The sequence below is a fragment of the Argopecten irradians genome, unplaced genomic scaffold, assembly GCF_041381155.1.
Source record: "Argopecten irradians isolate NY unplaced genomic scaffold, Ai_NY scaffold_0241, whole genome shotgun sequence".
NCBI lineage: Eukaryota > Metazoa > Mollusca > Bivalvia > Pectinida > Pectinidae > Argopecten > Argopecten irradians.
Window position 1 is genome coordinate 1 of NW_027187708.1, and position 66,586 is coordinate 66,586.

The 66,586-nt window shown below is 36.3% G+C and overlaps 4 protein-coding genes across 4 annotated transcripts; 3 read left to right on the top strand and 1 right to left on the bottom strand.

The window, feature by feature from the left end:
* Positions 1-8,742: 8,742 nt before the first annotated feature.
* Positions 8,743-14,265, top strand: LOC138312195 (uncharacterized; the record flags this gene model as incomplete). Its single annotated transcript, XM_069253195.1, has 4 exons — positions 8,743-8,842; positions 12,003-12,141; positions 13,540-13,667; positions 14,249-14,265. Coding segments are annotated over 4 exons (384 nt in total), but the record flags the coding sequence as incomplete, so codon positions are not given.
* Positions 14,266-22,910: 8,645 nt separating this feature from the next.
* Positions 22,911-26,065, top strand: LOC138312194 (uncharacterized). The gene is made up of 3 exons (XM_069253194.1): positions 22,911-23,022; positions 23,921-24,116; positions 25,444-26,065. The coding sequence occupies exons 1-3, from the start codon at positions 22,942-22,944 to the stop codon at positions 25,665-25,667; spliced, it is 501 nt and encodes a 166-aa protein (XP_069109295.1). The 5' UTR covers positions 22,911-22,941; the 3' UTR covers positions 25,668-26,065.
* A 2,479-nt stretch (positions 26,066-28,544) lies between these two features.
* LOC138312192 (uncharacterized) lies at positions 28,545-31,225 on the bottom strand. The gene is made up of 2 exons (XM_069253192.1): positions 29,822-31,225; positions 28,545-29,687 (listed from the first exon to the last, which is right to left on the bottom strand). The coding sequence occupies exons 1-2, from the start codon at positions 31,223-31,225 to the stop codon at positions 28,545-28,547; spliced, it is 2,547 nt and encodes an 848-aa protein (XP_069109293.1).
* A 28,583-nt stretch (positions 31,226-59,808) lies between these two features.
* On the top strand, positions 59,809-63,880 carry LOC138312193 (scavenger receptor class F member 1-like). Its single transcript, XM_069253193.1, has 4 exons — positions 59,809-60,084; positions 60,648-60,716; positions 62,859-62,893; positions 63,212-63,880. The coding sequence occupies exons 1-4, from the start codon at positions 59,976-59,978 to the stop codon at positions 63,311-63,313; spliced, it is 315 nt and encodes a 104-aa protein (XP_069109294.1). The 5' UTR covers positions 59,809-59,975; the 3' UTR covers positions 63,314-63,880.
* The last annotated feature ends 2,706 nt before the right edge of the window (positions 63,881-66,586 follow it).

A 66,586-nucleotide genomic window follows, 5' to 3' on the forward strand; every position in this document is an offset into this window, starting at 1 on the left:
AGTCATCTCGGTTTTTTCCCTGTCGACACCAACATAAAACTTGTATTGTAAGATAGTGACTGTGTATTCTGTTTATCCTGCAACTTTTTCATTATATATACAGAAGATGGTATTCAAAACGAAAGCAAATTTCCTGTTATTTACACGATTTCACTCAAAGCGAAACGCTTCTATGATGATCAAGAAAAGATACATTCACTAAACCGAAATGTGTGTGTACTCCTTTTGACTACCGTGGGAAATATGTAAGCGACGTCATTCCGGTGATTGTGACGTCACACTGTTTTTGGCGGGACTGACTGCCGTTTCATTCACTCCTACTAAAAGTGACGTCACTGGAATGTTCGGGATCAAGTCATCAAATTTAGAAATTGAATCAAACGAAAGAAAAAATTAAACATTTATTTACTGACATCGTAAGATTTTCTTATTATATATATTACAGGAAATTCTTATAATCCGATATCGAGTTCTGTGCCCGACTAATGTCGATATTAGTGCTATGTGCGAAAATAATATGCATTTTTCGCTTGATATGGTTCTTCCGGCTCCCCCCCGCTTCTTTGTTGACTTTAAAAATTCCGTACAAAATGAACTTAACAACAAACCCAAAAAGTAACTAAAAAACAAACTTAAACCGACCACAAAAAACGACCGCGAGGGCGTCAGAACGCTTGTTTTCCAATTCACAAAACGTAGGGAACAAACAAACACACCGTTGTGATAAAGACTCCTTCCAGTATGGGCAAAAGTGAAATATTCTGGGATTTTCGGGGAAATAGGAACACAAAAAGTCGAATTTCTCCAAAAGTAAGTAAGTTTAGCACTACATTAAATTTGCTGGAAGCACATATTACTACTATTATATTACTAATAATAACTACTATCATTAACCTACTATTAGTTACTTACTTTACTACTAATATTACTACTAATTACTACTTGTATTAAATTACTATTATTTACTATTTCCACTATTTACTACTAGGAGGATGGTACTGGGCGGACGGGAAATATGTGAGGATATGAATTGTCTGACATGGGAGGAGTGGTAATAATTACAACTTATTATTACAAACTATTATTACTACTATTACTTAGTATTACGACTATTACTACTGTTATTACTATGTACAAGCTAACCGGATACTTTACATTATATATACTCATCATTGGCTTCTTATGTAAAATAGATAATTTTTCGTTAAATGATCACATACAGTGTGTATATAGCAACAAATAATGACACAATAAAAAAGCTAACAACCTAGTTTTTTAATAATTTCCGTGCCCCCTGATGTTTTTGGCAGTGGAGGTGACCAAGATTTCATTTTTAAAAAAGAAAAAAATCTCGGAATTTAAACGACGTTTACGGTCTCGGAATAGCAGCAGTTCAGACTACTTGTTTTAATAAGTGTTTTCATCATTGAAATGTTAATTAAAGTTTCTCATAAGACCACGGATCGACGCGAGCATCGTTGGTTGATTCGATTAGCGATCTTAGGCCAATGGACATTCTCCCTGCCTAAGGCGGGTGTATGGGATTATGCAGATTATTAAGTCTAGTCTACTGTATGAATTAAAATATTTCAAATCGATAATACTGATTTACCACGGTAAATCTGTATAATTGTGATCATTGATTATGGGAGCAATAAAATCCAAACGTTGGAACCATTATAAATGTTGTCTACAGCATTAATATAAAACGACATGCTCAGATGTCTTACTATCGTTTATAAGTTTCGAGGAGATGAGATTCAGAGGATTTTACCGAGTCATCACGTTTTTTATTCGCCCTGTCGACAACCAACATAAAACTTGGTGAAATATAAAGATATTTACTGGAGTAGAATGCAGTTTAAATCCAGCAACTTAATTCATAATATATACAGAAGATGGTATTCAAAACGAAAGCAAATTTCCTGTTATTTACCAAACGATTTCACTCAAATCGAAACGCTTCTATTTATGATAATCTAGAAAAGATACATATCACTAAAACCGAAATAGTGAGTACTCCTTTATGACTTGACCCGTGGGAAATATGTTAAGCTACGTCCATTTCCGGGTGATTGTTACGTGTCACTGTTTTGGCGGGACTGACTTGCCGATTTTACATACACTGTTCTAACGTAAAAGTGCGTCACTGTAAAGTTCGTGGATCAAGTCTACAAAATTTAGAAATTGAATCAAAGCGGAAATAAAATTAAACAATTAATATACCTACTATGTAGACAGTCGTGTACGATTAACAAATTGTCCTATCATTACTAGCAGGACATTCATATAAACCGATAGACGCGTTCTGTGCCACGACTAATGTCGATATTAATGCATAGTTACTTATTATTGTTCCGCATCTAATAAAATGTTGACTGTATAAATTCGAACGAACTTCAACCCGCGAAGGGCGTCAGAACGCTTGTTTTCAACGGGAACAAAACACCGATGTGATAAGGACCAATCCATTATGGTCAAAAGATGAATATCTGGACCGGGGAAATAGGAACACAAAAAGACGTACTTAAATAATCGTTTTGATTTTGAAGAAACCTACTTTACAGTATTATTATTTACTATGCTATTAAAATTATGCTGGATTTACACTTATTTACTAAATATTTTTCGTAATTATGACTTCTCATTTATTATTACTAAACTACATATATATTATTTTACGGATAGATATTACTACTGTTGTGCTTATTACTACTAATATTACATTTTATTACTAGTTAGATGGGTTGTTATTTATACTTGTTATATTACGTTTATTGTTTTATACTCTAAATATACTATTATTATACATATATTATTACTATAACTGTTATATATGTTTTTCTTATTTAATATTAATACAGTGTATATAACATATATATAATAAAACACTAACTAGTTTGTATAATTTAGCGAAAATAGGCCCCTAGGTGTCTCCTTGCAGGCTTAGGATTTACAATTTTTTATTTTGTCTCGGAATAGCAATTAAATTTGATTATTTTAATTATAATGAATTTGAAACAGGATCATTGTTTTATTTAATATTTGTTGAAATAAAATAAGACCAAACTCAGAGCCTATTCAAGGTAGTCCTTAATAGCTATTATTTATACTACTTGACCGATGTATATATAAAATTTGACAAATTATTTAAATATACAATATATTTATGTTTTTCTTATTACTGTTTAATGTAAGCTATTTTGACTTATTACATTTTAGCAATATTCCAACGTTGTGACATTTTTATTTGCTAAAAATAATATGTTTATGCTATATTTGCCGACTACGATGTGAGATATCTAAGATGAAGAATCTGCACGTTTTTTAACCGATTTCTCGGTTTTTTTTTTTTTCGATACAACATATAAAATTTGCAGATGTATTGTATTTTTATGTGATGTGTATATTGAGTTTTTTAATCCTGAAAACTTAAAAAATTATATAAATGAAATGGTATTCAAAACGAAAGAAAAAATTTTGATATTAACACGATTTTCACAAAAAGCGAAAAGCTTCTTTTCTATGTTGTTCTTGAAAAGATACATTCATAAACGAATTTGTGTACTTTTTTGATTTTATTACCGTGGGAAATATATTAAGCGAACGTCATTACGAACTTGATTGTGACGTCACTGTTTGGCGGGACTGACTGCCGTTTCATTCACTCCTACTAAAAGTGACGTCACTGGAATTATCAAGTATCAAAAAGAAATTGAATCAAACGAAAGAAATTAAACATTTATTTACTACGTAAGATTTTTTTATTGCATTATTACAGGATTATAAATTCTTATAATCGATATCGAGTTTATCGACTAATGTCGATATTATTAGTTATGAAAATGCATTGTTTCTTGATATTGTTCCGCTTCTTTTGTTACTTTAAATTCGTAAAATGAAATTAACCACCGCGATTTATTATGATTTTTATTATAAACTCAAATATATATATTATAAAAAACTAAAAATGAATTATTGCCGAGACTACTTTACTACTAAGGGATCGTTTGAATACAAAAAGTTCGCTTTACTCCATTTGTTACAAAAAAAAATGAAAAGTTAAAAAACTAAAATTAAAATATTGCTGGATTACTAATGTTTTTAAAATTTCGTATATTGGAATTATATGGAAACTGTTTAGGAAATATTTTTTAGTTTATTATTTGTAAACACTATTCAAAATTAATTAATTATTACTATTATTATGATTTTTTTATTACTGTTATTACTTTCATTTAATTATTGTACTATTTACTAATTTATTATTAACTACTTATTATTTTACTATTATTACTACTATTATTACTTTACTATTATACTACTATTATTATTACTTATTATTATTACTTATTACTGTTTTTTTTATAACTACTATATTTTTATCACTACCGTTATAACTATTACTACTATCATTATACTATATTTATACTTACTATTATTACTACTATTATTATACTACATACTACTTTATTTAATTATTATTACTAACGTATTACTACTATTACTTACAAGGTGTTACATTATATTATTTACTAAAAAGTGACGTCATTGGAATTATTTACTATCAATCGTACAAATTATTATGTAACGAATATATATATTACTATTACAAGCTAACCGATACTTAATCTTATGTAAAATATATGTTTTCGTTAAATATCACATACAGTGTATATAACAATAATGACAATAAAAAAGCTAACCTAGTTTTATAATTTCCGTGCCCCTGTGTTTTGGCTGAGGTGACCAAGATTTCATTTTTACGGTCTCGGAATAGCAGTTCAGACTACTTGTTTTATAAGTGTTTCATTGAAATTTAATAAAGTTACATAAGACCCACGATCGAGAGCATCGTGGGTAGCGATAGGCCAAGGACATCTCCTTGCAGGGGCGGTGTATGGGATTTGCAAATATTATTTAGTCTAGATGAAATAAATGTTTATTCTTATTACTGGTTTTATGTAAATAATGAATGTTCTTGCAATATTTCCAACGTTGGACATTTTTATGTTGCTAAAATTAATATCGATGCTGCTATCGTTTATGCGAGGAGATGAGATGAAGAGGTTTTACCGAGTCATCTCGGTTTTTCCCTGTCGACACCAACATAAAACTTGTATTGTAAGATAGTGACTGTGTATTCTGTTTATCCTGCAACTTTTTCATTATATATACAGAAGATGGTATTCAAAACGAAAGCAAATTTCCTGTTATTTACACGATTTCACTCAAAGCGAAACGCTTCTATGATGATCAAGAAAAGATGCATTCACTAAACCGAATGAGTGTGTACTCCTTTTTACTACCGTGGGAAATATGTAAGCGACGTCATTCCGGTGATTGTGACGTCACTGTTTGGCGGGACTGACTGCCGTTTCATTCACTCCTACTAAAAGTGACGTCACTGGAATGTTCGGGATCAAGTCATCAAATTTAGAAATTGAATCAAACGAAAGAAATTAAACATTTATTTACTGACATCGTAAGATTTTCTTATTGCATATATTACAGGAATTCTTATAATCCGATATCGAGTTCTGTGCCCGAAATGTCGTAGTGCTGAAAATGCATTGTTTTCTTGATATTGTTCCGCTTCTTTTGTTGACTTTAAATTCGTAAAATGAACTTAACCCGCGAAGGGCGTCAGAACGCTTTTTTCCGTTGTGATAACATCCAGTATGGCAAAAGTGAATTCTGGATCGGGGAAATAGGAACACTCCGATTATCTAGTTACAACTGTTTTACAGGGACTTCTTATTGTCTGGTATCGAGTTCTTATGCCTGACTTAATGTCGAAAACTAGTGCTGGAAAATGCATTGTTTATTGATATTGTTTCGCGTCTTTTGTTGAGTGTAAATTCGCAAAGTCGAAAGGCGTCAGAACGCTTGTTTTCAACGGGACGAATAAACACCAGATTGATAAATAGCCTTCCCAGTATGGTAACAGTGAATATTTGCGTCGGGAAGAACAGGGACATGTAACGCTTTAGCGCTACATGTAGAATATGTCTGTATCCCATTGCGTTCATACCACCTTTAACGCAATCAAAACACTGTTCAATCACTTTACTAATGTAAATATAATTATTATTCTGCAATTAAAATTGTGTGCAAAAGACTACGAAGTCGTAAGAGATAATATAATAAACTTATTGTTCGTGTTATATAGCACGAACTGAAGGTGTGACCGCAAAATGTTCATGTTGGTCGAAAATCCAATTTGGCCGCTATGACGTCATACCGAAAAAGTTTTAAAACAGTTATAACTAAAAAAACGTATGAAATATAGCAAACTTTTTTTTTATGTTTTATGTAGAATCGCATTTAAAGACAAACTTTTTTTCTCAGATATATCGTAGTTAGGTCAAAGGTCTAAATAAAAAGTTTGCTACGGAGTCAAAGTTCACCTGTTTTAATTTTTATTATTACAAATGTCTTTGATTTCTCGGTAGCACTATTCTGTCAATCTGATTGAAATACAGATCCTTATTATCACTACGTTAGATAAGAGGATCTGAGAAAAATCCCATAAGGGTCATGTCCAGGTGACCTTTGTAAATGGCCAATCAAATCGCTTGCTTGGCAAAATTTTGACAGTGGACGAAATAGTTTTTGAAAATCTGTCAGAATTTTTTTCCGTGTACGGTGGTCATCTCGCCCAATAAAAGCTAATCGTATTTGTATGTTGGGGCGAAATGGCGTTGTCAGTTTACAGAGCAACGTGCAGAAAATGCATTTGATCTGAATTACACGTGGTATAAAGGTCATCCGAACATGACCCTTAATCGGATTTTCTCAGATCCTCTATTGAACGGAAGTGGTTTAAAGGATCTGTATTTCAATCAGAATTGCACTTCTGTTAAAGTTGTATGGCATTTTGAAAACAAACTTTGATCTTTGCAAAATTTCCCGCAATAAAAATGTTTAAAATAGTATTGTGTTTTTGTTTACGCTCTACAAGTAAAATGGGAAGACAAAGGACAAAAACTATTTCAGAATATTAAAGCCATTTATCTGAAGATGTGCAGTAAATTAAAAATCAAATAGGTCAATAAATCCAATATGAACGCATTGACGTAGAAGCTCAAAAACACAAAAACAGCTTTAACTCAAAAAGTATAAAACTAATTTAGAATCTGAAGATTATTGTTGTAGGGAATTTCCTTATACAACTTACTTTCATTACAAGGTAATACAGCTCAAAATTTACACTATTACTATCTTTTCAGATTTATTTTTTTTTATCATTATTTTTTTCCAGATTTTTGTTTTGCGTTAAATAGATGCAGTATATCCCTCCCTCCTGATTATTTTGACATCTTTGGATTTCAGATCGGTTATATTATAATTTTTTGGATCGATAAATAATATTTTACAAAGGAGTTTTTGACTATTTCGTCAATTATATTTTAAAAAGAATTCTTTCCGATTCAAATAGTCCGATTAAAACCAAACTATTAAAAAATGTTTCCTACGTATCTACTATAAAATCATGTTAATATACCGTCGATTAAAATTCAAAGAAAGCCGTTATGACGTCACTTCCGGTTTAATCTAGAGATCCATAGCTCGTTAACTCCATTGAGCAATTGTCTTTAGATTTTGTTTCTATAAGATGAAGAATAGTATATTGAGAAAGTTTGTAATTGTACACTTTCTTCTAAAATATTAACTCCCGGTTGAAAATTTTCTGTTTTTAACACTTACCTGGTAATGATAGCATTGTAAACTAAATACAGTAAAAATACCACCAAATTGTCTATGACAATTTTTAGTTTTAAAATAAATGTATTTATTTACTTTTTTGTCTTCGCATACCTGAAGCAATAGTGTTGATATTTTTAATTTACACGTGTTTCGGTTTATCTCACGGTTTATTACATGTAATTTAGAACATTGAGTATTTAATATAAAATATACCCCCGTATCTATGTTCTATAAAGGGAGGATAATCCTGTCAAGACCAAGCCAATCCCCAGTACAGCCAGTAAACATAGCAGATTTTGGAACTGCGGACGGAAACGCCTCTCTGTCTGTCATTAAAAGGAAATGATTGGTAAACAATTAAATCAGTATATTTCTATTGTTTACTTATAAATTTTTAGTTATGAATTTGAACTAGTTTATTCCGTATAGGTATTGTTTTGCAAGCTGTTCCGAGTTTCCGTTTTACTTAAACGGAACTCGGAAATATACGGCTACATAAATTGTATTAATCCAATTAAAAAAGCCAACAGCAACGTCGCTCTAATATGTTCCAATGCTCTCTTGACAACTTTTATATTAAAAGATACAGAATCTTCCTAAACGGAACTCGGAATTTGATATTCCGTTTTACTTAAAATCGGTAATACATCATAACACTAGATATCACAAATTACCCATGAAAAAAAACAGAACAAAACACTCACAATAGACTCTAAACGGCACAAACTGGTAAGTCATCCGTTTTTACACCTTCAACTTGTTCCGACTTTAAACGGAACTAACTCAGGAAAATTCTAAGACCTCCCTATAATTGTATGTTTGAATTTAGGAACATCCGTATATGTAACGCTTTTATATTCTGAATACGCATTCACATATACCTGATGTATTCAGATATATTCATTTCACCCTCCACATACTTTCTTTATCTGTATTAAAATGTTAACAGTGACTGTCTATTTTTCTCGTGATATTCTTGACGTCCCCTCTTTAGAAAACTGCTGATTTGTTTTCTAATATTTCCCTTTACAGATGTCGTACATACACACCTGGGGGATCAACATCCAATCGTTGTATACTATAATGATCATCCCAAAGAACGACTTTAATCTTCTCAGCAAGGTCATCCAAGGTAGGGAATTCATCTCGCCATGATGTGCTTTGATTTTAATCCCTAAACGACCCCGATGTGATAAATGTGATGGTGACTATGGAAACTATAATAAGTCTTGGCATCCAGTAGACATACCCTGAGACTATGTTTTTGACCCCTAGAATTTAGACTTGACTCTTGAGTTTTAAACACATATATTTACATATGCCCCTATATAGTCAACGGGAGGGGAGTTGCGTTCAAATAAGCGTAATTCCAATGACGTATGAATACAAACGCAGTGAAGGTTCGGACTACTTCTAGTTCACGCTTCGATAAGATTTTGCGTCATAAGTTGACGGATTTTCAAAATAACAATGATGATTTTTTTATAAGATCTAATTACACATGTATTTGACATCAAAACATAAGATGAGTTCAAGCATTGTAGCGGTAATAAACTACAAAATGAATCGCTGGTCGAGGATACAAACCGGGGGCTTTCCTCAGGAATGTTCGGGAATCTCTGTACAGGTCACTCATCTCACATAAATAAACAGAACATCCTAATTGTCGGTGAACAATTCTGCGAGCGTCTAAGCGAACAGATCATATACAGGTATCCAGAAAGAAAACATTACAGGTAGCCTATCCGAAACAGTATTCATCAGCTTTAAATAGCCCCGTCTTTGCATTCAAAATAGGCCTACACACTCGCAAACACTTGTCTATCCTCCGCAAAATGAAAAACAAGTCACGAAATATGAAGAATTTAGTCTAAATCGCGTTCTTAGACCGATACATACATGACAAACATTCAGCAAGTTTAAACGGTCATACCATCAATAGGTTATATCACAGCAAGGATTTATAAGTGAGAAGGATTCGTGTCTGTCTCTTTACATTACTAAAACACCACGCGAGACGCCTATGAACCGGGAATAAAAACCGTTTTTTCTCAACAAATAACTTGTCTTATCGAGTCAAACGAAACACCATTGTAAAGTTTATTAAATTCCACGACGTTTATAACTTGCTTTAAAGACGGAATGTTTAGGAGATATGTCTTAAATTTCCGTTAAAAATATACGTCCTTGGATAGCGATATCAAAATGATGTTCGGATCAGGCTGGACTGTGACAAAATTTAAACATGAATTTATCTAGAATCCGTGTTTTATTTCAAACTTCTTCTATAACGATGCAAGCACGGCACAGTTTTTGAGTAAAAATAAAATGTGGACGGTTATCAGTTTATGTGATATTGGAGTAGTAACAGTACCGAACTTATACCGAAAAATAATATGTATATCTATATTGTTGCCTTTGAAACTTTATCCATAACGCTTTACTAAAAAAGCAGAAATATATCAATGGTATTTCTGATAAATGTTCCTAAATCACAGTTTAAGTCTAGATTTCAATTCATTATTTCAAAATTAAACTAAATCCTTAAAAATAGTATATTCATTGTCGACCGTTTTGTATATCATACCGAGATTTAATAGTATGATATATGAACATTTATCGTATAATCCAAAAAGTAACCACATAAGGTGTTCAAATGAAAATTGAAATTACTTGTATACAGGCATTATAAATAGATATAATATCTTGTAACCTTTTTTAAAATATACTAAGTGATATTTAAATAAGCATATTTAGTGTGATAATGTTGTGACCTTTCTTGTATGACTATACATGTACATTTAGATTCGACACGGTGAAAATATATGCTTAGAATTTTTACTAATATCTTAGAAATTACGGAAGATTGCTATATGCCACGATTCCGTAATTACAGTTCTAGACTGGAATGGTTTTTAAGGTTAAACCTTTAGTTGAAATAGTTCTTAGAACCATTTTTGTTTCTGAATAAGTCACCTTCTATTTTTGTTTTACCTGTGTAAGACATATATATGTGTGTATGTAATATATACTCCTAGGTATGATCAGGTATATTTTACTTCCATTTGCTTTTACATCTTCATTTTAAAAATGGAGGTGACAATAAAAAACCTAGAGCATAGATGTACGGGGTTTCCATAATTCAAATCACAATCCAATTAACGGATGTCCTAACCTGATTGACAGTAAGACAATAGCAGATACCCGATATAGGCCACCGAATAGCAAATTGCCCGCGGCCAGATAATTACAGGTGAGTTCGATGAATGGCGTTGTGTACAGGTAAACAACATCCTGGTCAAGGTATTACATAACAATCAAACCAAAGGCATGGCTAATCATATATCTATAATATCGGTGATTCTACTCGTATATCGATTAAAAATTGAAAGCGACCGCACGGTCTGAATAAATAGTTTGTTTTGCTTAATATCTCGATTATTTGATCTTTTACAATATCAAAAAGTAAATTTTTTCTACCACATGTTCAAACGTTTTACGGTATTGAAATAAATGTATCTCGATTTATTCTGTTAGCAACACACAATACAATGTTTGTAATGATCAATCATCGGTGTGTACGTATGTCAAGCATCATATCCTTGATGCTTTAATCAAGGATTTCTTAAATTGTTACGTAAAATTTCATTTTACTGTCACAAACTTTGCAATTCACAATGTATCTTACAATGTATCGAAGATACAGACTACAGGAAAATATTATCTAAATAAAGCCTATTCGTTGCTGAACTCCTCGACAAAAAAATCTGAAACTTTTATTTCTGTTGTGGATTTTCTTTCATAATTACACGAAGATACTTGCTAATAGAGCATAAATTAGAGTATTTGAAACATCGATTTTCACTTATTTAGTTATAAAAATCCGAGCCAAAGTTATGTGTACGATTAACTTCACTCAAAAGTAATCATTAAACAATCTTTGATCGGCTTTTCCTGTGACCGTCGATGTAAGTGATAGCACATCAGTTGTGTAGTACAGCTATAAGCCACGGACTATTGTGACGTCACACGGTTTAGAGCTAGAAAATATACATAATCGGGTAGTCAGAAAATTTGACCTCGATATCGGCGGTTTACAGGTTAATTCCGGTCGCGCGCGGCACGGAGAGGTTTCTACATGGTCTATTAAAGCCATTTCCAGCATAAACTGAAATTATCATTTTTGACTGCACAAATCCTTTAATGTCACCAGTAATGTGTATGATTTGATATTAAGGTACTGACCAGGAGTCTGGACCTGTCACCGGTAATGTGTATGATTTTATATAAAGGTACTGGCCAGGAGCCTGGACTTGTCACCGGTAATGTGTACCCAATGATGATACCGAGGACGATGTATGAACAGTGTCTGCCTGATAACTCTGTAGACGTGGCCATATCTACTGTAGCGACACACTATCTATCTAAACAGTAAGTATATATGAATAATTAAATACAGAGCTTCCCAAACAAGTGACTCGTTCATTATGTTCGAGTTTTACCACATGTTATAACCCCTCCGGTGGAACCCCTATTCTCCACGTGTACATACATTGTATGAAAGAGTCTTATATTTCCATTTCTACTTTCAGTTTCCCGTTTAAACAATGTGAAACCAAATGCGAAATATCAGACTATGAAGTCCCATCTGGTCAAGCGTATGAACATTTAACGTTTCCGTCGCGTCACTTACAACATAACGGTCAAATAATTTAAAAAATAGTTTTAAAGTTGTGTGGTCTTTAAATCCCAATAGTATTATCTTGTTGACAACGTAGTATGCATTGAAAAATATCCTCGCATACATTTCATTTGTTCGTTTGTTTTAAACTGTTTTTGGATGGAAGTATTTTCAGAAGCTGATGCTATGGCTGTTCCTTTTATTGATCTTGGTGACGTCAACACTACGCAAGCGGGAAATTCAAAAGATATGCCCGTATTGTTTTGAAATCTAATGATGATAATGGAGAAATACGGTTGATATGAACCCAAACAGTCTGAAATATAAATATTCATGACGCCCTAACGCTTTATCTTTCTTCATGATGGAATTAAATTAAATTAAATTGATGTATTTGAAATATTTTAAGTCTATCCCATATTTAAATGTATTTAAGTGGTATTTTTTTATAATTTTACAGCTTTAGCTGCTATGGTAACCATCCGAATTTGCATACTTTAAGTGAATTTGAATCTTTTGTCATTATTTGATAGAGCGCAATCTTGAACAGTATGTAATAGTATCAAGTATTGTATCAAGGACATACTCAACATTTTATATTTTTTCAATATCAGGTCTAATAAAAAGATTTTGGGATAAAAAAAGGGGCTCAAACCATACATAGTCATTTTGAAAAGACACGAGCTTTAATTTATATACATATAGATATGATAAATAAAAGTCACGCGTTGGGAAACTTGTTTATTCCATAACTTTAACTCTAAAGTAATCAGTTGTTTTTGTCACATTCAGAAAAGCTAATCGCATCATAATATATTTCCACCATAAAATATTGTAACCAAATATAGAAACAGTATTATGTTGTTCACTTGATACAAATGCAAATTAAAAGAAAAAGAAAATGCCATAAAAAACGTAGTCGCAATTTGAAAGTCAATCGGAATCAAACAGAGGTTGAACATGACCAGTGTCACAGTAGATGTTTAAACATACACGATACTGCTATAAATTTATCACACAGTGTGTCTACTGATATAAACATGCATTACTTATGGGATAAACTGTATAACCACCCTACAGATCTAGCATCGTATGTACAGTAGGACTGTCTGTATTGATTTTAAATATTTTCTTTGAATTATTTCCAGAGTTTGTCAGATCAAAAATGGTATCATGTTCGAAGAAGCGGATGAAGAAGAGCGCAGAGTGATTAGAGAACAAGGGAAAGCAGACTGGAGGGCTTTTGTACTTTCAAGGGGACGGGAACTCAAACCAGGTTTGTTTTGTTCTTTTAAACCTAAACTCTTCTACATCCGGGTATGGAACATAGGGATACACTTCTCGAGGGGTTCCTAAATTAAGGAAAATCTTATAGAGGCTATATCGAGATTTTGCATAAATTATCGACCCTATCAGAGCGTGAAATATCAATAAAATGAAGCACCATCCGTTGGATGTAGACAGAGTTATGCATAACCAAACACGTCCTGTACACTTTATATGTTCATTTTACGACATAATGGAACATACCGCCATAATCCTGATAATTTTAAAAATGTATATGCCTTTGAAAACTCGAATCCGGTCAATCAAGTGTTCCTATTACTTGTTATAAACAGTAGAATACATACTGATTATTTTGTGACAGAACTATGTACATGTATTGAACCCTGTGGACTTGCAAATTTTGCCAAACTTTACAAACAACACGACAATCTACGATTCAACAGTAATATATATAAGGTGATAGACACTTTTAATAACTAAGTTATGCTCAACTACATACATCTAAGAAGTGGTATAATTCGGGCCTTTTACTTTTTGGGTGAAAAGACAGATTGTTTGTTTTGTTTTTAGGTCACACGAGACGTTAGTACGTTTATAGTGCTTTTATAATGCATATGAATATAGTCTTCGCATATAAATGTTGTATTAGTGAAAAAAGGTGAATAAATATTTGTTCTGTTTGTTGGCTTTCCTTCGTGTCAAGACATGATCAATTTTGTTCAAACACCACACACCACGCACACGCACACGCACGCACGCACGCACGCACGCACGGACGGACGGACGGACGCGCGCGCGCGCACGCACGCACGCACGCACGCACGCACGCACGCACGCACGCACGCACGCACACCCACACACACAACCACACACACACACACACACACACACACACACACACACACACACACACACACACACACACACGCACACGCACACACACACACACACACGCACGCACACACACACACGTTTACCAAGCAAAGAGAGGTCCAGTTTTTAAACTGATTTCTAAGTAAGTAAGCGAGGACTCCAAGTTGTGATGGAGATATCGAAATATAGTTTTGAAATTTCGATGTAAAATACAATATTTAGTATTTATATCACTGCAGATACATCGATATTTAAATTTTAAGAAGTAAATGTGTTACATACATAGAGAGGTAAATACATGTGCATGTTTTCATATACCTCGGTTTGTATACATGTCACACTTTAAAAACTATTGACTTCTTAAACGCCAGAAAAGCTAATCAACACTTGAATTTTTAACACATTGAATGCGTAATCAAAAAGTTACGACATAAAATATATATTCCTTTACATGTCATTGAATGTAATTAGCTGGATATGATGTGATAGCAACCCCTAGAGTATTGAGCATGAGTGCGGTAAAACTATCGTAGTCTAGCGAGGTACATAAAGTTACCTCATTTAAACGGTATATTGTTTACACCAGCTCAGCGTAGCGAGGTACATAAAGTTACATCGTTTAAACGGTATATTGTTTACACACAGTGTGGTAAAACTAGCTCAGCCTAGCGAGGTACATAAAGTTACCTCATTTAAACGGTATATTGTTTACACACAGTGTGGTAAAACTAGCTCAGCCTAGCGAGGTACATAACGTTACCTCATTTAAACGGTATATTGTTTACACACAGTGTGGTAAAACTAGCTCAGCCTAGCGAGGTACATACGTTACCTAATTTAAACGGTATAGTGTTTACAAACAGTGTTGTTAAAACTATCTCAGCCTAGCGAGGTACATAAATAAAGTTACCTCATTTAAACGGTATATTGTTTACTTACAGTGTGGTAAAACAATCTCAGCCTAGCGAGGTACATAAAGTTACCTCATTTTAACGGTTCATTGTTTACACAGAGTGTGGTAAAACTAGCTCAGCCTAGCGAGGTACATACGTTACCTAATTTAAACGGTATAGTGTTTACAAACAGTGTTGTTAAAACTATCTCAGCCTAGCGAGGTACATAAATTAAAGTTGCCTCATTTAAACGGTATATTGTTTACTTACAGTGTGGTAAAACAATCTCAGCCTAGCGAGGTACATAAAGTTACCTCATTTTAACGGTTCATTGTTTACACAGAGTGTGGCAAAACTAGCTCAGCCTAGCGAGGTACATAGAGTTACCTAATTTAAACGGTAAATTATTTACACACAGTGTGGTAAAACTATCTCAGCCTAGCGAGGTACATAAATTAAAGTTGCCTCATTTAAACGGTATATTGTTTACACACAGTGTGGTAAAACTATCTCAGCCTAGCGAGGTACATAAAGTTACCTCATTTAAACGGTAAATTGTTAACACTCAGTATGGTAAAACTATTTCAGCCTAGCGAGGTACATAACGTTACCTCATTTAACGGTATATTGTTTACAAACAGTGTGGTAAAATTATCACAGCCTAGCGAGGTATATATGTAACCCTGGTCAATAAAACGGTATATTGTTTACACACAGTGTGGTAAAACTATCTCAGCCTAGCGAGGTACATATATATTAAAGTTACCTCATTTAAACGGTAAATTGTTTACACACAGTGTGGTAAAACTATCTCAGCCTAGTGAGGTACACAAAGTTACCTCATGTAAACGGTATATTGTTTAAACACAGTGTAGTTAAACTAGCTCAGCCTAGCGAGGTACATAAAGTTACCTCATTTAAACGGTATATTGTTTACACACAGTGTGGTAAAACTATCACAGCCTAGCGAGGTATATAAATTAAAGTTACCTCATTTAAACGGTATATTGTTTACTTACAGTGTGGTAAAACAATCTCAGCCTAGCGAGGTACATAAAGTTACCTCATTTAAACGGTAAATTGTTTAAACACAGTGTGGTGAAACTAGCACAGCCTAGCGAGGTACATAAAGTTACCACACTTAAACGGTATAGTGTTTACACACAATATGGGCACACAATATGGGCAATTCGAGGTTTCCCATCGAGTGACTGTTGTTTATCATGTTGATGAAACTGGAGTTATTTGATTTTTCAATTTTGAAAAAAACATGAGTTTTTAATCTTTAAAAAATAGCTAACGATAACATGATAAACAACAGTTCCGTATTGGGAAACTTGTTTATCTCATACGTTTATACCGTGGTGATCATTTGTTTCTCGTTACTACCGTATAAATACTTACTTCAAGTTTTCCACCATAAATTACAGTGCCTACTTAGAGAGTCAATATTCTGTAGTTGATTATTGCAACTACCAGTGATATAGTAAATCAATGTTATTTAAAATAAAACTCTTCATAAAAAATAGTTCGGACTAAATTAAAAGCAAATCGGAATCAAGAGATTGTGGAGTCGACCAATCAGTGGCTCTGTAGGTGTTTATACATATACATTGAGCAGAATCTTATTGCAAATCAATTCCATGTACAATGTAGTCCATTCAATGAGTTCATTACTAAACTGTACATTTGCAAAAAAAGAACATAGAAGGTTTCTCGTTTCAGCAAAGTATAAAAGTTGGAAATGTTTGTAATATTTATAGTTTTCCTTTTACATTTTTTTGAAAATCCATGACACTAACATTATCAAGTCACACATATTGAGTTTATATGAGACGTACAAGTTGTACATACAAGGTATATTATATACGTATATATATATGTAGACTGTTAACTGTATATAGGAATTTTTTAGCGATACAGTATTCTAATAACAAATAAAAAGAATTACAAGTCAATATATGAATTTTAATTACTCAACTTTTATTTTTCCCTCTTAGCGTGGACTTACATGTTACGTTGACTTCTGAAGCAAAATAATGTGCCTATATATATTGCACACAAGGATTATAAGCCAAAAAAGGCCCGATTAGTGATCATATGACAATCAATTCAACAGTTACATAAGTAAGTCTAAGAAATCTGTTGTGAACAATTTCGCAAATGGATGTTCTTTACGTATTTAAAAAACAATGCTGCTCCATATATACTTTCCTAACTTTGAAAGTGTATAGTTATATCTGAAAGTTTATAAAATAATGTTGTAAAAGACTGGTCCTATGGGCCAGGTGAGCTAATAAATATACTACATATGCATATAAGAAAATGTCAGCTGTACAGGTTGTCATGTCCAACTTTGAATCATCAAAAAAAGTAAGAATACTTAACCATTTCAGGCAAGTTTCAGCTAAACTGCACTTCAATATGTTCAAAATAAAATATCTAGGATAATTTCAGATTGTTTAAAAAAAAACTTTGGTCAGGAACAACCCAGGACCATTTTAGGCAAGTTTCAGGTAAATCGTACTTGTGGAACTAGAGTAGAAATTCATAGCGAACGACATACAGCGGATGACGACAGATGACCTTAAAAACTGAAGTACTTAATGCAAAAGGCAGTATTTTTTGCAATAATACATGCTATTGTGGGAAACACAATTTCACAGTGTGGATATTATGTAATATGCACATTGTTTTAAAGAGATTGATTAAAATTTGTATGCTGAGATTAGTAGACAAAACATACTGGGGAAAACAAAGGTCAAAGGGCATATAATGACCTTTAAAGTTTAATTAATTTGTTTTCTTTGGTACAAAAGTAATTTATGTGGAAGAATGGAAAAGGTCATCTAGAAATTATTTTTGACGTGCAAAAATGTTCATTCATTCCTTATTATATTCCACCATAATGCTTCAGACATTTTTGTAAGATCTCCTCTGACTACTTCATGCGACAAATAACCAGTTTTCAAATACAGTATTTGAAGCATGGAAATGTTTGAAACTTCATTCAATATTTTGGACACCGTTGAAAACATCTCATTAGTCCCTGCATGTTCGAACAAAATCTGAACCTTATATGATTCCAAATAAACTTGAATCACATGACCACGTATTACAAATTGTCATCCACTGGCAATTGATTAATACCTGGTATATACATTCCCAAAATGTTAACTAATAAGTGTCACATACTATCATCTATTTGATGAAAAAATCCAATGTTGATAAATAATACATACTGGTAACCTATTTAAATCTAAATCAAATCACAATTCCTGGTTGTTTGTTCGAGATAGTTCATCTTAAAAGTCCATGCTCATTAGAGCAACTTGATCACTGAATTTGCAATTTTTTTGTTTTTCTTTTCTCACTTGTTATCCAGTTATGTATGGTATTTTTGATCTTTTTTCACCCTAAATCTTTTAGACACTCATTTGCAGCGATGGCATACTTGCAGTCTCTCATTTTCATCTCTTTTCGCATTGAGATGTTTTCTCTAAACATTTTCTTCAGACAGGTCTGCGGTTTGGGTGTTTAATATGACTTGGCCTGAAAGTAAAGACAAGCTTAAAGCTAGAATATGTATGGTATCATTATCACCAACTTATTTCTTTTCTCACTTGTTATCCAGTTATGTATGGTATTTTTTATCTTTTTTCCACCCTAAATCTTTTTGATACTCGCACACACTATCTAAATATTACAAAGTGAATGGTGTTATGTAACAATAATATGGCGAATAAGAATATAACAATTATATCTGACATAATAATACAAAGATGCCTTATGATTGCACGTGTTGGGTATCTGGTATAAGTGATCAGTGATAGTTGCCCCTGAATGGGGATGCAGGTAAACTCAGTAGTGGCGTATTTCATCCAGTCAGACACTAAATCTGTCCTCCAGTCAAGAATTGTTTTGCTGTAACTAACATTATAACTAAATTTCTTTATTACTCAACAGGTCAAGTAACGTAATGTGTACACATTGTATAACCTATAGTCGATCCTAAGACATAGAATTATACATTTTTCAGTAATAGCTAAATGTACACATAGCCCTCACAAGATTTGTGAATTGTTTGAATATGCATGATACATTAAAATTATGAAAATAAAGATTTTTTTAAAATACTTCAGCACTTAGAAAAAACGGCGATTTTGTCCCGCCAAAAATTTACAAGGTTTCAGCGCCTTTCATACTTTACATACATTCTTGAATTTTTGCATAGACATAGCATGGACAGTTGTCTACAGCAATTTCACGCCAAAACTTTGTCACTCTTTTACGTCATTCAACTTGATCATACATATTTCATATTTCAAACATAAAATCATAGTCAAGGTCATACAAGTCACATATGCTACAGCAATACAATTGTTGCAGAACATCTTTACATCAAAAACCGATTGCCGCATATACATGCAATTACGTCTGCATCATGATAGACAAATGTCAAAATAAGTTTTTATTGTATGACCTTAATCACTCCTGAAGGTCAAGGTAGTAAAATGTTGAATTATATGCTGAAATATCATTTTACATCAACACAATTCCTTTGAAACATCACCTCAGCTCATGTATAGTATAAATGTATAAGCTTACAATCGAATGACCTTGACATGCATTCAAGGTCACAATGGTCAAATCTTGCCCCAAGAGCACAACATAGTTCAAGTTATATGTGTCGAAAGTTTCATACTCACGAAACAAGTTATTTACCACCAAACGTTACCAACATTTTGATAATTGCAATATCTACAATGCACAGGGTTTAATTTCACAAAGTCAAATAAAAGTTCAAAATTAATTTTAGCGGTATATGTACCGCCAAAAAATGATGATATTTGCTACTTCAGTGCAGTAGAATAAATGCACACGGTCCGACCATGATTTTACATTTTTACAATGGTGTCAGTAATTATAAAATGACCTTTTCACATATGCTCTCATCTTAATAAACATAAAGCGTAAAGACAAGAACTAATATTATGCATAAATGATGTGTTGTAACGGGTACCTATAAAGCTTCATGATTTACATGGGATCTCAGCGCATTTAAAAGTTGGTGTGTAATAGTCATTTTTTGCACATACATGTATGTATATACTATGGAACGATGTTTATAACAGTTTTTGTTTCAAGGTCATATCATACAAAATAGCAGAGATATTGGCTCATGAAATTGGCAATTTGTTCATTAAAATTAAATAAGATCGCGACCGTTGTTTGAATTCTGATAGATCTGGCCACCACTGAGACGCGCAGTGTTGCGTGTTAATAACCACATATAAAATATGCAGAACTTGTTTATACAAAAAATGGCGGCTTCATTTTACAGAAATCGTACAAAATGTTGAGATTTCATTTATAGATATAGTATATCTCAATACCCCATCTTAGGCATTGATCCGTTCAATGCACATGTATACTTCACAAAAAGGTATTTAATGTATCCTCCATCTATGTTGCATTTGTGAATGTTGAAATATGTTTCTATATATAGTATATTTTGTAAACAGACTAATAATAAAGTTTGAAGTTTGAAAGTCCAGAGACACGACGGGTAGTGATCCATTCAGTTGAGTTTATTGCATCAGTTCCATTAAAGTGCAATTTAAACAATCTTTTTAAACTTAAAAAACATTTAATAGACAACATCAACTAAACCACAATTATGGGCACTGTCTAGACCCAGTGGATAGCTAATTCGACAAGTTTGTCGGACATTTTACACATTTTTCACATAAGATATTATCTTAACATACGTAAAGCATAGATGCAAGAACTTATATGGTACATAAATATGTCTTGTAACGGGTGCTTATAAAGCTCCATACATGTTCGTTCTTTCGACCTTTCGTTCAGTCTGTACAGATAGTTCTATTTGATGCGAAGAGAAAATGTATTAAAGTGATCGTCTGATCGATAACATGACTATTTTGCTAGATGGAAATCGACGCAAAGTTAGTAGGTCAATGTCTACGATTTATGAGTCGAAGTCCAGATGAGACGACCGTTTTAAAATGATCCCATTTAAAAACTTTGACTCATCAATGTATTACTGTACGTTAATCTTTCAAACAGTGGGTTAACTTGAATTTATATTTTAAAAAAAACCAAGATACTGATAACGGGCGAACTCAGTCGTCCCACTCCCTGTATGCTGAGCGCTAAGCAGGAGCAGAAACTACCACTTTTATAAACTTTGGTGACTCGGCCAGGGGGCAGAACCCAGAGCCTTCCTCACAGGGGCGAACGCTCAACTCAAGGCCAAAAGTGAGGCGGTGCCAAAGGAGGCATTAGGAAAGATAAAGTCAGATAGGAAGAAGAGAAAAAATAAGATCCTAAATTTAGTCGCCTTTTACGATCATGCAATAGGGGCAGCAGGAACAATTCTAACGCCCTACCTGCAGGGCTGATACACATTTTTCTCCGTCTTTCCGAGATTTAAACTTTCTTCTTTTACCACTTTTTATTAAGTTGCAGCACTGGAAGTATTTTAATTATAAAAGTGAAAAAATCTTTTTAACGTGAACCCGTAAAAATTAGGCTCGAAAGATGCCGAATCATTCCGAACTCTTCCAAACATCGTCGCGACAATCTCGAAGTAACACGAGAGTTGTGAAACTAAGAGAAATGTCAACAAATTTTGGTAAACCAAAACACGTTGTCGACCTCAGCAGACTCTATCTACAAAAAAAATTAATGCTCTCACATTACAATTTTTGATACACACAATATTGAATAACGGCATTGTGTGAATTAGATGTTTCAAATACTCGCTCTGTGGACATAAACGAGCACGATTTGCTCATATTAGCCAGAAGGAAAACGTTAACAATCACGTGTGCCCTTACGCTAGTTACGTGGATCACCACGTGCAGGACGTGTGGACGTCAGTCACGTGATACGATTCAGAATTCCGACAAAACCCGAAGGTACTGAATATGGCGGAGATTGAATGCGATTTATTCAAAACAAGGAATATATGATCCCTAGATTTCGGCTCTTTTATAGACAGACATATGGTTTTGGGGCGCTTAACCATCAGCGTGTCCATATTCAAATGTCAAATGTTAAAACGACATACCGTTACAGTGAAAATTACAAGAAGTACACCTTTAAGGCTGTTTATAAAATAGTGCCAGTTGCCGTTTATTAATAATACCCGTCATATCCCATACAATAATTATATATAATTTGTTAAATGTTAAACTCACAACTTACGTCAAATAGCTATCTTTGGTTCATAAAAGCTCAAAATCAAGCACACCACTATATAATTTTATTACATTTTAACCTTTGGTATCACCAAAGAAGATCTTTAATTAAGGTCGTTTATAAAATAGTGCCACCTGCCGTTTATTAATAATACCTGTCATATCCCATACAAGAATTGTTTGAATGTTAAACTCCTGCATATATTTATGAATTAATGTTGTAGGGGGGACTCTCGTCGTTTTAACTGTTTCTTCAAATGGTCATGGTGAGATGTCATCTTTGTTTTATCATGGGTATTCTGTTTTGGGCCGCATCGTGTCTGATATGACCACAGAAGGAATCCTCACACAGGTGGGTACAATTGTCGGTGAAGCATACCGGCAAAATAGTCACCCGAAACAGCGTGCATTTCATAGGATATATAATTTTAAACACGTCACAGAAAACTTCTAGGAAATCATGCTAATTCCTTAATGATGCGTTTTCTGGAGCAAATTGATACTGGGTTGATGTGTTTGTAATATTCTTTTTTATTCCTTGTCGGTAAAACTGGAGGGGACTATAGTGTTTGTTCCCGTCTGTCCGTCCGTCCGTCCGTCCGTCCGTCCGGATTTGGCTATCAGATGATAACTTTGACGGATTTTGACAAAATGTTTAGAATTTAAGAATGAAAAAAACAGCGTGGGATTTAATTTAGGGTTAGAAGTTCAACAACAAAGGTCTCTATTACTAAAAATAGATTGTTTCATAAATTTTAGCTTCGGATAATAATTTGTGTCACACATAGACAGAATTTATACAAACTTCATACAATGATAACATAACTAAACAATCATAACTTATCATAGATTAGAAAATCTAATTGACGGTAGGGGATGTGTTGCTTGCAACACTTACTGTAAGCTTCTTCATTTTACATTCGTTGTCGATATTCTATTCTTTTACACACTGTGTCAGTAACTTGATCCGGCATTGACGTCTTGTGAAATGTGATAATTCCAATTTAACCCAGTTTTGTTAATGTGATGACCCAAATCTAATCTAGATTTGTTTTGGTTTTATCATGATCCAGATTCGACCTTGATTTGAATGTTTAATGCGAAATAGGTAAGAATTTAGATTGCTAGAGGAATTTCTGAGCTGGTACAGGGTAACATTAAGTGAATGGAATATATCTGGGGTGTTTTCGTAATTTAATGGGTTTTTTGAATCATGTTACTGTAAGTTGTCTATTTTTATATTAATATAGGAGGAATATCTGGCAACTAACCTCCATGTCTTTTATGGGAGAAACGAAGATGATTTTAGGGAGCCATTTACAAGTGGACTACCGGACATAAAGAAACTCGGACTGGAATTGGTGTCTATTAAATTAACCACACGGCATTACAATACTCGTACGTTAGACGTTATTGACAAAGATCTGGTAAACCAAATCTACATGTGTTCTGCCCGGATTGTTTATGCTTTACAACCAATCGCCATTTAAAGTTCAAATTCTAGTTTAGGGTTTGTGACAGTGGACACCTAAAACAACCTTCATTAGATTAAGATTATTTTATAGGTAAATCTAAAAACATTCCAATAATTCATCAGTATTGACTACAATAAGCAGTTATAGAAACCTGGTCTTTGTGTTTGCACCATATCATTGACATATTTTGGAAGATTTGGTTTTTTACTTCATAATATACTTTATAATTTATACTTTTATAATAACGGCATAGTTGGTATATTTTTGTTATTACTCCAAAACACATATTTACTACAGGAATATTTATATTACGTATTTAACACATTGTGAACAATACAATGTTATCGTTATAATTTTTACTATTGAGACAAAGTAATACAGAAAACAAGATACAAAACTGTAAACATGCAGAAAATACAACAAAATGTAATTTAAAAATAGCTTGCAAGAGATAACAATACAAATTTAAACTGCTTAATACACAAACGCTTTTAAAGACCGAGATGCAGATACTTTAAATCAAACAATGCATTATTGTATTCCACACAGGTTTTACTTAACAGGGAGCATGATTTACAATAAATCTGATTCCTGACGTTGCCAGGGATCTAAATCGGAACCTCTGGATTACTAGTTTGACGCTAAATCGATCGAGATAAATTCTCTCTAGCCGAGCGGTATATTGCGGCCAGTATTGACCAGGGTTACACTTATAAGAATATAAAAGACCTTCATTGTGTACCATACAGATACTCCAGTTTAGCAAATATAGCACAGTATGGATTTTTTTTCATTATGACATGACATTACACAAATGAAAGACAATACACAATTTATCATGTCATAGTTGGATATGACTTACCACCTAAAGTGTATACTACCTTACTGTAGATATGACATAGACGGCAAAAACAATTTTAACTATGGCGGTATTTGGTTATACCAGGTATATTATTTTGAATTATAAGTGCATGGTAAGTTGTCATTTAACATATATACCATGTACTATTTAACGAAAATACGACATTACATGTTTAAAACAATCATGAAAATAGAAGCAAATAAGCAGCTTTTGTCACCACAAATGTACAGATAAGTATTGACAGCATGCAATTTGACAGGATATGCACTAAATGCAGAAAAAATGAGAAAAATAATCAGTTCACCATAAAACTATACACTCTGTATTTACTAAGACAAACAGATTATCGTATTTTATTATGAAGATGATGTTAAATGAACTATGTGATGTGTTCAGTCATTGCAATTATAATTATTTTATTTTAATGTTTTAACAGATACCACAGACAAGCTGAAATATTCCCAGATGATGGTTGCTATGGTGTTTCCATGGTTGCATCATGTTGTATACGGAGGATTGTCAAATTCAAGGTCCGAGAAGGAAAAAGAACAAATCATCACCCAATACTTTGACAGATTACAAACATACACCTACAATCATTCTGACTTCATACCGTACATTTTCTTTACAGAGGTAGTGATCAAAAGAAACAAAAAATAGGCACAGCAACTCATGTGCGTATAATGTGATAAGTCTCATTTTACCGATTTTTTCCTTAATCCGAAATTCTATGCATATATGTGGTTGACATTTATGCTATTGGCGACGATGATTATATATAAAAGACAGATTTTATTCCTACAATTACCAATTAGAGTGCCAAGTATTTGAACTTTTCAGCCACGGCAAAGAATCACAGCGATCAAGTTGTGACATATTCCCAATTATCACATAGCTGGCCTGTCCAGCCACGACATAACCCATGTCAAAAATATCGTAACACACATGTGTAAAAACACTATCATGACGTCACATGCAGATTTGACGTCATCATTTCGGTATGACGTCTGATGATTGTTTCAGTAGACTGAAACGTCACATTTGAGCCGGATTTCTACTGTTTTATATAGTGACCAAATTTAAAGTTTTGCTTATATATATATTAATAAAAGTTATGTGATAAATAGGATCTTGTACACGTGGCTATGTGATATGGAATTTATCAAACTCGTTAAATAATTTGATTTGCCACTCGCCTAAAGGCTCGTGGCATATTAAATTTTTGAACTGTTTGATAAATTCCATATTACATAGTCACGAATTAAAAGATCCTTTATTTATGACGTCAAAGAACCCAGAACAAGTCTATAGACATTTCTCTGTACGTAAAATATTGGCGTTGTCTGGGTTATCGTGAACTGCAACTTACAAATATAACTGTAATGTGGTCAAATGGAAACCTTTTAGCTTTGTGTGACCCCCATTGAACAATACTTCCGCTGTGGTACGAGCAGTCTGATTGCGAGTAGAAAATACTTGCCTATACCGGGTGAAGTGATCCGTAAGCACTAGTATGTTGGGATATCCTCCCTTCGACGTTTCCAATGTCAGATACAGACCAGCTCCTGTGGCTGTGTGGTGATAATGTTCTTCAATGGTGCACGCTTTGCTGTGGGTGTTTTTTCTCATAACACATATACAGCGCTTGCATGATATACTTATTCAGAAACTGATTTGTGCATTTTATGTGTCTTCTAAATGTGAAATTTGTAAACATCTTGTTGATAACTTTGAAATTCAATTTTATTTAAAGAAGCCTTTGAATTCTAAAACTAAACAAATAGTGCGTAAATACTGCATGCAAGCCCTCTCTCTGCATATTGAAGCTGGCAGTCATAACGCCGTTCCCAGAGGCGATAGACTTTGTACTGTTGTGACAAAAATGATGTAGAAGATGAAATGCATTTTGTATTACTATATCCTGCTTATTCTTAGCTACGTAAAAAGCCAAGTGTATATGAATTAATTATGTCATTTTCATCTAAAAATGTAAAGAAATTAAATTTGCTGGGGAAATATTTGATCCAGGCAACAGAAAAAAGGAAAATTCTAAATAATCTGCAGTGGTATATCATACTCATATATTAGTCAATTTGTTTAATTTGTTATGAAGTATATCGGAATTATCCTCCTCAATCTTGAAACATAACAATGATTATTGTATTATGTATTTATGTATTTAATAAACTTATATGCTGTATTGAATTTGGAAAATAAAAACTTGAACATTTGAGCTGGATTCCATCTCTTGTAATGCCCGCTGAGCCGGACACATGTCGCGGCGCTGAGGGTGTGTTCCCGCTACGCCTACATTTTATAACAATAGGTAAAAAGATCAAAGAAAGTGTAAATATAGTCTGTGTCCAGTTTCTTACTGCTTGCAATATAATTTTATAACACAATTCTTACGGGCAGTATAGTGATTTTTTCCTGCAAAAATATTTTTAACGGCATCGTAATCTTCTTTTCAAAATTTATACATGTAAATATAAAATATCATGTTGTATGCTTTCGATTGTAATGCTAGGTTTACACTATGTTCCCGGCGACCACGGTAGTCCCGTTTGCCCGGAACGTGGTGCGCCGTGGAATTTTGGCTATTTTTGTCTCTGTATTCAAGTTGATCTAGGTCTTTTGAAGTTTTGCCACGGTCTTTTACAGATTACGTGGTAGAACGTGGATATAGGGGAAAGTGCTGTTCTCAGAGGTTAAAGGTACACTACGGCTTAAGCATGGTCTATCAAGGATACCACTACGTTCTCTCTAGGCCTGTTACGATCTGATGAGGTCTGCTGCGTTTTACACGTTTTGATCGGACTCCAATACGTTTTTCACGGTCCGCCAAGGCTTACTAGGGACGAAAGTCTGATGCCGGGCTTTTTTGGAGCAAATGAAACAATATTTATTGCCGAAAATGTAATTTCAAACACGTTTTGATTACAAAATTATAATTTTTTCTCTAATGGTTCTCACTTAATCTGAGGTTTTTCAATGTAAAACCAATTTTCATGATGTAATACTTACCATAACTTTAGTATGCAAATACGCTACCTACACCCATCTTTGTAGCCCCAACAAACATAAGATTTGAGAATCCCGTCTCCCTACCGTACCTCATCTCGTACTCGACGAGAGTAACATAGAGTGGTCTCCCTTCCTCAAAAACCCTTTATGGAGCCACAAGGGCAAAATGGCTGAGGAGGAAAGGGGAGGAAACAGAAGGGTGGGACTCCATAAAGTTATGGTAAGTATTACATCATGAAAATTGGTTTTACATTGAAAAACCTCAATTTCATTTCAGTAATACGTTACCATAACTTTAGTATGCGAATTCGTCTTACCGTAGTGGAGAGTCCGAAGCCAGGCAGCCCAATCAAACGTCAAATCCAGGAGACAAGCCCCAGTAGGGAGAATAAAAAGGGGTTCCAGGAACCCCCCGAAGGAAAGGGATAAAAAATGGAATACCTCCCAGAGAAAAGAGGAGTACCATCGTGATGCCTGCCCGCATACAGTTAAAACCAAAAATAAATACCATGTCTAGGGCGGAGGAACAGTCACAGACTGAGCCGCCACAACTGGACCCAAGGAAAACAGTCCCTCAGAATGAGAGGACAGGGACCGGAGGTAAAAGTCAGTGAAAGTAGACTGACCACGCCAAAAGGCAGCAGACATGATGTCCTGGAATGAGGACCCATTTAGGAGAGCCAAAGAAGCTGCAAGGGCTCTAACCTCATGAGCCCTCACCTTACATTTCGCCCGAGATAGATCATTAGATAGCTCATAAGCAATCTTGATCACCTGACATATCCATCTGGAAATGGATTGGGAGGAGATATCCTGCTGACCCTGTTTAATGGGCAAGAATAGACGAGATCGAGTACCTCGCCCCCCCCTAGTTTTATCAAGGTAAAACCTAAGTGCTCGACAGGGGCACAGCAACTGATCATTCTCCTCAGACTCAACAGAGACTGTCAAGGAAGGAATCCTAATGGGATCGGGCGAAAAACCAGGAACCTGATTCTTTGCCAAAAAGGCAGGATCAGTGAGAAGGGTAACGGCAGAGCTATCTCTGGCCCAACGAAGGCACGAAGAGTGAACAGACAAAGCATGGATATCACTCCTCCTACGGCCTGAGGCAAGGGCAAGCAGGAAGACAGTCTTAAAAGTTAAAAACTTTAGGGAGACAGACCCCAAAGGCTCATAAGGAGCCCCCTTCAGTGACTCTAACACAAGAGCTAGGTTCCACTGTGGAGCTAACTGCCGTACCCTAGGCCTGTCCAGACTGAAGCCCCTAATCAAAGCAGACAACGAGGTGGAAGAACCTACCTCTCGCCTATCATGAAAAGACAGTACACTGGCAATAGCCGTGCGGTATCCCGCAATAGTACCAGAGGCGAGATTCCGTTCCCTAAATAAATAGAGAAGGAAATCTGCAATCAGCTGGACAGAAGCCTTGATCGGATCAATCTTCCTGCCGATACACCAATCACAGAAGATCTTCCAGCGTGACTGGTAGACGGCAGAAGAGGAAGACCTAATTGATCGGGCGATGCGGGCTGACACGTCCGAAGAAAAGCCTGCCTGAGCGAGGCCTCCTGAGATAGCTTCCACGCGTGAAGGTGGAGGATCTCGGGACGTGAATGCATCGTCCGTGACCGAGGCTGGCGCAGGAGATTGGATCTGAGTGGAAGAACCAGAGGAACATCCACCAGAAACGACAATAGCTCCGGAAACCATGGTTGTCTCGGCCACAGGGGCGCTATCAGAAGGAGGGAGCAATGATGCGTCCGAAACTTCTGTAGAACCCTGCCCACCAGGTTGAATGGAGGGAATGCATAAGCCTGCATCCCCTCCCAATCCAGAGATAGCGCGTCCACAGCCCAAGCCAATTGGTCTGGCACCGGAGAGACAAAGGTTGGCAGCTGATTGTTCAGGGAAGTGGCGAAAAGGTCTATATGAGGCCTGTCCCACACCTGACAAATGCCCTCGAAGATCGAGGGATTTAGTTGCCATTCTGTCAGAACCGGCTGGCGGCGCCTGGAGAGAGTATCCGCCAGAACATTCAACCTGCCTGGAAGATGCTTGACTAGAATAGTCAACTGCATTTCCTGACAGAGAAGAAGAACACGGATAGCGAGGGCACAAAGGACGTGGGACCTTGTCCCCCCCTGTCTCTCCAGATACGCGACAACTGTAGAGTTGTCCGTAGCCACACAAACCACCTTGGAATGCAGAATCTTTCGAAAAGCCTGCAAAGCCAACAGAACAGCCCTCATCTCCAGCACATTGATGTGCTCGGAGAGCTGATCCCCAGACCATTCCCCCGACCGGCAATGGCCATCGAGGTAAGCCCCCCAACCTGTCATGGACGCGTCCGTGAACAAGGTCATGGTGGGAGCTGGCTTGGACAACGGAACCCCCTGTAGAACATTGTCTTTGAGAGTCCACCACCGTGCAAACTCCTTCACGGACTGGTTGAGAGGAAGCCAAGCCTCCCATTCCCTGCTGGCAGGAACCCAGTTCGCGAGGAGAAACATCTGGAGAGGTCTGATGTGAAGTCTCCCAAGGGGGACTACATCTGCCAGGGAGTTGAGATAACCCAGAAAACTGAGAAACCAACGCACCTGGACGTGTGACCAACTGATGAAGGTCAGAGCAAGATCTCTGGCCTTCTCGAACTTCTCCAAAGGTGGAAGGGCAATGCCCTGAACCGTGTTGAAACGGTTTCCCAGGAAGACAAAGTCTCGAGAAGGGGAGACCTCGAACTTCTCTCTGGAAGGAATGAAGCCGACTTTGAGCAAAAGTTTCAGGACCAGACGGGTGTTCTGCACCAAAGATTCCCGCACTAGGTGGAGCATGAGGGAATCGTCGAAATAGATGTGAACATCTATTCCCCTGGAGTGCAGAAACCCCACGACAACCTGCAGCAGCTTGGTGAAAACCAAAGGAGCTGTCGTGAGCCCGAAAGGCATGGCCCGGAACTGAAAAACCTTCCCGTTGCAAGTGAAACGGAGGAATTTCCGTGCCGACTTCTTGATGGGAATGTGGAAGTAGGCATCCTTCAGATCTACTGAAGTAGCCCACATCCCCTCTCTCACCGAAGCTATGATGCTCCGTGGAGTCTCCATCTTGAAGTGAGGAGAATCTACGTGCCTGCTGAAGGCACTTAGATCTATGATGGGACGCCAAGCTCCGGACTTTTTCCGAACCAGAAACATTCTGGAATAAAAGTATGACGTCTGATGATTGTTTCAGTAGACTGAAACGTCACATTTGAGCCGGATTTCTACTGTTTTATATAGTGACCAAATTTAAAGTTTTGCTTATATATATATTAATAAAAGTTATGTGATAAATAGGATCTTGTACACGTGGCTATGTGATATGGAATTTATCAAACTCGTTAAATAATTTGATTTGCCACTCGCCTAAAGGCTCGTGGCATATAAAATTTTTGAACTGTTTGATAAATTCCATATTACATAGTCACGAATTAAAAGATCCTTTATTTATGACGTCAAAGAACCCAGAACAAGTCTATAGACATTTCTCTGTACGTAAAATATTGGCGTTGTCTGGGTTATCGTGAACTGCAACTTACAAATATAACTGTAATGTGGTCAAATGGAAACCATTTAGCTTTGTGTGACCACCATTGAACAATACTTCCGCTGTGGTACGAGCAGTCTGATTGCGAGTAGAAAATACTTGCGCATACCGGGTGAAGTGATCCGTAAGCACTAGTATGTTGGGATATCCTCCCTTCAACGTTTCCAATGTCAGATACAGACCAGCTCCTGTGGCTGTGTGGTGATAATGTTCTTCAATGGTGCACGCTTTGCTGTGGGTGTTTTTTCTCATAACACATATACAGCGCTTGCATGATATACTTATTCAGAAACTGATTTGTGCATTTTATGTGTCTTCTAAATGTGAAATTTGTAAACATCTTGTTGATAACTTTGAAATTCAATTTTATTTAAAGAAGCCTTTGAATTCTAAAACTAAACAAATAGTGCGTAAATACTGCATGCAAGCCCTCTCTCTGCATATTGAAGCTGGCAGTCATAACGCCGTTCCCAGAGGCGATAGACTTTGTACTGTTGTGACAAAAATGATGTAGAAGATGAAATGCATTTTGTATTACTATATCCTGCTTATTCTTAGCTACGTAAAAAGCCAAGTGTATATGAATTAATTATGTCATTTTCATCTAAAAATGTAAAGAAATTAAATTTGCTGGGGAAATATTTGATCCAGGCAACAGAAAAAAGGAAAATTCTCATTAATCTGCAGTGGTATATCATACTCATATATTAGTCAATTTGTTTAATTTGTTATGAAGTATATCGGAATTATCCTCCTCAATCTTGAAACATAACAATGATTATTGTATTATGTATTTATGTATTTAATAAACTTATATGCTGTATTGAATTTGGAAAATAAAAACTTGAACATTTGAGCTGGATTCCATCTCTCTTGTAATGCCCGCTGAGCCGGACACATGTCGCGGCGCTGAGGGTGAGTTCCCGCTACGCCTACATTTTATAACAATAGGTAAAAAGATCAAAGAAAGTGTAAATATAGTCTGTGTCCAGTTTCTTACTGCTTGCAATATAATTTTATAACACAATTCTTACGGGCAGTATAGTGATTTTTTCCTGCAAAAAATATTTTTAACGGCATCGTAATCTTCTTTTCAAAATTTATACATGTAAATATAAAATATCATGTTGTATGCTTTCGATTGTAATGCTAGGTTTACACTATGTTCCCGGCGACCACGGTAGTCCCGTTTGCCCGGAACGTGGTGCGCCGTGGAATTTTGGCTATTTTTGTCTCTGTATTCAAGTTGATCTAGGTCTTGTGAAGTTTTGCCACGGTCTTTTACAGATTACGTGGTAGAACGTGGATATAGGGGAAAGTGCTGTTCTCAGAGGTTAAAGGTACACTACGGCTTAAGCATGGTCTATCAAGGATACCACTACGTTCTCTCTAGGCCTGTTACGATCTGGTGAGGTCTGCTGCGTTTTACACGTTTTGATCGGACTCCAATACGTTTTTCACGGTCCGCCAAGGCTTACTAGGGACGAAAGTCTGATGCCGGGCTTTTTTGGAGCAAATGAAACAATATTTATTGCCGAAAATGTAATTTCAAACACGTTTTGATTACAAAATTATAATTTTTTCTCTAATGGTTCTCACTTAATTTGAGGTTTTTCAATGTAAAACCAATTTTCATGATGTAATACTTACCATAACTTTAGTATGCAAATACGCTACCTACACCCATCTTTGTAGCCCCAACAAACATAAGATTTGAGAATCCCGTCTCCCTACCGTACCTCATCTCGTACTCGACGAGAGTAACATAGAGTGGTCTCCCTTCCTCAAAAACCCTTTATGGAGCCACAGGGGCAAAATGGCTGAGGAGGAAAGGGGAGGAAACAGAAGGGTGGGACTCCATAAAGTTATGGTAAGTATTACATCATGAAAATTGGTTTTACATTGAAAAACCTCAATTTCATTTCAGTAATACGTTACCATAACTTTAGTATGCGAATTCGTCTTACCGTAGTGGAGAGTCCGAAGCCAGGCAGCCCAATCAAACGTCAAATCCAGGAGACAAGCCCCAGTAGGGAGAATAAAAAGGGGTTCCAGGAACCCCCCGAAGGAAAGGGATAAAAATGGAATACCTCCCAGAGAAAAGAGGAGTACCATCGTGATGCCTGCCCGCATACAGTTAAAACCAAAAATAAATACCATGTCTAGGGCGGAGGAACAGTCACAGACTGAGCCGCCACAACTGGACCCAAGGAAAACAGTCCCTCAGAATGAGAGGACAGGGACCGGAGGTAAAAGTCAGTGAAAGTAGACTGACCACGCCAAAAGGCAGCAGACATGATGTCCTGGAATGAGGACCCATTTAGGAGAGCCAAAGAAGCTGCAAGGGCTCTAACCTCATGAGCCCTCACCTTACATTTCGCCCGAGATAGATCATTAGATAGCTCATAAGCAATCTTGATCACCTGACATATCCATCTGGAAATGGATTGGGAGGAGATATCCTGCTGACCCTGTTTAATGGGCAAGAATAGACGAGATCGAGTACCTCGCCCCCCCCTAGTTTTATCAAGGTAAAACCTAAGTGCTCGACAGGGGCACAGCAACTGATCATTCTCCTCAGACTCAACAGAGACTGTCAAGGAAGGAATCCTAATGGGATCGGGCGAAAAACCAGGAACCTGATTCTTTGCCAAAAAGGCAGGATCAGTGAGAAGGGTAACGGCAGAGCTATCTCTGGCCCAACGAAGGCACGAAGAGTGAACAGACAAAGCATGGATATCACTCCTCCTACGGCCTGAGGCAAGGGCAAGCAGGAAGACAGTCTTAAAAGTTAAAAACTTTAGGGAGACAGACCCCAAAGGCTCATAAGGAGCCCCCTTCAGTGACTCTAACACAAGAGCTAGGTTCCACTGTGGAGCTAACTGCCGTACCCTAGGCCTGTCCAGACTGAAGCCCCTAATCAAAGCAGACAACGAGGTGGAAGAACCTACCTCTCGCCTATCATGAAAAGACAGTACACTGGCAATAGCCGTGCGGTATCCCGCAATAGTACCAGAGGCGAGATTCCGTTCCCTAAATAAATAGAGAAGGAAATCTGCAATCAGCTGGACAGAAGCCTTGATCGGATCAATCTTCCTGCCGATACACCAATCACAGAAGATCTTCCAGCGTGACTGGTAGACGGCAGAAGAGGAAGACCTAATTGATCGGGCGATGCGGGCTGACACGTCCGAAGAAAAGCCTGCCTGAGCGAGGCCTCCTGAGATAGCTTCCACGCGTGAAGGTGGAGGATCTCGGGACGTGAATGCATCGTCCGTGACCGAGGCTGGCGCAGGAGATTGGATCTGAGTGGAAGAACCAGAGGAACATCCACCAGAAACGACAATAGCTCCGGAAACCATGGTTGTCTCGGCCACAGGGGCGCTATCAGAAGGAGGGAGCAATGATGCGTCCGAAACTTCTGTAGAACCCTGCCCACCAGGTTGAATGGAGGGAATGCATAAGCCTGCATCCCCTCCCAATCCAGAGATAGCGCGTCCACAGCCCAAGCCAATTGGTCTGGCACCGGAGAGACAAAGGTTGGCAGCTGATTGTTCAGGGAAGTGGCGGAAAAGGTCTATATGAGGCCTGTCCCACACCTGACAAATGCCCTCGAAGATCGAGGGATTTAGTTGCCATTCTGTCAGAACCGGCTGGCGGCGCCTGGAGAGAGTATCCGCCAGAACATTCAACCTGCCTGGAAGATGCTTGACTAGAATAGTCAACTGCATTTCCTGACAGAGAAGAAGAACACGGATAGCGAGGGCACAAAGGACGTGGGACCTTGTCCCCCCCTGTCTCTCCAGATACGCGACAACTGTAGAGTTGTCCGTAGCCACACAAACCACCTTGGAATGCAGAATCTTTCGAAAAGCCTGCAAAGCCAACAGAACAGCCCTCATCTCCAGCACATTGATGTGCTCGGAGAGCTGATCCCCAGACCATTCCCCCGACCGGCAATGGCCATCGAGGTAAGCCCCCCAACCTGTCATGGACGCGTCCGTGAACAAGGTCATGGTGGGAGCTGGCTTGGACAACGGAACCCCCTGTAGAACATTGTCTTTGAGAGTCCACCACCGTGCAAACTCCTTCACGGACTGGTTGAGAGGAAGCCAAGCCTCCCATTCCCTGCTGGCAGGAACCCAGTTCGCGAGGAGAAACATCTGGAGAGGTCTGATGTGAAGTCTCCCAAGGGGGACTACATCTGCCAGGGAGTTGAGATAACCCAGAAAACTGAGAAACCAACGCACCTGGACGTGTGACCAACTGATGAAGGTCAGAGCAAGATCTCTGGCCTTCTCGAACTTCTCCAAAGGTGGAAGGGCAATGCCCTGAACCGTGTTGAAACGGTTTCCCAGGAAGACAAAGTCTCGAGAAGGGGAGACCTCGAACTTCTCTCTGGAAGGAATGAAGCCGACTTTGAGCAAAAGTTTCAGGACCAGACGGGTGTTCTGCACCAAAGATTCCCGCACTAGGTGGAGCATGAGGGAGGAATCGTCGAAATAGATGTGAACATCTATTCCCCTGGAGTGCAGAAACCCCACGACAACCTGCAGCAGCTTGGTGAAAACCAAAGGAGCTGTCGTGAGCCCGAAAGGCATGGCCCGGAACTGAAAAACCTTCCCGTTGCAAGTGAAACGGAGGAATTTCCGTGCCGACTTCTTGATGGGAAAATGTGGAAGTAGGCATCCTTCAGATCTACTGAAGTAGCCCACATCCCCTCTCTCACCGAAGCTATGATGCTCCGTGGAGTCTCCATCTTGAAGTGAGGAGAATCTACGTGCCTGCTGAAGGCACTTAGATCTATGATGGGACGCCAAGCTCCGGACTTTTTCCGAACCAGAAACATTCTGGAATAAAAGCCTGGAGTGCATTCCACCATAGGCACCTCCTCGACCGCGCCCTTTAAAAGCATGGTCCTTACTTCCTCCTGGATGGCAAGTGCCTTTTCTGGATCCCCCGGAGGAGGGAAGAAGATAGGTCTTGATGCCAAGGGCGGATCCCGCAAGAAGGGAATGCCCAACCCCTCCTTGACCACAGACAAGGCCCATGTGTCCTCCTGTGATTTCCTTCCACTCTGGGAGGAAGAAGGACAGACGACCTCCTACAGGAAGATCGGGACGAGGAAGATCGAGACCCTCCCAGGCGGGAGAATCGCTTCCTAACCCGAAACTGAATCCTGCGGGAGAAGGACCGGAATCTAAAACTGGAGGAGCGGAGTCCTCCAGAACAGACCCCTCGTCTGGAATGGCCAAGGAGGGGGAAAAAGAGTCAGGAACTCTTCTTCTTACCCCCAGGAGGGTTCTTGCCCTTCTTACCCTTCCCCTTGTTGCCCTTGAAGTAAGGCTTCGACTTCGGCTGTGCAGTAGACTGAGGAGCTGAAGTTCTAGCCTTCTTCTTGGGAGGCACGGACCCCTGCGAGGTACTGGCCTTCACGGTCTGCAATCTCTTCAAAAGAAGGGCAGAAGCGACCGAGTCCTCCTTCAAATCCTTCTGAACAGAAGGAAGAGTCCCTCCAAAAAGAGTGGACCCAGAGAAGGGGGCAGTCAACAATCGGGACCGGTAAGGTTCTTCGACCGGGCGGTTTTTTCAACACAGAAAAACGCCTAGCCAACAAGACATTGGCGAGCAATGACACCTGTAAAGACGCCAAGGCTCTCAATGCCCTGTTCAGGGCAGAGGTAACTCTGTCCTGAATGTCGGCCTGCTCTGTCTCAGATATCCGACTCTCAGGCACATCGGATACCCTATATAGACTAACCGTCAGAAAGTCTATATAAGACAGAATTTGAATGGAAAGGCGCAGCAGCCTCTCCATCTTGTGGTGCTCCTTGGAGCCGAACACCACCTGGTCCACTGACTTGCCGGGCCAAGCTGCCAATTCTCTAGACTCCAGCTTAGCTGGCTGAGAGGACAGCAGTCCATCGTGAATGGCATAATCAGAGGCCTGAACCTCTGATAAATCACCAACACTGAGCTGCAACCCGGCAAACCCAGGCGTGCGAGATGAAGAAGAATTCTTCTCCATAACTCGAGACTGGGCAGTGGCCAGAGCTGAAGACACAATAGTGCCTTCTGGCAGTGAGCGATCTGACTGAGCAGATGCCCGTGGAGCCACCAAAGAACCCAAAAGGGTGGTGGACTCCGGGATGGATGATGCGGAAGGTGGTGGGCAAACCTCCGCCCCGAGAATCCGAGATACATCGGCCCTAAGGGCCCGCATCCCAGACAAAACCTGCTGGGCATCCACCTCAGCAGCCTCGAGGTCACCCTCCTCCTGGAAATCTTCAACCTGAGGATCTGCATCCGACAAACCAGATTGGTCAATATCGGAGCAGCCAGGGGAGAGATGAACAACATCATCATCCTCTGCCGAACCCACGACCTCACAGTCCATATCCTCCTCGTTGCCTGGACCCGAGGTCCCAACGGGGAGAAAAGGGCCAGCAAAAGAGACAGACTCAGGAAAACTCTCCTGAGCAGGCTCCAACAAGTGGCGTTTAGGAGCCGAACTCCTAACCACAGAAGCTGAGGGCTTCGACCTAACGGTCGAAGCTCGACCCTTGGACTCGGAGACAAACGGGACTGCACGAGAAGCAGAAGTCCTAAAGGTCCGGCGAACCTTTCTAGGACCGGCACCCGAAGCAGCAGTAGGTTGGGGGGGAGCAACCGAACCGCTGACAGGTCTCCGCGAGGGAGAGACCAAACCCCAAGGGTTCCAAGAAGGAATAGCCATGGGGTTAAAACCGTATCCCTGAAAATACGGAAAAGGTCCCGTGGGTTGGGAGTGACCCCAGAACTGGCCAAACTGGCCTGCCTGAGACTGGGGCTGGCCAACCTGACCAAAGGACGAGGTTGGACCACCACTCCCTCCAAGTGGAAACCCGGACATGTATGGGCTAGGCCCATAACTGCCGGGATGCTGCTGAAACCCAAAACCATCCGCAGGCTGGTTTGGGGGGCCCAAGGATGGTTGCCCGCAGGCACCCGTATACCCTAAGCCAGGGGGAAAAGGAGGCCGAAAATCGGACACCTGACCAACAAACCCAGGACCCTGAGGATGACCCCCTGGGAAAACCGAGCCAGCACACTCAGGAGCGGACCTAATAGGACCGGGACCAGGTAACTGGACGGGAGGGAAAGTTGGACCAGAATTGATGCCGGGATTAGAGAGCTGCGCATCACTAATCCCAGTGGAAACGGACAAACCAGAAAGGAAGTCTGTAGTCCCTGAACCCAAACTCGGACGAATAGGTCCGGCATCAAGACCGCCCCCAACAGCAACACCACCTGGAATGCCGGAGCCGCTGACAACGTCAGAGACCGGCGGCTGGTAGTCCCTACCCGAAGGCAAGCATGGAAGCTTACGAGCATTCCCAGCCAATTCGACCCTAGACCGAGAAACGTCAGGGTCAGGCTGCCCCTCCCCTACTCCAGGAACATCCTGGACAGGAGGGACCACCCCCTGATCTCGAGAAGAACCTGTAGAGACAGGAACTACCGAGACAGGAACAGAAACAAAACTAGAAGCCTGCTTCCTTCTCCTCCCGTAAGATGAGGACGAATCCCTCTTACGGGAGGACGAAGATCGCCTTGGTGTAATGCCGGCCTGGCCAAGAGCCTCTCCAACTGGACAAAGTTCACAAGGAGAGGACTCATGACAAGGGCGACATAGGGGACATGCATCATGTGGATCCCGTTCCTCATAGAAATGGGAACACCCATGAGCAGACCCCTGACGCTGACCCGAGCGGGACATACCAGGCATTACAACGACAATTACGTAAACAAGGTAAGAAAATTACGTCAAAAACGTAAAATATAAGCAACACACGCTAAACCCGTAAAAAACAGTGTTAGGTGACACAAATCTTACCTAATAACAACGGCAACGAAGCCTCAGCGACGAAAAACCGAACAAAAACAAACGTAAACAAACCGGAAACAGCGAGACGTCACCAGTAATGACGGATCGCACGGAACACCGGCAAGCACGTGGAACAGTCAAAAAACGGCCGAAAAAGGCACAAAAAACGAATGACAGTACAAAAAGAAAACAACACAGGGCAGATGGGTAAACACACAACTGAATGTGTGAAAAAATTTGACTAAAACGTCAAATAAATGGACCTAACAGCGAAACGAAATAGACACAATGCAATTGCCGTCCGAGCTGTGTAGCGCCATAAAGGAAAGAGGAAGGGAGACCACTCTATGTTACTCTCGTCGAGTACGAGATGAGGTACGGTAGGGAGACGGGATTCTCAAATCTTATGTTTGTTGGGGCTACAAAGATGGGTGTAGGTAGCGTATTTGCATACTAAAGTTATGGTAACGTATTACTGAAATGAAAACTGCCTTTTGCAATGGTAGCTTTGGTATAATTTCATGGTTTAAATGTGTTTGATAATGACTATTTCTTCTTATTAATACAAATAACTCCATGAAGTAGCAAATATGTACCAGGCCAGGCAATGATACTCCATCATATATTGCTTGAAACGCAAGACCGTAATAAGACGCAACACGCCGTATCACGTCGGGCTATCAACCGCTACAAGCCGTGATGTGCCTTGACAGAACGCATCGAAACGGCTATCTTCCACCTTGGCTTGCCGTCAAAACCTTGACAAACCTGGACAAAACGGCACAAAACGTGCAGCCAACCTGCATCAACCGTGATCAAACGTGGAAAAAACGCAACAGAACGTCACAAAACTTGAAATTACCGTGAGATTCCGGGGAAAGTGCTTGGTGCCCGTTCCACCACGGACCGTCTTGAAGTTCTGTTACGGCCTCGTACGCACTGATACGTTTTGTCACGTCAATCCCGTTTTATTACGTCCTGTGGCGTTCACCATCTGTACCGTGACTGCCGTGGCAAATTTTTTGACAGTTTATGCTAGGTTTACACTATGTTCCCGGCGACCACGGTAGCCCCGTTTGTCCGAAACGTGGTGCGCTGTGGAATTTTGGCTATTTTTGCAACTGTATTCAAGTTGAGCTAGGTCTTGTGAAGTTTTGCCACGGTCTTTTACGGATTACGTGGTGGACCGTGGATATAGGGGAAAGTGCTGTTCCCGGAGGTTAAAGGAACACTACGGCTTTAGCACGGTCCATCAAGGATACCACTACGTTCTCTATTGGCCTGTTACGATCTGATGAGGTCTGCTACGTTTTACACGTTTTGATCGGACTCCAATACGTTTTTCACGGTCCGCCAAGGCTTACTAGGATGAAAGTCTGATGCCGGGCTCTTTGGAGCAAATGAAACAATATTTATTGCCGAAAATGTCATTTCAAACACGTTTTAATTACAAAATTTGTTAAAAGCATATTTGGTATAAATATAAAATTATTATAGCCAAGAGTTTCTACGCAAAATTTTTTTCTGTACTCATTTAATCTGCCTTTTGCAATAATAGCTTAGGTATAATTCGAGGGTTTAAATGTGTTTGATAATGAGTATTCCTATTTATTAATACAAATAATTCAATGAAGTAGCAAATATGTACCAGGCCAGGCAATGATACCCTTATCATATTTTGCTTGCAATGTAAGACCGTAATAAGACGTAACAAGCCGTATCACGTCGGACTTTCAACTGCAACAAGCCGTAAGATGCCTTGTCAGAACGCATCAAAACGGCTTTCATTCACCTTGGCTTGCCGTAATAACCTTGACAAACCTGGACAAAACGGCACGAAACGTGCAGCCAATCTGCATCAACCGTGGAAAAAAGGCAACAGACCGTCACAAAACTTGAAATCACCGTGAGATTCTGGGGAACGTGCTTGCTGCTCGTTCCACCACGAACCGTCTTGAGTTTTGTTACGGCCTCGTACGCACTGTTACGTTTTGTTACGTCAACCCCGTTTTATTACGTCCTGTGGCGTTCACCATCTGTACCGTGACTGCCGTGGCAAATTTTTTGACAGTTTAAAAATCTGGCACGGCATCCACGGTAATCATGATCGCTCACGTTTATCTATCACGTCCTTCTGCGTTGTCTCACGTTGTCTCGCGGTCACCACGTTTTGTCCACGGTGGCCTGAAACGGGGCTGCCGTGGCCGCCGGGAACATAGTGTAAACCTAGCATTAAAAATCTGGCACGGCATTCACGGTATTCACGGCCGCTTACGTTTGTCTATCACGTCCTTCTCCGCTGTCTCACGTTGTCTCGCGGTCACCACGTTTTGTTCACGGTGGTCTGAAACGGGGCTGCCGTGGCCGCCGGGAACATAGTGTAAACCTAGCATTAGGTTTGTAATGTCTATTTTTACTGAATGCTCGATACATCTAAATGAAATTTCGTTAAATCCCTTCGTCACTGCAATCGGTTTTATTACGACCCTCTCTATGAAAGGATGTAACACCCTATCACGTGCTTGCAGTTTTCTCCAGCCAAGTAATTACAACTGCTCAATATCCTGCAAATCTTCCTCTAAGGAATTGTCTGTAATTAACACCTCGGCCCTCACGTTGACCTGTAGACTTGTACATACAGCCGTAATGTGTCCTTTGGTAACCTTGACAGTGTATCGGCGTCAGTAATATTTCTCCCGGCCGTATACTTAAGGTTGTATTCTTCTGTGGTTTCAGTTTCGTTGAAGTCTCGTTTCGACATAGATCAAAGAAGTTATGAATTTTTCAAATAAGATCTATCAATATATGTAGCAAGTTACCAGTTGCAAATTTTGTCCAAAGAATTACATTTCTAATGTTCTCATTTCCAGGCTCCCGATCAGTAACTTTATATCAAATCATACACATTACCGGTGATATTAAGTCCAGGTTCCTGGTCAGTATCTTAATATCAAATCATACACATTACCGTTAACATTAAGTCCAGGCTCCTGGTCAGTATCTTTATATCAAATCATACACATTACCGGTGACATTAATACCAGGCTTCCGGTCAGTACCATTATATCACATCATACACATTACCGGTGGTCTGAAGTCCAGGCTCCTGGTCAGTACCTTTTTATCAAACCATACACATTACCGTTAACATTAAGTCCAGGCTCCTGGTCAGTACCTTTATATCAAATCATACACATTACCGGTGACATTAATACCAGGCTTCCGGTCAGTACCTTAATATCAAATCATATACATTACCAGTGACATAAAGTCCAGGCTCCTGGTCAGTACCTTTATATCAAATCATACACATTTCCGGTGACAGGTTCAGACTCCTGGTCAGTACCTTAATATCAAATCATACACATTACCGGTGACAGGTTCAGACTCCTTGTCAGTACCTTAATATCAAATCATACACATTACCGATGACAAGTCCAGGCTCCTGGTCAGTACCTTAATATCAAATTATACACATTACCGGTGACATAATGTCCAGGCTCCTGGTCAATATCTTAATATTAAGTCATACATATTACCGGTGACAGGTTCAGTCTCCTGGTCAGTACCTTAATATCAAATCATATTCATTACCGATGACAGGTTCAGACTTCTTGTCAGTACCTTAATATCAAATCATACTCATTACCGATGACAGGTTCAGACTCCTTGTCAGTACCTTAATATCAAATCATATACATTACCGATGACAAATCTAGTCTCCTGGTCAGTACCTAAATACACAATGTATGAAATCAAACACATTACCGGTGACTTAAAGTCCAGGCTCCTGGTCAGTACCTTAATATGAAATGATACACATTTCCGGTGACATTAAGTCCAGGTTCCTGGTCAGTACCTTTATATCAAATCATACACATTACCAGGGACATTAAGTTCAGGATCCTGTTCAATATCTTAATATCAAATCATACACATTACCAGTGACAAGTCCAGGCTCCTGGTCAGTAACTAAATATCAAATTATACACATTGCCGGTGACAGGTCAAGGCACCTGGTCAGTACCTTAATATCAAATCATATACATTACCAGTGACAAGTCCAGGCTCCTGGTCAGTACCTTAATATCAAATCATACACATTACCGATGACAAATCTAGTCTCCTGGTCAGTACCTAAATACACAATGTAATAAATCATACACATTACCGGTGACTAGTCCAGGATCCTGGTCAGTACCCTAATACGAAATGATACACATTTCCGGTGACATAAAGTCCAGGCTCCTGGTCAGTACCTTAATATCAAATCATACACATTACCGGTGACATAAAGTCCAGACTCCTGGTCAGTACCTTAATATCAAATCATACACATTACCGGTGACAAGTCCAGGCTCCTGGTCAGTACCTTAATATCAAATCATACACATTACTGGTGACAAGTCCAGGCTCCTGGTCAGTAACTAAATATCAAATCATACACATTACCGGTGACAAGTCCAGGCTCCTGGTCAGTACCTTAATATAAAATCATGCACATTACCGGTGACAAGTCCAGGCTCCTGGTTAGTACCTTAAAATCAAATTATACACATTACCGGTGACAAGTCCAGGCTCCTGGTCAGTAACTTAATATAAAATCATACACATTACCGATGACAAATCTTGTCTCCTGGTCAGTTCCTTAATATGAAATCTTACACATTTCTGGTGACATTAAGTCCAGGCTCCTGGTCAGTACCTCAATATCAAATCATACACATTACCGATGACAGGTTCAGACTCCTGGTCAGTACCTTAATATCAAATCATACACATTACCGATGACAGGTTCAGACTCCTGGTCAGTACCTTAATATCAAATCATACACATTACCGATGACAGGTTCAGACTCCTGGTCAGTACCTTAGTATTAAATCATACACATTACCATCGACAAGTCCCGGCTCCTGGTCAGTACCTTAATATCAAATCATACACAATACCGGTGACATCAAGTCCAAAAAATGTATCAGATCATGCACATAATCCGTGACATTAAGTCCACATTCCTGATCAGTACCTTAATATCAAATTATGAGGTTTTTAATGGGTTTGTCACTTATCGTAAATAATGTGTACGGCTGAATTTTGTCCTTCAGCGCGGGCTTTTATATCCTCGAATTATTCCCAATTCGGGTCCAGCAAACGCTTTACTCGTTAGCGTAAACCTGACTAGCAAAATGTGCAATATACACTGTAATAAGACTATAAACAGTTTACCCGGATAAACACATAAAATTTTTGCCTGATCGGTATGTGTTTGTTCTTATTCATTACAAAATAAGACAATGTCTGAATCGACTCTTCCTACTTGATATTATTGTAGATGAATAAAAATTTAAGATTTAAGCTAAAGTAAATAAACAATCGCCTGAAGATGGCCTGCAAGGCCTGAAAACGTTAGCGAAAAGGAATGCCGTGTTGATATATTTTTTCTTGATATCTACTGATGCACAACGTCTTTTAAAAGTTTAAGTACATGTATGATATATACACATACAATATACGAGATAAAACCAAAGCAGCAGAAATATGATACCAAAGATATCACATCATGCAGCAAATATATTTGAAACACGATTAGCAGATAACTGTTTATGGGAACGTTTTTAAATACTCACTGATCTGTAATTAATTTGATCTAATATAAATAATCAATTGTGAGAAACATTTATATAACAACTTCGATAAGTTGATATGTTTTTATTGCTTAAAGTGAATAGTCGGGCAAAGCAATTCAGTCTAAATGCGTTCATTGGCCTTCCAAAAGTTCTCACATATTAAAACGACGGTCAAGTTCTGCTTACGTTTCCCAGTTCTGATCATTGAAATAAAGAAAAGTTGAAAGCATTGAAAGCGAGGCTGCGTGGAAATGTAACCACGGACATAGTCAGCCGGGAGGACGTTTTAGGATTCCTGTACTTTAAATTAATTTCTTTGTACGCAGACAGATTTTGACGACATATTTATTTTTCTATTTCATAAGAAATTCTACTGGATACACTCACACATTTTTACCGACTTTAGCCATCCTTGCCCGACTGTTCACTTTAAACAAGCCCATATACGATTTTACAGGTAAGGATTTCGCTAATATATCAGCATGTGGTATACCAAGTAAACGACTGCTAAGTTTATATTAATTTTAAAGTGAGCACGCGTACGACGAATTACTGATAGAGAGAAAAAGTTCTTGACATTGGAATATCTCATGAACGACCCTTGAAATGCACGTGTATTTTTTAATCTCAATTAAATGCTTTTTAACTTCCATTGTCAGCTTAAAATTCTTTCCCCAGAATGGTTTAGGTATATAATTATAGAAATAATCAATACATTCGTCGTAAGCGGACGGGTTTTTCTTAAAGTAAAATTTATTAACTATGTATACATACTATAACTTGTGGTCATCTTCTAAAAGTATAAATGTTTACAAGTAAATAGGTCCACAGTCAAGTGGCATATCCGTATAAAATCAGGAGAAAATAGGGCTACAGCCCAGTCTCTAATAAATAAAAATCCTAGATAAAATAGTTTTACAAACAAGTGAAAGATAAGCATACGATTAAAAGAAAATAGGTATACAGCTGAGTAATTAGTAAGTATAAAGCTAAGAGAAACTATGATGTAGTTTTGAAGTCAGGTAAAAGATAAGTAAAAAATGGAAAAAAACCAAGTGCATAATAGTTCTACAACTTTATGTAAATAAAAGATAAGTATGAAACATAGCAAAAAAAAAAGTTTAACTGTCAACAGGAAACTAAAAATGGGAATAAAGTAAAGTGAAATAAATCAATTTTACAAAATCGTGATATATCTACAATCCAGTACAATAATTCGTTAAACAAGTAAACAGTACCATCCTTAATAAGTATATATATATATATATCTATTAGTACATTTAAGTTTAAGTTTTATTTAATTATATCGAAAATGAACCGGTACTTATAAGAGTTGAAATAGTTGGTAACACCGCCATCTGCATGCGCATGGCTCATATGTGACATCAAAGTGGATTGATTATTCAAGCTTAATATTACACACTGGTTGTACCCGAAGGATGGAAATCTAAATGTACTCTACGATAAATTATCTTGTTTGAAAAGTAACGTTCTGGTATAAAAGAGGCATTCATCATTTCTGGTGTTAACTCATTGTTGCATTATGTCGTTTATGATGGATACTATATTAGACTTGACTCTTATTATTCATTTGGCCATATTTACGTCTCATCAGATTTCAAGGTGATATTGCTGACTTCGAGTTTACTTATAGTACGGAAACAAATATACACACATCATCGTGGTGACGTCAGTGGAATGATGTCACTCAATCAGGTATATTGGAAACTCTTAGATCACCAACAATAACACATGGATCTTTTATTTATATACACAACATGCATGGACAACGTAAATATTAAGCTTCGGATAAAGATTTACAGACATCTTGAAATATTTTACTCCGAGTGTCCTTTTTGTTATGATGATCACTGTAAAACTAATTGTAAATTACATTCATCATGTCGAAATATAGTAGAGATAAGCCATGGCCTGCATATCTTGGTGATGTTTGTAAAATGAATATCAATCATATCACACATAGCATACATTGTTAGTAGTAATAAACTGTAACAGCGATGAAATGTTTTCTTGATTCATTGGCACAAATACGTGAATGAAATGATTCAAAAATGTGTATGAAATATGTTTTCGTTTTCCTAAGTTATTTATGAATTCATGAATTGCACAAAAAAACGTATAATTGAAAAATACTCATGACTTTTATTCATGAATAATTCATGAAAAAAATGAATTATTTACGAATGTTCATGTATTAGTAATCAACGTCCAGCAGGGGTTGCATCATAAGCTATTGCACATTGCAAATTACTTACGTTGATTGAATTGATCATCGATTGTGTTTGTATGTGTTGGTGATGTAAAGTTTCGTTCAGGACGTCCTGTTATACAACACAGAAATATCTCAGCTTTTCTTGGTTTGCCATTGTATCGAAATGTACATAAATGCAGAATAGTGAAGCTATTTAGTAACTAGCCATGGCAACAGAACCGACAGATTTCTGTGATGCTGCTGAGAGAAACGAGCCATTCATAAGAGACTTTCTGGGAACTATCGGTAGTGTACTGGACATACATATAAGTGGCGGTGCTGGACATACATATAAGTGGCGGTGCTGGACATACATATAAGTGGCGGTGGGGCTGTACCGAAATATAGAGGTCTGTTTATGTTTTATGTCAAGTTAGAACCCGAAAGTGAGGAGAGGTAACTGATCTACGTGGGGATGACGAGGAGGACATTTCGTGAGCGTCTCAGAGAGCACGGCGGTGACGGAGGTGTCATACATGCAGTAGAAAATAACCTGTTCCCAACAAATTTCAAGGATTTGGAACTTTATGTATGCCTAGTCCCCATGGACGGAATTACAAGCAAGTTTGTGGAGTCTATTCTTTTAGAAGCCTTCGATTTTTGCTTGAACTCTTATGAAAACGGTAAAATGAGAGAAGAGCTTGTTGTCACTGTTCAATTCCGCCAGGAGGATAGTAAGGCAGACTTTGAAATATCCTGGTCTAACATTACAGGAAAGGTGAAGGAACTTGACGGTCTATTTTACTCTAGATATAAATAAATGGCCAGCAAAGACGAATATTTAGAAACTAACAGCAGCTAAGCCATCTGATTGACTCATTCTACATCGCCGACGAATGGTATCTTCTATTTATTAAAATATCCCTAGATGGATTAGTATTTTTTCTTCAGTAACAAAGGTGACTGATTCATTGACGATTTTAAACTTGTTATTTTACTTCAACATAACGTAATTTGTAAATAAAAGAAAATATTGCATCCCGAAAACAATTCAGGTCGGTATGGCATATAGAACTTTATTAAACATCAATTGTTATCGAGAGGACAAACATTATATATCCTGTCGGTGATGGAGCATTTTTAAGCTGAATACTAAATCTTGAGCAAAAACATCTAAATCACACCTTAGTGGAGTTGCCATGTTTTTCTTTCTAAAATAAGTCTCATTTATAACTAAGGTAAGGTTTTTTTTACGTATTAGTAGGTATACACAATGGGCAACTGTATAGACTGAACACACGTGTCGCGATTCAAGCGCTTTATATAGGGATGGGTGAACACGACGAAATACTGGTAGAGAAAAAAAAAACAAATCCTGAAATACAAATGTACTTTTTTAATCTCAATTAAATATTTCTTAACTTCTTTTGTCAGCTTTAAGTACATTCCACAAAATGACTGTGTTTGATAATCATAGAAACAGTCAATGAATCCGTCGTATGCGGACGGCTTTTTCGAAAAGTAAAATTTAAAAAAAAAGTTACTATTTTAGTGGTGCAAGCAATGACCAGTTATTACTGCTCAGGTATAATATTATTGTACAAAGGTTGAAGAAATTATGTTAATGTGTTCTCAAGTTATCGTCTAATTAACACAAAACATAATATAAGATAATTCATTTTGCTTAATGGGCATGTGCAATCAGTACTTCATTCAGCATACGATATAGTGCCACGGATTTTTTTTCAGCATGCAAGTAATCATTTTTGGCTCTCGGCTATAGCCGTTGGCCTATAGTCGTACTGGGCATCGAAAGTCGTGTTTTGTGTCCTTTTTTCCATTAAAAGTATAACGCGTAGAATTTTATGTATTTGACAAGTTAAAGGAAAGCGTGCGATTTAGTGTAAATCAACTTTTGGAGAATGCTCTTTGTATTTCTAGCCCAAATTAACTGATTGGACATTGCTATATAAATGCTGGTTATCTGCAGCTGATCAGTTAATGAGGAGGTGATAGTTCATGTCCAGCCAGCTAGTGCAAGTCGCTAGTCACATGTAGCCGAGTCTCCCCGTTACAGTTCATATCATTTGAAGTGTTTTATTTTGCATCGGACATTCCGTAGCTACATAGACCTACGTACATGTATATATATGCGTTCTGCTGAATTCGGATATGTTACCGTCTATTTATTTTATCATCATTATACAACCATAATAGGCGTACGAGCATACATTTGTAAACAAGAGATCCCAGTGGGATATTGGCGCATATCAAAGAATAATCTATGTCTTACATTGGAAAGAGGGATATTTTATCTGCTTTTCAAACTTTGACTACGCCTACAGATGAAATTTGACAAACAGCGGAAATAAATTTCATTTTTAAAAATCCAAGATGGCGGTCTGTCGGCCATCTTGTTCACCACATGGTCCCAAAATGCAATATGCACAACAAAGGTCCTATGGGGACTTGCACATGAAATTAGAGACAGATCCTTTCAGTATTTTCTGAGATATAGTGGTAACAAACTTCTTGGAAATTCGTGCCTAGTCCGCATGGACAAAATTACAAGCAAGTTTGTGGAATTTATTCTATAAGAAGCCTTTAACTTTTGCTTGAGCTCTGACGAAAATGGTAAAATCAGACGGGAGCTAGAAATCGCTAAGCATTTCCGCCTGAAAGATAGCAAGGTTCAATATTTTTTATATTTGTTTTATGAAGTAATATGTTGTTATGCATCTTCTGTCAAAGTTTCGAAGAAATTGAACCATCCATTTTTTTCTAAATCAATATTCAAATTTGTCATTTTTGAGTAGTTTCTAAACATGAAAATAACAGCATTAGTCTGCACTAAATCCGCCCCGCAAATAGAAATCTTTAACAAAATGTTCTAATTGCTTAATTGATGGATGATATATCTCAATGCTTTTTCAAGAAAAAATGCTTTACTTCTCGTCATAATTAATTTTTAGTGATAATTTTTTGGTGGAAATTAGGTAAAAAAAGATGCATGTAAATTACCTAAAACATTCTCACAAAAATAAGAATAGGTCAAAATTTTGAAGTTCAATTTTTTTAGAAAAGTAATAGACTAAAAAGTGACATAGTTTGCTTTTATTCTGTCAATTTTCAAGAAAATTGAACCACAATGTTTCCAAATAGAGCAGCTTTTTTAGCACCATAAAACCTTCATTTTTCATATGAAAACGACGTTAATCACAATAGAGTTATCTCCCTTATTATATATATTTTTTATACATTCACTGTAGGTTTTCCTGTTACAATATAATCTAGATGTCAATACTTTTAGTTTTAAAATAAATAACAATGTTTAATCAATATATATATATATCATAAAATAGCAATATAAGGTTAATGGGATAATTAGAATTGTTCTTTTTTTAAACTAATAAAATAATAATTATTCATAAATTCAAACTTCAGAAAAGGGGATATTAATCAAATCGCGGTCATTCAAATGCTTGAAGATGCTTGGGACACTGGCATAACTTAAGCGTCTGCATGAAAAAATCATGATCTATCTCCTTATCATGAGACTACATTCTTAATATCTTGGCCACACACTTCGGAATTAAAGAATTAAATTATGATTTAATATGATATAAATAACCTGTTAAAAAATTAATAATATTCTTCACATTTGCCAAAAGCGGACGGGGCTATCTAAAAGGCAGTTTAGGGCCAGGGTTCAAGATCTTCACTAGTCTAATTACCGCCGGATCTGGGATGGGTCAGGAGTGCGTTGTTTACCAGGAACAAGCACTGTGCTAGTCTAGAAATGGTATCGGCAAATCAGAATGTACCTTGTCGAGGTGTCGCCCTGGGTCGCAAGGTATTTGACCATCTATTCTGACCGCCGGCCACAAGACACCGCACTACACGTGGTACTCGACTTGGGCATTTTTTTTTTTGGAATTATGTGAGGTGTATGTTAATGGTACGTAAAATGAATTTATATGTATGTAAAACAAAGGTAAAACGGCGTATTACACGCCGAAATAATTAAAAAAAAAAAAAAAACACTATTCCCCTGAATGAAAAACCATTTACAAACACAGATAAAAGTGGTAATGTTACACCTTGTGTAATGAAATCAAAATGGGACATGACTTTGTTAAATTGGGTCATTATTAGTAAGCCAAATCCATAGCACTATTAAATTAAGAAATGGAAGGGCGATTTTCTAGGAAGCCAAAAAAGTCAAAGACTATCAGATTTTGCTTAGTGATTTTTATTTGTAAAAAAAAAAAATCAAGGGCTAAAAAAAAATAAAACCTAACTAAGCCAATATAAAATAACAAGGCACAATAATCCGCTTTTTATCCCTTCATTATTTGTAAAAATCAATGCCATCTAGAGACTCTGCCCTTCCTGAAATATGTGATTTTTTGAAATACGGGACATACGGAAGTCAAATGCTCTCGACTGGTTTGTATAAATGAAGCATTAAACAGTTCAAAAAGGGTAACATGGCAAAAAACATTTAAAAGATGGGGTTTGCCATATGCTGACGGTTCGTTGTAATTTCACAGCAAGACAAAAAAACGTAATCATGTATGTGGGAAAAAAAAAATCGGTCATTTTTTCATAGGTTGTATTATGTATTCCTAGGGCCATAGATTCTTATTTAATATATTTATTTTTCTTTGTAGCCCAGATAGATGTTCAAAAAAAAAGTACGAAAATATATGGGTTGGGGAAAAAAAAAAATAATACAGATGTTTGTTGGTTGATATAAAATTAAAACAACTACAATTATGGATATGTTCCATTGGGTTCATTGATATCAAATCCACACCTGGTTTGAATAGTTTTTGTAACTATGAGGTCTTCCCCCTTGCAACATAATTAAAATTTCATGGCAAACCTTATTATTGCAAAAGAGGTCTTTCTATTTTTTTGGGGCTTGGGTTTTTCTAAAAAAAAAAAACCAAATTTTTCCAAAAATGGGAATAAATATTAAATGAAAAAGATTTGAAGGGGGGGGAAAACATGTGGGGATTTGCAAAAAAAAAAAAAAAAAACGAAAAAAAAAATAAAATAAAATTAGGTGGATTTCTTAATGTAAACACATATTTAAAAAGAGGGAAAGAACTTTCGCAAAACCCATTACTCTGGATCCGCGTTAATGCGGAATTAAAAATTTTCCACAAGGCGCTAAAAAATCGTTAAAACCCTTTTTTTTTTTTAAGCTTTACCAATATTTTCAAGGAAAAAAATTTAAAAAATGTAATTTATAATTGTATGATGTATCCATACAGATAAATTCAAAAAATCCAAATATAACCTGAAAAAAAGAATAAATGAAAAAAAAAAAACTTTATTATAACATAAAGGATAACATTTTCGAATTTACCAGGATATAAAGCATTTTCAGTGAGCAAAATTTCGGGGGGATAAAAAAAGTGTTATTAAAAATTGAAGGTGATTTAAAATTTGAGTAGGTATTATTTTTGCTGATCATTTTTTTTTTCTAAATAAAACAAAATGGTATTTTTGAAACTTTTTTTTTTCAAAATGGAGACCGCTTTTATTCATAAAAATTAGCAAATGACATTGAACTAAAATTATAAACTTCCTCAATGCTTCTCCAATCGACCTTCGACGAAAAAAAAGGGTGGAATACGCACATATCATCTGGCATTAATGTAATTCATTGTATTTACAATTTTCCGTATAATCTTGGTTAATGTTATACCAACACATCTAAAAACAGAATAGATCAAATAAAGGGGAACGTGTCCTTTTAAAACGATCCTTCAGAGGATGGACACCTTTCTACCTTAAAAGATAATTAAAAACTAAATATACATATATAATTGGATTATGCATTTATTTAAAAAAATAACTATAATAAATTAAGGGGTTCACAAAAGAAAGGTATGCGGTCAGTTTAAAATTCCTTTGACAAGGTGCGGATCCTAGCACATTTTTGAAATTGTTCTTATCTACTGCCTGAACGCTATACCTTATTCTAATGCTTCATGTTATATATATTAAAGGCCTGTATCCTTGGGGGAAGTATCTGGAATAAAATTGGGACATTGTACATTGATTGACTGCCCTAAATTGTCTGTTTGGATGATTTTGTCTGTTGCCAATTCCCACATCCGGGGGTGTGTCGTGGTATGTAATGTCTTTTTCGTAAAATTTTATAGGATGCTGATTTTTATTTTCAATTTTCAAACCCATTAAAACACAGGCATAAACACCCCACGGTGCAATACACAATTTTAGGTGAGAAGTTCAATATCAATTGGTTGCTTATTGTTTTGGATAGAGAGATAAAAACACGTATCCTGTTAATACAGGATTTTAGTTTCAATATTTCGTTCTTTTCTTTTTTTTTTTTTTTTTCAGATACTTGTCTTGTGGCTCTGGATATTACAAAATTTAGTAACAGTTTGCGTTGCGATTATTGCCCGACAAATCTGTGCGGGGAATACCTGTAATAGTGCAACAGGAGCTTGTTTTTTGGTAAAACGACCTTTGAAGAAAAAAAAAAACAGCTATAACCTAAAATTTAAAAAAAAAAAATGGCAATTGAGGGCTTAAAAGGACCGATTTGGTTTCACGGCGGGGACAAAAAAAAAAAACATGCTAGGAGTAACAATAAATATCGGGTTATAACGGGGACAATACTAAAACTAAAAACTTAATATTAATTAAATTCAAAATAAAATTAAATTTTCTAATTTTGTTGTTTTCTGTGTTACTGTTTGGCCTGTTATAAAATGCCAAGTTGTAAATTAATATTTTCCAAAATTGACAAAAAAAAAAAAAATAGGAAACTTGATTTAATTTATGGAGAAAAAGAGAGTAAATAAAAGTACGTATAAAAAAAAAAAAATGATGCAATATTTTTGGCTAAAAAAACAAATAAATAATTGGTTTTTATAATAGGAACCCCTCCATCATTTAAAGCCACTATTCAAAACAAATTTACTAAAAAAAACTTGTGTTGTCGATTTATTTCTTTAAATATTTCGAGCAGGGTTTTGCTTTTATAAATTTGGACACTAAAATAACTTTATTTAATTTTGGGTTCCACGTGCTACAAATAACCATAAAATGGGGGGGGGACTGGAAAATAAATGGATTAATAAAAAATGGATTAGTAATTAACAGCGCGTTAAGAAAAATTTATGGGATATTTTTGTAAGGTTTGTAAGGATATCCGTTTTGTTTTCGCTCTAAATTTTTTTCGCTATGGTTTTGCCTTTTTTGTTTTTCGCAACTTGTTTTAACCCAATGGTAAACCCGATATTGGGATAGTTAAAAATAATATTTTCATTAGAAATTTGCGATACCCCTTATATATCCAATAAAAAAATTCTGACCTATAATAAATTGAATAAATTTGGGAAAAATTTTGCATACTGAACAAAAAAAATATGAAGATAAAAACAAAACCCCATTTTGAAAAAAAAACCCCAATTATTTTTAAACCAGGTTTAAAGCCTTTTACGGGACTTGTTAAAGGGAAAAAGGTCCTCTACCATGTAAAATCGAATGTTGAATTTAATGGGCATTTTACGGTTCAAAAAAACATCGATCTTGCATTATAAAAAAAATTATTATGGTTATATCATGAAAACCGAGGAGGAGAATTTTTAAAATCGCCAATATTTTATTTCATTCGTCCATGGTAAAGGAAGTTTTTTTTAAATTCAAGATAGATAAAAAAAAAAACCCATTTTATAAAAATAGGGAAAAAAAAAAATCTGGGAAATCACTCGCACCACGCGTCTATCGTTAAAAAAAAAACTAAGTGGAGTTCAAAAATTAACTTTTATGTCCAGAGAGCTTCGCGTTTCGACTATCATGTGCAATTTCTAGAATTTTTTCTAATTGTATTTTCAACTTCCTGATATTGGATATTTAAAATAAAAGGTTTAACCAACTATATATAAGTTTTTGTTTTAAAAGACGATGGATTAAAAAACCAGAAAGAAACAGCAAATTAATATTTTAAATAACCACACCATAAAATCCTCGACAAAATTGATTTACCCATAAATTGGGTGGTGTATTTTTCAAGAATAGGGCTGTTTACCCCGGATTAATTTTCAGGGGGGGCGTATTCTGCCAGTCTGTCCAACCATAAAAAAAAATAGTGGTGACACCCAATATGTTCCACACAGGGGAACAAATGTTTCAAGTATAATGATTTAACATTTATTGGGGGAAAATGCATTTTAAACCAATGTTCTATTTTAATTAACATTGCCACCATATATCGGAAAATTCTTGTGTTGTTTATGTTTGAAAAAAAACTTGAGGCATATCCTTGTTTTCCTGGGGTGACACCGTTAAATTCAAAAGTTTTGTTTGAATTTCAAAGACATTTTTAATCGTGGTCCAACAAAAAAAAAAAAAATTACGGGACCATGGGGTGATGAGGGATGTTTATTGTATAGCCCTATAGGTTTTGCAACATAATTACAGTAATTATATATGCAACGAGACATTGGAACATGTGGATACATATATAATGTAACTTGAAGAGTATTACATTTCATATCTTACATTGCCACAATAAAAAACCCTATATATAAATCCCTCATAATGATTTTCACATAAAAAAAAACATAATACTAAATGTTGTTATCTAACCTTCATGAAGAAAACTGAAAAAATGTAATTAGCTTGTGAGGCAAAACTATGTCCATAACTATAAGCTAAAGATAAAAACGGGTTTCATTTGCAAAAGAGAATCCTTGATTTATTTTGGAGAGTATTTCGGTACTCTAAAAATGTCCGATATTTTTGGCGATAAATATGTGTCAGCCCAATAATATTCTTTTTATTGAGCATTAACTTATTATCTTTATAGGTATGGTTATTTTTTAATCATATATATATTGCAATCATCTGTTTATCCCATCATTAATGGACAGATTACAAAATGTTTGCAAAACTGTACGAAATCTTTTCGATATTCCAGGTATTGATTATCACGTTCATGACTTGCAATTTGCAACCCCTGGACTGATGGTATAGCAAAAAACCATGAAGGCTTTGTGTCCGACAACAACTATCATAAAAAAAAACGTTAACGGTTGCATGGCTTTGGATTTGAACTTTCGGCTCTCTGTGGATTTTCAAAATGAAATATCTGCGCAGACTTGTGATGTAGTCACTTTTTACTTTTTGCTCTCCTTGATCTACCTTCAGAATTTACTATGACATTTTTGGGCCCAGTGGGAGGGTAATAACGACAGTGATAGTAAGGGGGCCCTCTGGAATAGTCAAAGATAAAAAATGTATGGACTACGTAGTTAATTAGGTAAAAGGTATCAATGGTAATGTTTTAGCGGTAAAAAAAAAAAAAAAACGCTGTTTAAACGAATAATTTTTCTAATTTTTTATGCTCCTGTTTTCCTGGGGTGGACGTCCCACATAAGGTAAACCAGTTGGGAAAATAATGACAAGCAAATTTGAGTGAGGTAAAAAACATGACTATTTACAATCTGTTTTATTGTTCTTAATATGGAACATTTTTAAAAAATGTATTTGACAATCTTTAAAAAAAAAAAAAACATTGACAAATCAATTGTCACTATGGACATTATTATGTTATAACGGGCAAATGCCAATGAAAATGCGAAGTCAAATTTACGATTGGTGGTAGGTTTTTAAAGTATGTTTACTTGAATGGATCGGATTGGCTATTAATAAAATATAGTTTATAGAAATCACATAGAATTAATGATCAAAGAAACACTGTCTGAGTTTTAGCACTATGAAATGTAGTGATTATGCGAACAAGTCATGCTTGCTATGCAACCCATAGCTTTCACGGGATAAAAAGGGGACGTTTAGCTCTCTACACATACTATATACATTTCATTGTTGGGTTCACTTAGGATCCATTTAATAAACAATTTAAACACAGCCTTGTCACTTACAAGTTGTTGCTTTAGATTTGTGTTTTAGATTGTAAATAAAACTGAGTATTACGGGGACCTACCTGTTACAGCCTTGATCCTTCTGCTGTAACGGTAAAAAAAAAACCACGCTGTGACCAGATCGTCAGGTATTTGTACAAGGTAAGTACTTGGTTCGATTTGGTTTTGATTTTCCGGAAATATGTGATGGCTTTTAAATTTCAAAATCTATTAAAGAGGAGATATTAATATTAGATATTGCCCCAAAATGTTATTTTTGTTCTAAAAGGGGAAAATTTCGTTTTTAGCCTATTCAATTTTACAAACAACAGTAAAAAAATAGATATGTTACAAATATTTCATGATAAACAGAGAAATTTACATCACCAATATTTTTTTTTTTTTTTATTTCAGATGGGTTGCTTCATCCGGGGGATTTTCCGGTTACATTCTGCAATTTGCCCACTGAATTTGTGGTGGACCACGTATTGTCCTTTCCGGTAACTGCACAAGCAAAAGTATATTCCATGCTTTGGAAATTGATATTTATAGCAATATTTTGTATTGATTGTATAATTTGTATCCGCAATGCTGCAATTGAATGTGTTATTAAATAAGCATGGGATAAAGTATGTACACTTCATGGAAGATAGGGGTTCCCTGTAATTAATATTTTTTTCCTCATATAGATCTGTTGAGTTTCATACGATATAAAAAATTGAAAAGGGAAAAAAAAATCATATTTCCGTGTGCTCGTTTTTGAGCTATTGCTAATGGACTCTCAAAGTGTCCCGTATTCTATTTGACAAAAATATTGGAATATTTACGTTAGTACTTTGTCGTTTTTACCATATGCAATCATATATTAAAAATGCCATTTTTTCCTAATTGAGTTGTTCGATATATACACTGAAATGTAACAGGACTTTTATAGCACAATTATGTCTGCTTTAACAAGATAGTAGATTTGTTTGGTAAGACTCTCGTTTTTCCCAACAAAAATAGCAAGATATGCAACACCAGACTATATAATATTTAGCCATTTTGTACATATTGAATTTTTATTTATAGAAACAGTCCGTGGTATTAAACATTCGAATAATCTGCTCGTGTCAATGGCGAAAAGTTTGCCCTTTCTACATCAGGCAGACAAAATTAGCGGGTCTGTTTGCTACTTTTTTTGCCTCATTTAATTTTTGACGTGTTTTTCAATATTTTAGAGTAAAGAATTACTCAAATTACCCTTAGATGTAGGAAAATTAAGTGACAAAAGTGTTTCATCTCCAAAAGGGGAATTGACATAAATGCCTAAATATTACTATTATATTGCTCATAATCAAGTTTTAGCAGCAAAGCAATTACGTCTATAAACAGCTAAAATTGTAAGTTTGTTGAGGGGTGATGATTTAAGGTAAAAAACAATTGGAAGGGGAAAACAATGGTAAATAAAAACTAGCTCTACTCAAAGCGACAAAAATACTCATTTTCAAAACTGCTTCATCAAAATTAGAATTTCTTTTTGTCCACAACAAAATTTACAAATGCAACTTCTACAGTATTGATGAATTATATTTGAAATATTAATACTTAAAACTCCGTTGACCTACGAGACTGTGAATGTGATACTGAATACCTTCAAAGATGTTGATCCTTAAAAGAAAAACGATAGCGATTGCCTAAAAACGGGGTTTTTGGCCGACTACAATCTGACCTCAACGTTAAAAATCACACCAGAATTGTATTTTAGGTTATATTTCAATCAACGGACGGCAGTATGAAATTATAACTTTCCTGACAATCAGGGGGGGACAGTTAAAATGGCCAGTATTGATTTATTTAATTTCAGATTGTATGCATTTTTTAGAAATAAAGATGTAAATAGTGGGAATAATTGTCTGACCTAAAGTGCATGAATATATATCACGTTAACAAAAGACAAGCAGTACAAAAAATGTATCTCCCGTAAAAGAATATATTGACAGTGACCAAAAAGCTTTGACCAAACTCAATACGAACACAGATTTTTTTTTTTTAAAGTCGACTTTCAACTACGAAATTCTTCAAGACTTCAACTATCACAACACATTTTTGGTTTTCACCGCAAAAACATTCTAAAAGCCAGATAATAAATTTAATTTTCCCCATGTTTTCTCAATGTGTTCCACTGATGAGTAGATTAAAACACTACGTTTCAGAAAAAAAATCAAATTTTAATTTTTGGCGAACAACACTCGTGTAATCCCCAATAATCCGCGGCCTATGTTGAAGGTAATGATATGTTTTCCAAAGTGCTAATAACAATGTGGGGATCATTACATAAGTTCCCCCTTATGCGCCTAAGTATATTCTGTTATCTATATATTTTTTGGAAAGTTGAAAACTGGATAAAAGATCGATCGATGGATTTTGTTATGACTTCAAATAATGATAGAGTTTGCCGGCATACAGTTGTTGATTGCATGTAGGGTCCGAAGGACATTTACAGAGACCAGTGTTACTAATTTTGATATTTTAGGCAAATTAATGTTTTCCAGAAAAAAAAATACATGTAAATCTTGGTCGAGGAATGCATTTATACATTTTGTTGAAACCCTGTATTATTGCAGTTTATGAAGTCACACAGCCTGGGTTGAATTTGATTATATACAATGACAACCCTTACTAAAACAAGTTAAGATCACTGTAGTAGATGTCGGAATGAGCGACAGGCGCCAACATGTATTGCTTCGCTAACATTTAGTATGCTTCTTTTAGAATGTGATATCGGTTACCATGGTAACCACTGTGACCAGCCTTGTCCCGACAACTGTAAAAACAAGATATGTAATATGGACAGCGGCAGTTGTGAAGGTAATTGGGTTTTTATTTCAGATATATTTTTGCTCATCGAAAGGAAATAAAAGAGTCGGTTTCATTCAAATTATTTGACCACTTATTGGTAAGCATAAAAATGTTGCAGTACAGTATGCAAATTGAAACATTTTGTTACGTGAATACAATTTTATTTATCAAGATCAAATATTCAAAATTATATGTTATTGAAAACTATTTAATGGACCAAAAATACTGTTTATTTATGAAAATAATAATGGGAAAGATGATTGGGTGGGTTGTGGCTAAGTGGTGTTAGCCGCATGTTTGTATTTGGCTAGGCGATTGGGCCGCTGTAGATAGTGAGATCCAAGACCCGGATAGGGCACTGGTTCATACTCTTGTCACCTTTGTCTCTTGGTTATCTGTGAATTCATATACACGCATCTGGTATATATGGTCAGTTAAATTGACAGTGATATATATCTCTACCTGTTTGAAAAAAATGGACTGATAATTGTTCTGACCAAAGCCGATTGACTACATGTAAAATGATAAATATTTTCTCTTTATTTATAAAATTACAATATTTGACATTGCAGCGTGTGAACCTGGTTACCATGGTGATTCCTGCAATGAGGCAGTCCAATGCGCGAGTGATACAAGTTCAGGTTAGTAAACTAATGAAGATAGTTATTATATGAACGATTTACTTTGATACTACACTAGAACGACGAAAATTATGTGTTGTCTTCTTTTCTTTAAGTTCTATTTCGCAGGCTAGGCGAAAATAGTACAATGAGTTCGTTTTCCATGAATATTGAGTTCCATATCAGGATAAAATTGGACACGTTAAAGGACAATTCAATGAGCTATATGTATACATGACTACGAAGCAAAATATGACATAAATGTATTGTTCTACATTCCTTATGCAATATATATCGAGAAATATTGACAAAATTTCCACGACATAGTTAAAGTATTTTGATTGGTACCGTTGAAATTCCAAATCGTTTGATCAATACAATTAAGCATTAACCAGTGCCACATGCATGCTGTGTACCAACACCCGAGCCAAAGTCACGAACGTTAAACAAATGCCAATACATAATTACTGCGGAGTTGATGAATATATTTTTAGACAAGGACATGCATTTAATAATGTAAACCACACTAACTTGTATAAGAGCGATTTGAGTAGTTCAAGACAAAACTTTCTTTATTGCACTGGGCAAGGACCAGGGTTCGACATACAAGACATCCGACCACTATGTGTAATGGCGGACAGTAAGCGAGTTTGAACATTTCCCATACATCTTCACTACAGTTGTTTGCTTTTCTGGCATATCACAGTAAAACCAACTAATCTAATTTATATTATAACTGGTTTGTTTCCGATACAAATTTTAATGTACTCTTCGGACTGAATTGTCCCCTTTAAAGAGTATACTATATCAATTTCGAAAATTCTAACGATTTCAATAATTTATAAAAAATGTGTCGTATATTGTCGCAGTCAGGGTTTTATTATTGCTTAACTTTATTGAATATATTTTTCTCGTAACTTTGAGGTTCGAATGAAGTTGAATAAAGTATATTGCATTCCGGCAAAACAAATATTTGTGTTGTGTATATAAATAGAACGTCAACAATATTCCCTGGATATATTAATTATACCATACCAATATGATCATATGAGCAATGTCGAAAGTTACAACCACCATTTGCATGGCAAAATAGTAAATATATAGACTTGTTGTACATGAAATGTACGAACCCTGTGGGGCTTGTTATTGAAATGTACATTTTTGTTATAATGTGCAAAATTTACAAACTATACAATATTTTAAAACAGTAAAAAAAATTGTACGTTAATGTTAGTCCTGATGAATGTCCATTTTTGTCAACTTAGCTTATTCAAGTACATCTATTATGTGAGGCATCACCAATTATCACAAATTTTTATCAGGTGTTAAAACCTTAACATTCTGTCTGTTTTTTTTTTTTTTTCGTTTTTTTGTCTGTGTGTGTGTTTTAGGGGTATTACGTTCGCGCCGCTAGTTCAAGTGCGAGCATACTCACTGCATGAGGTGTGCACTCAAAGACGAAAATTCTTTGAAAGCGTAGAAACATATGACGTTAAACAGTAAATTATACAATATATTTGTTTATATGAAGCGAATATAATTAGTGACCATGAACTCCTAATGGTTTGAACGAACTTTCAAATGAAATATAGTTTTCCATTAACTTCAAATTACCTCTATCCCAGAAACGTTTTAACCAAGTGCATATTCTACAATAAACTACAATATCTATTAAATATTTAAAGATGTAGTGTTGATACATTTTATTCCTTTGAAAGCTATGCATAATGATATACAGAAAACTTCACTTAATGACTGAGCTGATACAGGTAATCCACTTAATTATAACAATCATGTTGTCTTCTCCTACGAACTAGTCGAATGCTATACGAAGTTTTACTCCTTAAACTTAAACATTCATTTTCATTATCGCTAAAATCAACAGTCCTGTTTTTTCATCATGACTTTGGGAACTAGCATAGTATTTAAATTCCAAGTAACCCTTGCAAGGTATATTTCGTTTCCGACGATGAATCGATGTTCACGCTAAGAAAATGTTACGTGTTGTAATTTGAAAAATTAATAGAAAATGTGTTAACCGTTGCTTGATAAATAGGAGGTTGAATGTAGAACAGAGAACAAAACAATATGAGAAGAAATAATGAAATGTGGTATGAGAATTTTACAGCCAAAGGTTTTAAAGCATTTATTTTATTTACTCAGAACAATCTACAGAAAAGCAAAATGAAGCGGTTTTGGTAAGTTTGACAAACTTATTATCTTTAAATGCATATCGAAAAAGCAGTCACACCAAAATGCATAAAACATGCTTCGTGTGAGTATCACTCGTAAGATATTTTGATATCTGTTTGACATTCATTTAAAATATAAACTGTATTTGAATATCAATACTTATGAAGAAATAAGTATTTATAAATATACTGTGAGAAATATGTATTGAATGCTTAGATGGGATATTATTTCAAAGCAATTCCTTTATGATAGGAATCTAAATGTGTAATGTAACAAATTTAACGGTAGCCACTGAACTATAAGTTATCAATTCCATTTAACAGGATGCTAAGACTGCTACAATAATCGCAGTTTTTGGAACACTTCTGGGCATTTCAATTTGCTGTAATATTGGATTCGTTGTCTTTTATCTAAGACATTTTTAAGTTGATATCGGATTATTTTGCATTTTCCAAAATAATTAATTTATATCAATTGTGAATGTCGGTTAAATTATCAAAATTAATGCAACAACAATTCAATGTTACATTTGAGACAATTGTGACATTTTTCAAGGATATCCTTCAGTTATAATCATTATTACTGATATTGATGCTTATAATTTAATTTGAACATCCCAGTGATATACTACTTAGGCATTGTGCTGACTGCCTTTACGTATTTCTAATTAAAGAAACATTCGGTTTGGCGCATTGATATTTTCGTAGTTTAGTTTAGCCAATGACTGTGCCGCTTTTGAAACTTCCCGTGAAAAGGTTTTTTCGCGTGTGACATCAGAGTGCGCGAGCTACATTTATTTCAGACCATGCAAAAATAATCTCAATGCAACCAATGCAAATTAATGTCACACATAAAATTGAATTACATACGAAAAATAACTGCAATTACTATTACATTTATATTTGTGAGTGATGACATCATTAAAACTATTCCATTTCAGAAAAAAGTCCAAAACTCCCCCCAAAATGTCAGAAACATATGAAATACCTTCAGCCCGTAAGTACTATTCACATTGGTTCAAATTAATGTGGTTTATATCAAAGAGGTTTACTTGTTAAACCTGAATACAAAATATCAACGATAAGAAACAAGTTCAACGCTTTGTCGTCATAAGTTACAATGCCACTGGCAATTCACTATACTTTACTAATTATACCTGATAGAAAACATCAAGATTGCAGAGATAAATCTTAAAAAAATATCAATTTACTTCTATATACTCCCCCTAGGTGCTAGTTAACTATCTTGTGGAAACAGGAAATACGTGAAATAAGTACTGTTCACCAACCATTCTTTTGGGTAGGCAGCTACTAAATTTCGGCGATTTTCCGCTTTCGAAAGCAATTTCACGGTCTATTCAGATTTGCAGATTTGTAAATTTGAATGCAAATACCTTTAAACTTAACTTTGCAATGATTGTCGAAGATATTATTTCATGAATAAACTGTGTCCGCGAATTTGCATTAAATAGCCGAAATTCGCGAAAATAAATCGCACCTGAAAAAAGGTTTGATTACAGTAAACTATCCTGCTTTAATTGTTTTAACATGTTTTATAGGTTACAATGATGACAGTCGCAACGTACGAGGAACTGAGAGAGACATAAGTGATCAGTAGCGCCCACAAACATCCTATCCGACACTATACAGAGATTAGTGAAGAGTTAATCAAACATAACATCAAACCAATGATCAATAGCAAACAAGCAATGATTAAAGAACTACAAAAACAGTCAATTATAATCGAAATTAATAACACTGTTGATTCCTTACAATAGGCATTTATTTCACTGTATTTGTGGTGTATTTATATGATATGAGATAGTCCAGGTCCATTTAAGTGTTACAGTAACATCTACCAGTTTTTATCACATGGTATTATAAAACTGTAATTTTCATAAGAAAATATTAATAAAACTGTGATCGAAGTTTTGATTTTTGCTAGCCAAGCAAAAGTAGACCAACAAATAAATTCCATGAAAACATCCTTCACTGAGTGTTCATTTCATATTAAATAACTGCAACAACCTACATTTCGAAGAATCTCACATCGAATTGTACTACGAAAATCGAGGGGATGTCATCATGTTGTCCCGCCATCACCGAAATCCTGACGTCACGTCATTATCCCTAACGTCACTTAAAAATTTCTGTTATGGCGTCTGAATGGGTTTTCTTTCCGGCACAAACATATCGTTTCAGGAAATATCACACTATAAACATGTGCAAACATACACAATACACGAAACAAATATGTATTACATACGCGAAATCACCGGACATTAGGCGGATTATGTGATAAAATCACATATATAAATGAGCACTCATTTAGTATCATATATATATGTATGCGATATGCGAATATGCCAAGTAATTATGTATTTGTACATTAGCGTATACATGTACATTTTATTGTAAACATAACATGAGTTAAAACGGAAGCCTGATATTAATTCAACATGACTTTACGTTCTAACCAAAATTTGATTGAAAATTGGTATATATTAAGTTTCTTAACCACTTAAATCATTTCCCTATGACACCATTTAAATATAGCAATGGTAAATAACATGTTTTGTGCCTTTGTATTAACTTAAGTAATGGTTCCCAAAGACAGTAAATGGACGTTTTAGCATCGTAACTTGTATACATCGTTAATAAAGTAACCAATATAGTGCTTTCTATGCTTGGTGTTGTTTCGTCCTCAACATATAAATAATGTATTTAACTAAACATCAGAAGCTAGATAGACTGCTTAATAAGATAATCTTCATGTATCTAGCTTCTGATAGTTTGTTAAATGCATTTTTTGTTTTACTGCAAAATCTGAAATCCGTATCTAGATTGGCGAATTTGATGGAACAAAAAATCTTGAAATATGCATATGACTATATAATAGACTACGTGACAATCTTTCCTTTTCTTTTATACTGACTGCTTTCTTTATGATCTACGTATGTTTCAGAAGGATGTACAAATTATTCACTATTACTATTCACTTCACTGTGTGGTAGATGCAGTTTTTGTTCTTGTTTAAAGATCTTCAGTGGTCACATGAGCCATACCCTGTACAGGAGATACGAATGCTCGAAATATATCAAAAGTCTCGCCGATTCCTGATTAATAACTGTTTGTATTCCGTGACTTATAAAAATGAAACATCGGCGCAATGTTAATGATGAGGGATAAACCATATTGCTGTCAGATGTGAAAACCAATGTAAAAGTTATACCAAAAAAGATAAACTACAAGTAAATTCAGAGAAGATGTTTTGTCTAAATATTAGAACATGCCTGACGCAAATATGTGTGGGTGATGGAATGAGGTGACGCCAATATTGTTGAGAGTATTATTCCAGTATTTTAGAAAGGAAATTATACAAATTATTATAGTGTTATGATATTGGTCTGGATTTTACAACTATGCTTAATACACCGTTAGTAAAATTAGATGCAGCTTACTCGAAAAACCAGGTACTCAATTTGGTTAGAGAAAAAAGAAAAACACTGTTTGCAAACATTTTTGTTTCAAATCCCAAAGAAATTGCAAAATAGGGGCATCATCAATGCTTAAAAATAATGTTGGCATGGAGGCACCATAGGACAATAGATAATATACCCAAAGTCATACTCGAGATCTCATACTTAAACGGAAATGCACGCAATTTTAAAAATGGCCACAGAATTGTAAATATATCAG

What these genes read in the sequence shown, in the direction of transcription:
- LOC138312193 (XM_069253193.1), top strand. Translation starts at nt 59,976, where the DNA reads ATGCTTCTTTTAGAATGTGATATCGGTTACCATGGTAACCACTGTGAC. An exon ending in CGCGAGTGATACAAGTTCAG is followed by an intron (nt 60,717 to 62,858) that starts GTTAGTAAACTA and finishes TTATTTACTCAG; the next exon opens with AACAATCTACAGAAAAGCAA. An exon ending in AGCAAAATGAAGCGGTTTTG is followed by an intron (nt 62,894 to 63,211) that starts GTAAGTTTGACA and finishes TCCATTTAACAG; the next exon opens with GATGCTAAGACTGCTACAAT.
- LOC138312194 (XM_069253194.1), top strand. Translation starts at nt 22,942, where the DNA reads ATGTCATCTTTGTTTTATCATGGGTATTCTGTTTTGGGCCGCATCGTG. An exon ending in CAGAAGGAATCCTCACACAG is followed by an intron (nt 23,023 to 23,920) that starts GTGGGTACAATT and finishes ATATTAATATAG; the next exon opens with GAGGAATATCTGGCAACTAA. An exon ending in GGTAAACCAAATCTACATGT is followed by an intron (nt 24,117 to 25,443) that starts GTTCTGCCCGGA and finishes ATGTTTTAACAG; the next exon opens with ATACCACAGACAAGCTGAAA.
- LOC138312192 (XM_069253192.1), bottom strand. Translation starts at nt 31,225, where the DNA reads ATGTTTCTGGTTCGGAAAAAGTCCGGAGCTTGGCGTCCCATCATAGAT. An exon ending in CATTCCCTCCATTCAACCTG is followed by an intron (nt 29,688 to 29,821) that starts GTGGGCAGGGTT and finishes TCTTCCACTCAG; the next exon opens with ATCCAATCTCCTGCGCCAGC.